The 72089-nt window shown below is 40.5% G+C and overlaps 1 protein-coding gene across 1 annotated transcript; it reads left to right on the top strand.

Annotated features, from left to right (window-relative positions):
• The first annotated feature begins 21502 nt into the window (after positions 1 to 21502).
• Positions 21503 to 57520, top strand: LOC127669728 (zinc finger protein 431-like). Its single transcript, XM_052163919.1, has 5 exons — positions 21503 to 21604; positions 30599 to 30725; positions 30936 to 30996; positions 32047 to 32900; positions 57093 to 57520. Exons 1-5 carry the CDS (start codon positions 21602 to 21604, stop codon positions 57518 to 57520), a joined length of 1473 nt encoding a protein of 490 aa, XP_052019879.1. The 5' UTR covers positions 21503 to 21601.
• The last annotated feature ends 14569 nt before the right edge of the window (positions 57521 to 72089 follow it).

The following is a 72089-nucleotide window of genomic DNA, read 5'->3' as shown; positions in this document are numbered from 1 at the left end:
CTTGCAGAGGCAGGCACAGTTGTGCATACATTTAATCCTAGCACACTAGAAGTAAACCGGTCTCTAGGTTTTTTTGTAGTTATTTTTTTTAAATATTCCAAGCACTTGCTCCGCAATATGGGGGAGTCTGTGATGATAGGTAGCAACTGTCAGGACAAGGAAATGAATCCTTATGCTCATAGACTTACAGGAAAGGTCTCTGAGCTGGTCAGATCAGCGACGGAATCAGACACTATGCAAAGCAACAACTGAGACAGCTAATCATCCTGTCCCAATCTAGGATGCCCCTGAGTTCCACATGCATAGGTGTTGGGAGTCGAGACATGCTGCGCCCTAAAGATGGTGTTGACTTCTGCCTTCCAGATGGCGAACGCTCCCTGAGAAAAATAGCTCCTTATTTGGATTAGCTTGCTGAGTTTCGCGCCTTCTGCATAACAATGACCTATCCACACCACCCATGCGGCAAAGATTGATTAGTTTGGCGTTAGTATATAGGGGCTGCCCCAGCTCTCTGCGGGGTCTTTGGCCATTAGCTACAAGCCTGTAAAGGTCTCCTGAATAAACTGCTTGAAGAAGATCCTCGGTGTTGAGTCCTTCCTTGCTGGCGAGGGTGGTCGCGACACATAGGAGTGAAACGGCTTAGAGTAGTTGTCAGAAAGGATGTAGACATGGCTAAATCTGTCAACAACAGCAGCCTATGTATGGGGTATGACAGTTCAGAGATGCCTGACCTAGAAGGTGTATTGGCTGTATTTGTCAACTTGACACGGACTGGAGTTATTACAGAGGAAGGAGCTTCAGCTGGGAAAGTGCCTCTATGAGATCCAGCTGTGGAGCATTTTCTCAATTAGTGATGGGGAGGGGGTGCCTTGTGGGTGGTACCAACTCTGGGCTAGTATTCTTAGGTTCAATAAGAGAGCAAGCTGTGCAAACCAGGGGAAGCAAGTCAGTAAGAGACATCCCTACATGGCGTCTGCAACAGCTGCTGTTTTCTGACCTGCTTGAGTTCCAGTCCTGACTTCCTTTGGTGATAAACAGCAATTTGGAAGTGTAAGCTGAATAAACCATTTCCTCCCCAACTTGCTTCTTGGTTACGATGTTGGTGCTGGACTAAAAACCCTAAGTCAGGAAGGGTCAGGTAAACCAAGGACCATGGTGACTCAGCTGAGATCTGCATACCTGAGATATATAGTAAGGAAAAATTTCTTTTGTTTTTGTTTGTGTTTTTTCTGTGTCTCCTTGATTGTCCTGGCTGATTTCCTCTAGAACAGTTTTTCAGAACAAAATCTACTGGCAGGAACCAGAACTATCTTTTAAATGGGCAACAGCTTGCTTCCCTGAACGTTCATCGAAATGTCTATAAAAATCCTGTCTGTTTTACTCTCTTTCTTTGATGGATATATTTCTACAAGAAGTCTGAATGCTGAATTCTTTTTCTGAGCGGTAAAACCCTTCCTGTGCTCCTGAGTTAGAAAGGAAGGGGGATGTTACTTAAGTGTCTTCCTCACCCTGACAGCTGTATGATCACTCTCTAGCCTGGAACCTGACTTACTTCACAGCTTAGGTCTTTCTAGTGGAAGGGGGGAAGAAGATGACTTAAAATTCCTGGGATTACTGACAAGATGAAACTGAAACCCACAGTCAATGAAAGTATAAAACCACTATCTTGGAGAGGGTCCTGATCCTGGAAAGGATCGATCTAGCATTGGAAGGAAATATAAGGACAGGGAAAAAGGAGGGAGGTGATTGGAGAAGGGATGGAGAGAAGAAGGTTTATGGGACATATGGGGAGGGGGGATCCGGCAAAGGGGAAATCATTTGGAATGTAAACAAAGAATATAGAGAATAAAAATATTAAAAAAGAAAAAAAACCCACTATCTTGGAATTTTATGCCTGAGTACTATTACCCAAATCCTCAGCATGGTGTAGAGACCTCACTTGGAACTGGAGGGAAAAACTGGCCTGCATATTGTGACCTACTAACTTTCCAGGCATTGTTTTGTGCAGGTGAAATCCCAGGAGAATGATCATAGATGACTCTCCTGGTTCCTGAGCACTGTTTTACACAGCTCCTTCCTTTTGTAATCCACAAATGCAACAAGGACTGTCATTCAGACCCATCCATCATTCATTTGTTCCTCTCACTATATATCCCTGTCTGCCCTAGAATTCTCTGTGCAAATCACTCTGACCTGGAACTCATAGGTATCTACCACCTTCCACACTTTTTGGAAGACCAAGAGGAAACGTAAGGCTTATAAAATGAGAAGCACTTCCAAGAATTGACACACATAAAAGACATCCTCTCAAGGCCTGGTGGCTTGGTTTACTGTGTTAGGTTGGGCACTACAATTTGATGCAGAAATGTGCTCTGGAAATTGGTAAAAAATAGAAAGATTCACCTGTGCAGAAGTGGTGTCACAGGCCTCTTATCCCCTTCATAGAGGGACAAGGCAATATGAATCTGAGTTCAGGGATAGCCCATGCTATACAGAAGGAATAAGGTCTAAAATGGAAGTTCCAGTTGCCCACTAGATTAATTTGGAGTGGAAGCACATTAGTAGATCTGTCCTCATACATGCTGATTCAGCAGAACCTTGTCTGCTGTGTGCTGGTTATCTTATGGCCCAGCAGACATGAGAACACAGATGCCTGAGGTCCTCTTAGAACTTCTTTTAAAACAATCCACCAGTGACACCTGTAACCAACATTAGGAAACTAGAGTATCCTCGTGTGTGTCCAATTTACCCTTCAGCTTTTCCCTTGGGCCATTTTAAGACGAATGTACACTTCCAGGTTTTAAACACTTTTATTAAGAGAGCGGTAAACAAAGAAACAAACATCATATGGCTGCAAAGACACAACTGTCCAGTGTGTGCCTTTTCTGACATAGCTGTCAGTGCAGCTGACAGAAGATCCCCTGATTGCAAGTCTTAGAAGACATCAGTGTTCCTCAGCTCCAAACAGAGCTCTGGGTTGCTTTTTCTCTTCTTCTTCTTCTTCTTCTTCTTCTTCTTCTTCTTCTTCTTCTTCTTCTTCTTCTTCTTCTTCTTCTTCTTCTTCTTCTTCTTCCTCCCCCTCTTCTTCCTCCCTCTCTTTTTCTCCTTCTTCTCCTTTTCCTTCTAATCTTCTTCTTCTTCTTCTTCTTCTTCTTCTTCTTCTTCTTCTTCTTCTTCTTCTTCTTCTTCTTCTTCTTCTTCTTCTTCTTCCCCCTCTCCTCCTCCTCCTCCCCCTCTCCTCCTCCTCCTCTTCCTCCTTCTCCTCCTCCTCCTCTTCCTCCTCCTCCTCCTCCTCCTCCTCCTCCTCCTCCTCCTCCTCCTCCTCCTTCTTCTTCTTCTTCTTCTTCTTCTTCTTCTTCTTCTTCTTCTTCTTCTTCTTCTTCTTCTTCTTCTTCTTCTTCTTCTTCCTCCTCCCCCTCTTCCTCTTTCTCCTCCTCTTCTTCTTCCTCCTCCTTGTCCTTCACTTCCACACCTGGAAGCCATGCCCAGCAGCCTAGGCATCTGGGACTGTCAGAAGCAGGATTATGGTCAGGGCTGTCCCCACCATCACAGGTCTTAAGTTCTAGGCCTTTCTCCCTGAGCAGACTAGGCAAGGGTTGGCCTGGCTCCTCCCTATCTTTGTCTTTGTCCACATTTCCTGGGGACACTTGTAACTCCCTCTGACTCTCACTGTGGAAGACCTCTGTGGCTTTTCTCATGTCATATTTCATTATGTGGATGTATCTCAGGTAGTCCAAGATCTGAAATACACAGGGAGAGGAGTAAGGATCCCATTAAACAGTCCAGCTGTCCTCAGAGCAGAGGTTTGGCTCTACACAGACAAAAAGTGGCACAGATATGCAAGATCCTGTACTCAGTGCTAGCAAGACACATGTACTTGGTAGTCGATGCTCTTCAGAATCTGATGTATTTTGACAAAACTGAGACATATCTGCTTCATCGCCTTGGCTTTATCCCTGGACCACTGAGATCAAGTACCTGACCTTTGATACAGAGAAGATTCCAGTAAATTAATTAGATTCTCCCAACCATTACACTTCATGTATCTGGATTTTAAACCCACTGTTCTAGCAGCTATTGGCATTGCATAAGGAGTCAAGGTTCTGCCCAGGTTGATGGTATAAAACATTAGTCCCAGCACCTATGGGAAAAGAGCAGATCTGGAAACAGAGGAAGAGATAGGTGGATCTCAAAGACACACTGGTTGTCAGACCATGTTTATGGACAGCTAGAGCTACACAGGAAAACCTAGGCTCAAGAAACAAAATAAGCAAACCAAAAAGGAGTGAAAATACTTTCACTATGGATGCAATTGTCTAGAGTTATTGAACATTATAGTCAACTGAATAGACAGGCAATATGGAAAGTGCTAAAGGCCCAACAAATCAAGTTGAGGCGCCTGGTTTAGAAAATAAAAGATCAAATAGCCTCTCACTCACACTCCCTTTCCTAAAATGGGATATATTCGAATGACTTACAGGATGCAGTCAGAATTATCACACAATGGCTTGATAGGAAGCAAAGTCCAAGAATCCAGAAGTTCTCAGTCTCTGAGGCTGGATGTCTCAGCTACTCTTGAGTAATAGCTGGAACCACAGACAAGCAAACTCTAATGCCAGATAAGTAATAAGACTTGCTATTTAGGAGAGAGCAAGCATGCAATGTGAAAATTTGTTTCTTCTGTGTTCTTATGTAGGCCTCAAGGTGAAGATGTGGCCCCAATTAAAGGTGTGTGTTCCAGATTCAATCTCTGGATTAAAGTTGAGTGTCTTCTGCTGGGTGTGGTGACTCATGCCTTTAATCCAAGCATTATCAATGTAAGTCAAACAGGTGGATCTTTGTGTGTAGCCTGGTCCACAACGTGCATTCCTATACAGCCAATGATATTGCAGACAAACCCTGGCTCAGAGAAACAATAACAATCACAGTGACACAGTGATGTTATGTGGCTTTCTTGCTCCATATCCAGATTAAAGGCCAGTGTCTTTTAAGCTCAAAGAGATCTGCATTGAATTGGAGTGTTCCTACTTCAAAGAACCTGATTACTTTCTACAAATTAAACAACAAATCCCTTGAAGTTGTGTCCTTAAGTTTTGGATATTGCATAATTCATGATGTAATCAACTAAAAGTGATTTTCAGAACAGCCATGGTTACACAGAGAAATATACTCTGTGGTCTCTATCCTCGCCATAGAAGGAGCCGGGCCAGGAAATGAGTCTGGCCAGAAGGTTAAATATTTCTTGGTTGTGAGCTACAAGCCAGTAAGTACTTCAACTTGAAACTTGAAGTCTAGCTAAATTCCACTAGGCTGTCAACAACTCCACGCTGAAATCTGATAATGATTTCAAACGTCACAGGTGATTTTCTTTCTAGGTGCTATTCTTTTGCCAATGAGGTCAAACCCTGCCAGGCAGGCTGCAGGGGGATTCTGTGCAAACCCAAAATCTGGACCCCATGCACCAAAACACTGACCAAAATGCTTGGGATCCGAGTGTGAGTGTGCAGTAGATGTGATGCTGTGCTGTCAGCAGGCTGTGCAAACAACATTTTTTATTATGTTTCTATGTGCTTTACTTTTCAAATGGAGCCACACTTTGCAAGGGAGGCTGAAGTGAGATCCTTTGTAAATACATTTCCAGAAGGTATGGAGGAAACCCTGGATGAAACCCCTGCTGCCCATGTGCTAGTATACAAGAAATGTGATCCAGACAAAATTTCATTTTGTTTTCAGGTCCTCTCTGTTTGCTATCATTTGTAAATATCTCTGTGGTGTGTTGAATCTCCACACTCTCAGAAGAGTTGTCATCCATGTTGACTCAGCAGAGAGGTTTCTCAATGTTCCCAGGGTTGCTTCCTATGTGGTAATCTTCTGGACTAGCACACATTAGAATTAGGTTTACGAAGACTGCATGAAAACTTCTATAAAAAAAAACACTATTTAGTCCTCTGACCAAGGCTCAAAAGACAAAAGAAGCAGGAAAAAAAAAGGAGCGAAGATTCTCCAGTTAAGATCTTATAACTCTGGATGCAATTATCTAGACTTAACCATTATGGGTAATTGATGAGAGAGACAAAGGGTAAAGTGCTCATGGGCCAGCAAATCTCCTTGAGGAGCCTACTTTAAAAAGTAAAAGATCACATAGAATGATCTCTCAATCACTCTATCTTTCCTGAAATGGGATATATTAGAATGACTTACAGGATGCAGTCTGTCTTATTCCACAACAGCTGTATAGAAAGCAAAGTCCAAGAATCCAGAAGTTCTCATTTCCTGAGGCTGGAAGTCTCTGCTGATCTTTAGTAGAAGATGGAATCACAGACAAGCAAGATCTAAGCCAGCGAAGAAATAAGACTTGCTATCTAGGAGAGAGCAAGCAGGCAATGTGAAAGCTTTCTTCCTCTGTGTTCTAATATAGGCCTCAGGATGAAGGTGTGGCCCAAATTAAAGGTGTGTGTTCCAGATACAATCTCTGGATTAAAGCTGAGTGTCTTCTGCTGAGTGTGGTAAAACATGTCTTTAATCCAAGCACTGTGGGAGTGAATCACTCAGGTGGAAATCTGTGAGTAGTCTGGTCTACAAATTTGGTTTCAGGACAGCCAGTGGTCTTACAGAGAAACCCTGTTTCATGATAACAACAACGATCACAAAATTCTGTGTCTTTCTTTCTCCATATTCAAATTAAAGGCCTGTGCCTTTCAAGCTCAAAAATATCTGCGTTAATGTCCAGTCTTCCAACTTCAAACACACTGATTTCTTTCTACATACTAAACAAAAATCCCGTGAAGGTGTGTCCTCAAGTATTGTATTTTTGGTTAATTGGAGATTTAATCAATTTGACAACAATGAATAATGACCACAGAGAATGTTTCATGGAAAAATATAATATGAGCAGGGCCTTGCAGACCAAAGAATGACACCATGAGATTTGAAACAAGGAACAGCTGTAGTCCAATTCATCAGTCCATTTATCAGTGATAAATACCAGGCAATCTTAGAGCTCATTTCTCTCGCTGGATATCAGGTGAGTGTTCATATTCTCCAATTTATTTTCCTACTTCTTGATAACAATTGTATGGGGGAGGATATTTGTGGCATACTCCAGCCTCTGTAGGCTAGAGAAGCACAAGTAAACTTGTAAAGTGGGAAGGCATAGAAAATACACAGACCAGGCTGAGGACCAAAGAGAAAGAGAGCACACCTGGAATCCAGTGAGACAGGAAAGACTTTGGCACAGGCTTGAAATGGCTGCTCTGTGGATCTCAGCTCTCCCATCATTCTGTAGAGATTTGGGTATCTAAGCAGACAGGCATTTTGGCTGCCGCCAAACACATGCTTATGATGACCTCAAAGATGGCCTCTCCATGATTGTTAGTAACTGTACACAGGGTGCAACTTGGCTTCAGAGCCCCCAAATGGGAAGCTACAGAAAACATAAAATATGGCAGAGTCCCCAAGCACCCATATGCAATGTTCATAATCACATGCCCTATCGTGGATTCTGGGCTCATAACTGTGGATTAAATAGTTGCATATGGCAAACCATTATTAAAGGACTGAACAATTCATCCAACAGAAAGACTAAAGCAATCCAGAGCTGGAAAAATATCTGGCTTCTGATTCTTACAGTAGTTTGGCTGCATTAGAGATGTGTCTGACACCCAATCCGCTGATTCAGGAAGCTCAGGGTGTCTTTCTCAGGGCTAAGGTTGTCAGAAGAGGACTGAGAATGTAAGATCTCATAAGAATATTTTGCTCTGAGTTACTATAATCTCATGTCTCTTGTACCTATAAAAGCAAACTGGAGGTAAAATGTTGAACTGACATAAATTGGGAAATATTTCCTCCCTGACACTTTATGGACTCTTGATCCCAGGTTACACCCTCATGGTCAGTAAGTAGAAAATATAAAAATTCACGATGTAATAGCCTTGGACTAAACAGTTTGTATCTTTGGGGTAGACAAACTAATGTACTAGAATCCTCACCTTTCAGGAATTATAATCAGGAAAGTTTATTAAATTCACTGTGTCAGCATTTCCTGTTACCAACTATTGGGAAGCCAGGCTCACAGATGCCTACTCCAGGAATTTTCACATAACTGTTCCATGAATCACTGTGCCTTTCCCAGGACCACATCTTCCTCACTGGTTTACAGTGAAATGGAAAGCCAGCTTCCTTTGGCCTCTCTCTCATTTCTCTAAGTTCCCCATTCTCACTCTCAAGTAGACTCCTCCTCCATCTTGCAGATATAAATATGGTTGAAATCTCTAGGGATAATTGAAAGCCCTGAGAGCAGTGGGTGCTGTGACATCACTGGTGACATCACAGGGGATTCCCAGAGCTCTTCAGGATACACTAGACTGTTCAGACAAGGGATTGTTTATGTCATAGGGAACAGGCTTTGCCTTCCTGTTAATGTTCTTCCTCTACTGAACAGAAGCTGAGGGGCCCATCCTGGGAGACTCTCCTGGGACACAAATGTTGATCACCTCCCTTTCAAAAGCCAGAGGTCTCAGCCACTGAGATTTGTCAGTGTCAGAACAATGGGAAAGTGCTGTGCTTTATTTCCAAATGTGTTAGCTGTGGAGACCTGGGTCAGGATAGAGAGAAGAGCCAGCCCATCAAGTTGGCAGCAGAAGACTTGAGATGCCCACTTTCTTCCTAGGCTTTGGCCGCATGAACCTGTTAGAAGGCAGTTCCAGGGTCACCTTCAGCATGTGGAGATTCAGGACGGGAGGGACATTCTCAGGACGGTCTTGCTTGGAGATGATGGCTGCGGACAGCGATCAGGAAAACAAGATTACTCAGATCTGACACTGTGACTGAGAGATGAAAACAAAGGGCATAGTGCATTCTCTGTATTCCGTGCTCTGTCAGTCAAGCTGTGAGAGACTCATCTCAGCAGACACTCCCCAGCTGTGTGTCCTAATTTGTCAACAAATGTCCAAATTCTCCATTTCCCAAACAGCTTTCTTCTGCCCCTTAGCCACTTCCAAACTATTCTAAAACTGAATTAACCACAGTGTACCACACCCGACTGCTGCCAAGTGTGGTCTAAATGTCGCAAATCTAACAACACCCCATTACTCTATGCAGATCACAGCTCCTATTATACAGGAGATAAATGCTTTCTGGAGAGAGATAATGACCACCAAGCCTCAGCATGGACAGTGATCTCTAGCCTTGTCTCTAGAGTCCTTCCTTACATGGAAAGGTTATAGCTGTGAAGCCCTACATGGCCGTATAGTTATAAATATCATATTCTCATGGAAAAGACAATTTTTTGCCCTGAATCTAAAGGATCCTAATTACAATATCAAAATTAATCCAGAATTAGCTCACCTTTGATCCTAATCTGGAAGTTCAGAGATACAAGTTTCTGACCTGGATCTTGGAGAGGAGATTTTGAAGCATAGTTTCTGTGAATTCCAGAAGATTAAGACAAGGAGATCTCCAAGTTCAAGATCATCTGGGATTAAAGTCACAGTAGCACTTTGCTTTAATCTGGGCCACAGCTTCTGCTGGAGACTGACAGCCTTAAATCTGGGCCAAGTCCCCTGCAGGAGACTGACAGCCTTAGTCTGTGCCACGCCCCCTGCTGGAGACTGACAGCCTTAAGTCTTGGCCACACCCTTTCCTGGAGACCCACATAAGGACACTGGAAGGAGGCAGACACTCTTTTCTGCCTGCTTGCCTAATGGGACTGAGTGATTGCTAGATTCTTGGACGTGCATCTAGAGATTCTGCTGATCAAGGTTGGGGAGTTGGACTGCAGACTGTGAGTCCTCAAGAAACTCCCTAAATACATAGAGACAACCCATATGTTCTGTGACTCAGAAGAACCCTGACAAATAAAAGCATTGTGATGGGACAGTGGGGAATTGTGATGGGACAGTGGGGCACAGTGATGGGACATTGGGGTATTGTGATGGGACAATGGGGCATTGCGATGTGACAATGGGGCATTGTGATGGGACAGTGAGGCATTGTGAAGGGACAGAGGGGCACTGTGATAGGATAGTGGGGCTCTATGATCAGAGAGTGGGAAATTGTGATGGGACAGTGGGGCATTGTGTTGGGAGAGTGGGGCACTGTGATGGGACAGTGGGGCACTGTGATGGATCAATGGGGCACTGTGATGGGACAATGGGGCATTGTAATGGGACAATGGGACATTGTGATGGGAGAGTGGGGCATTATGATGGGACAATGGGGCATTGTGATGTGACAGTGTTTCATTGTGATGTGACAATGTGTCATTGTGATGGGACAGTGGGGAATTGTGATGGGACAGTGGGGCACTGTGATGGGACAGTGGGTCATTGTGATGGGACAGTGGGGCACTGTGATGGGACAGTGGGACACTGTGATGGGACAGTGGGGCAGTGTGAAAGAACAGTGGGGCACTGTGATGGGACAGTGGGGCAGTGTGATGGACAGTGGGGAACTGTGATGGGACATTGGGGCACTGTGATGGGACATTGGGGCACTGTGATGGGACAGTGGGGCACTGTGATGGGACAGTGGGGCACTGTGATGGGACAGTGGGGCACTGTGATGGGACAGTGGGGCACTTTGATGGGACAGTGGGACTCTGTGATAGGATAAAATACTAGTATGCCAACACAGAACACAACAAATGCATTCACAAAGGTGTGATGTTTCCAAGCTATGAAGATCCCTTGGGTATGGCTCTTGCCTTAATACCCTTCTGTTTCTCTGCCTTCACAGCTGTGGTACTCTGTGTCTTTGTCAAGCACCATGACACTCCTATTGTGAAGGCCAATAACAGAATCCTCAGCTACCTATTACTCATTTCCCTCATGTTCTGTTTTCTGTGCTCCTATTTCTTCATTGGCCATCCTAACAGAGACACCTATATCTTACAGCAAATCACATTTGGAATTGTGTTCACTGTGGCTGTTTCCACAGTTCAGGCCAAAACAATCACTGTGGTTCTGGCTTTCAAAGTCACAGACCCTGGAAGAAAGTTGAGAAAATTCCTCATATCTGGGACATCCAACTACATTATTCCCATATGTTCCCTATTCCAATGTATTCTGTGTACAATATGGCTAGCAGTTTCTCCTCCCTTTGTTGATATTGATGAATACTTTGAGCATGGCCACAACATCATTGTGTGCAACAAGGGCTCAGTTACTTCATTCTACTGTGTCCTAGGATATTTGACTTGCCTGGCCCTTGGAAGCTTCACTGTGGCTTTCTTTGCAAAGAATCTGCTGGACACATTCAATGAAGCCAAGTTCTGCAGTGTCTGGGTCACCTTCCTCCCTGTCTACCATAGCACCAAGGGCAAGGTCATGGTTGCTGCTGTGGAGATCTTCTCCATCGTAGCATCCACTGCAGGAATGCTTGGATGCATCTTTCTACCCAAGATCTACATCATTTTAATAATACCCAACAGAAATTCTATCCAAAAGCTCAGGGATAAATCATATTTTTGAATAGATAATTCAGGAATTCTGTCAAATGTTGAAACACACACATACACACACACACACACACACACACACACACACACACATATATATATATATATATACATACATTATATGTATATATATATATATATATATATATATATATATATTACTGTATTACAGTGCATATATTTATTTTTGCGATCATTCTCACTGGCTCCTCTACTGATGACTAGAGGTATCATATCTGACAATCTTCTGTACATTCTTCATAAAAACTTTACACATTCACATGCTTTGTTCATTCTCGAAGAAATGAAATTCTAAAATCCTTATTAAAAATGTATTCATCATATTGCTTTTGTGGATATTTCTCCCCTGGTAACTTCCAAGAAAATTTGATAAGAGAGTTGCATCTATGACCTTGTAGAGAAAGTGAGTAAGAGAACAGACATAACTACAAATAGAAACCACGTATCGAATCAAACAAACAAATTAACTAAATAATCTACATAGATGAAATCAGAACACAATTTATTTCCAGTAGGAGCACATATATGACAGTGCACTGCCTGTTTTTTCACCTATTCTTCAATATATTGGCCAGTAGTCTGAGGCAGAAAATTTCTTTTTCTGCTCTAAAGTACAAAAATATTATATCCAACACTGGGTAGAAGCTGTGGAACTCAGTGGTTGAATTATGGAATAGCTGGAATAGGTTGACGGATAGGGTGACCCATAGGAAGACCAACAATCTCAACTACCCCAGACAACCAAGATCTCTCACACACTATGCCACTAACCAGGCAGCATAAACCAGCTGACATGAGGTTCTCACATATATGGTATAGGACGGCCTGGTTTGGCCTATGTGGGAGAAGACACATTGACCTGCTGAGAATTGGTAGGACCCAGGAACTGGGAAGGTCTGAGAGTTGTGAGGTGTGGATGTCCTCTTGGAGATGGGGAAGGTGGTATGGGAAGTGTAAGAGTCAGGGAGCAAATGAGGACGGCAATAACTACATAAGTTTAAATAATAAAGATTAAATAATTAAAAGAACAGAATAAAACAAAGAAGCATGTAGATATGTGAACATTGCTATTATAATGAATGTATGGAAGGGATTGGTAAAACTACTGACATAGGAATGTAGTTAATTTTTCTCAGAGTCTGCCCTTGGTGCGGAGTTCTGAATGAGGTCCTTGATTCAAAAATTCTGGAAGATATAGTGGGATCCAGATGCTTTGATTATGCTGCTTCCTAGAAAATGACATTTCCAAAAAGACAATTGAGTGAATGCAGATGTACTAAATCTTTCACATCTGTCAATTCTCCTCACAAAATGTGATGCAGATGGATTTAAAATGCATCAACATTAACAAAACCCCTCCTCAAGTCAAGACTGTGCTTCCATTCTTTGCCAGACCTTTCATTTATGTCAGGTCAGGTTTGCACTCCCATAGCATTAGTGCCTGCCCTCCAAGAACCTCATCCACTTGTACTCCCACACAGCACTGGAGGAGCACACACCATTGCAACTGAGGCTGGTCAGCTGCTTTCTCGTCCCCTTTGTGGGCAGTGATCCTGCACTCATCATGACCTGACTTCATAGCTTGCTTGAGAATTCCCTCCAGCACTTCCCCTTCTTCTTCCTGAAATCAAGGTGGATAACCCATTACTTGACTTGCAGTGGAGGTATAAAGCTGGCCCATCAGCGGAAGGATTCCCAGGCTGTTAACATTAAAAAGGGATTTTAGGAAACAAATGTTTTGCTTTGCGGCTTCATACAATTCCCTTCCACCAGATGATAGGTATGAAACAACCACGGGAGAAAACCAGGAAACAGATGGCAAACACTGTCGAGCACTATAATTTGTCAGCACTTCTTTCTCAATGGCAATGTGGTGGAAAAACACACAGTTGTGGTAGCACAGGTTTTCTAGATCAACATATCTCATAGAGAGAGTGAATTTTTCTGTGTATGTAGGAAGATTTATTATAATGTCTCAGAGACTTTTGTCTTCTTCTTCCAATAATGGCTGTCTGCCAAGGGAAACTTCAAAATCAAGGACTTATCTTCTGGTGAAAGGGAGCTGCAATTTCCCTGAGTTCAACATGAAGCCAGAAAACAACACTCTTGTTTCCTAAAGTCACTCTTTAAAGTTAATTGTCTGGGCACCCTTCCCCTTGTGGGTCAGATTGATACCTCCACTGCACCTGAGGAATGGGCTATGCAAGCTATTCACCTTGATTACAGGAAGAGGAAGGCAAGGGCTATGAGGAAAGCTCAGGCAAGGTCTGAATTTAGGTTCTGAAAGGTGCAGGGTCATTGCTCACAAGGAGAGGAGCAGGCATATGAGTAGCCTGAGCTGGAATTGTGGGTTCTTCCCTGAGCCTCGGTGCTGTGAGAGTCCTCTTGCAAGGCAGACACAAATGTTAAGGGAGTGCAAACCACTCCTAAGATCTGGAAAAGAGTTTGGGACTGAACTAGAAGCACATTTTAACCTTGAGGATTGGTAAGGCTTACTGGCTAATCCAGACCTCTGTCAATCAAAGAAAGTGGAGGGATCTTTCGGGAAATTTTCTGCAAGTTCCCTGTGGCTGTGCAGGCCTGAATAGGTCGCTGTTTCCTGCTCTGAAATCTGCTGTTCTGTGCTGTGCTGTGAGGGGACCTCAGGGAACCTCTGAAATTGAGACATGGTAAGCACAGGACATCTGCCCACAATGGAGAGGAACAGGTGGCTGAGCAGCATGTGTTGGGGTGGAGGGTCCTATCAGGAGTTGTATGGGAAACATTAGCTAGATATGACTATGTGTGAGGTTTCTAGTGGCGCTTCTTACTTGCTAAACCAGACACTGACCTCTGAATATCTCTCCTATCATGGCTGAATCTTTCTAAATCATTTGGACCAATGAGTTGATTTTAGAAATATCATGGCTGCTTTTTTTTTTTTTTTTCATTCTGCAGCATGTTTCCAAAACATTTTTTTTTGTTTTGTTTAACACTATTTATTGAGAGGGCTGATATGAATCTAATAGCTTTATATTACATGTGACTGGTTTCTGTTTTGTTTCCTTTTTCTTTTCTTTTTTTTTTTTTTTTTTTGCACTATTCCTATTTCTTTACATGTACAGTGTTTTGAATATTGTGTGGCGAGGGGGCTTTTTTTTTGTTGTTCCAACCTATTTGGTATTTTGGATGCTTCTTATACCTTAATAGGAATCATAGTTTTAGTTTAGAAATTATTCATTTAGGATTTCAGTAAAACTGCTTCCTTGTCTTTGAGATAATATTCATCTTCTATTACAGTCATTTGTCATATTTGCTTTTGATATGTTGCAGTGTTCCTGTTTACTTAGTGTCAGGACACTTTTAGACTCCAAATATTTTTTTGATCAATAAGTCCATTTATTCATTTAATCCTCCTTTCTTGTTTGGTATGTGAACCTTGCCTCTGTAGTGGTCAACGTGCAGGCAATTTCAATGGCCTGCTCTCAGGGACTTAACTCCTTCTTAAATCATTACCTGCCTCCATCAACTGCTGCTGTTGCAGGTGTGCTTTAGATACATGGAACACTAGCTTCAGCTACTCTCTATATTTCTTCCCTGTTTCTGTTCTCTACACACTCCCCCCCCCTATAGTCTTTCTCTACTCTCATCCAATACTGTCTACTCCCTACAAGTGTGCCAGTCTGCAGGTCCTCTTGTGTGCCTCTATCCCTTCCTCAGGTTCTCACTCCTGTCCTTTCCTCAAAACAACCTCTTTTGTATGATATCTCTTAAAATATTTCAGAAAGTAATTGAAAAAATATATAAAAATGGGTTAAAATAGAATTTTGTTGGTAAATAATAATGGTAAATTAGAAAATATAGATACTATATATTAATTGACCAAGCACAAACAATCATATTTTAATAAAACTGAATATTTTGATAGAAAATATGTCTGATAAAATTGAAGAAATAAAGATGTCATAGAATATAATACATAAAATGATAGAGAAAACTAAATATTTCTAAAATTACTGAAGTAGTAAGAAGAAACAATATCGGATATAATTTAAGGTTTTCATGGATACTATTTCATGGATAAAATTGAGGAAATATATAGAAAAACATGCTAAAATTGAAGAATTTGTTGGAAAATAATAAAGGTAAAATAGTATTCATAGGAAATATATCTTTACTAATTGACTAAGCAGATAGAAAAACATGCTGAAAAATTGTAGAGTTTGAAGCAATGTATTTTTGTTAAAATAGAGAAAATAAAAAGTAAAATATTTAGATAGAATATTTTCATGGAAAATATTACTGATAAAATGGTTGAATAAAAACATTTGTAAAATAATTAAAAAGGAAGCAGAAACATTTTCTGTTAAAATTGAAAATTTACAAGGAAAAATTTATTTTTGACAAAATTGAAGAAATATATTGAAATTTTACAAAAATATATTGAAAATTCACAAGGAAAAATTTATTTTTGGCAAAATTGAAGAAATATATTGAAAGTGTCGAAATAGAAGAATTTGTTATAAAATAATACAGTTAAAAGTCAAATATTGAAGAATTACTTTTAATAAATAACCAAGCATAGAAAAATTTTCTGATAATTTTGCCGATTTTGATGGAAAATATGTCTGATAAAAGTAAATAACTCTAGAAAAAAAGTGTTAAAATAGATTTTCATAGGAAATAATATAGCAAAAATGGTAAAAATAGAAATATACATTGGGGCTGGAGAGGTGGTTCAGCAGATAAGAGCACCGACTTCTCTTCCAAAGGTCTTGAGTTCAAATCTGAAGACAGCTACAGTGTACTTACATAAAATAATAAATACATCTTAAAAAAAAAGAAAAATTCTAAATTAATTAAAGAGTTAAGTAGAATCATTTTCTGATGAAATTGAAGATTTTGATGGAAAATATTTCCAATATATTTGAAGAAAATATATACAAAGTGATAGGATTGAAGATTTTGAAGGACAATTTTACAGATAGTATGTGTTATAGATAGTACCATACCATATAGATATGGTAGACATATTAACCATTTCTAAGCTAATTAAAGTGGTAAATAGAATCATTTTCTGATAAAATTGAAGATTTTCATGGAAAATATTGATAAAATTAGAGAAATATATGGCAACAAGCATTAAAATTGTAGAATTTGTTGGAAAACAATAATTGTAAAATAGTGAAAATACAAAATATCTTTTCTAATTGGCCAAGCATATATAAAAAATTCTAATAATTAGATTTAGATGGAAAATATTTCTTTTTTAAAATTATTTTTATTAGGTTTGTTCTTTATTTATATTTTAACTGATTTGACAAGGCAAGTAGAAAAATCTAATAATATTGAAGGTTGTGATGGAAAATATTTCTGTTACAAATGAAGAACTATAGAAAATGTATTAAAATTGAAGATTTTCATGGAAAATAATATAGATAAAATGGTAGACAGAAAATGTTTCTAAACTATTTAAATAAATAGAAACTTTTTTCATAAAATGGAAGATTTACATATAATATATTTCTGATAAAATTAAAAAAATACATACAACAATAACTTAAATAGAAGATTTTCAAGGATAATAAAACAAATAAAAGAGTAGATATATTAAGCATTTCTAAAATAATTGAAGTGGTCAATAGAAACTTTGCTTGATAAAATTGAAGAAATACATAGGAGAAAGTGCTAAAATTGAAGAATTTCTTGAAAAACAATAATGGTGAAATAGTAAACATAGAAAATATATCCATACTAATTGGCCAAGAACAAAGAAATATTTTCTAATAAAATAGTGGATATTGATGGAAAACATTTCTTACAAAATTGAAGAAGTATAGAAAAAAGTGTTAAAATTAAAGATTGTTATGGAAAATAATACAGATAAAATGGTAGACATATTACACATTTCTAAACTTAATGATGTGGTATGTAGAAACATTTTCTGATAAAATTGAAGATTTTAGTCTAACATATTTCTGATGAAATTGTAGTGATATGTAGACAAATGTAATAAAGTTGAATAATTTAATAAAAAATAACCATAGTAAATTGGTAAACATAGAAAATAATAAATGCATAGAAAATGCATAGAAAATTTTGTGGTAAAATTGGAGATTTTGATGGAATAAGCTAATAAATTTGAAGAAATGTATAGAAAAATGTGTTAAAATAACTGCATTTGTTGGACAATACTAATGGTAAAAACTAAACATATCAAATTATTCTTTGCTAAATGACCAAGCACAAAGAATAATTTTCTGATAAAATTGAATGTTTTGAAGGAAAATATTTCTGATAAAATTGAAAAATTATAGAAAATTTGTTAAAATGAAGATTTTCATGGAAAAATACAGGTAAAATGATATAGAAAACATTTCTGAACTAATGAAAGAGATAAGTAGAAACATTTCCTGATAAAATTGAATATATACTTCAAATATATGGCTGAAAAAATTATGAAGTATACAAAAATGTGTTAATATTGAATGTTTTCATGGAAATATTTCTTAAAAATAGAAGAAACATGTAAGAAATACAGTTAAAATTGAATTTGGTGGAAAATAATAATGGTAAAATAGTAAACATATAAAATACACCTTTACTAATTGACCAAGCACATAAAATATATTCTAATAAAATACAAGGTTTTGATGGAAAATATTTCTGATAAAATTGAAGAAGTATAGAAAAAAGTGTTAAAATTGAAGACATATGGATAAAATTATAGACACATTAATATGTCGAAACTAATTGAATTGGTAAATAGAAGTATTAATGATAAATTTGAAGATTTACATGGTATTTCTGAACTGGAGAAATATATAGAAATATATATTAAATATGAAGAATTTGATGGAAGATAATATTTTCAAAACTGTAAACAAAGAAAATATTTCTGTAGTAATTGGCCAATCACATAGAAAATATTTCCATTATAATTGAAGATTTTGATGGAAAATATTTCTGATAAAATAGAACACATATATAGAAAGTGTTCAAATTGAAGATTTCCATGAATCTTCAATCCAGGGTAGACATAGAAAGGAATTCTACACTTCTTAAAGAGTTAATTAGAAATATACTCTGATAAAATTGAATATTTTCAAGAAAAATATTATTGATAAGATTGAGGAAATATATAGAAATATTGTTAAAATTGACAATTTTGGAAAACAATAGTGGCAAAATAGGAAACAAAATGTATCTTTACTAATTGACCAAGTACATAGTAAAATTTCTGATAACTTGGAAGGATTTGATGAAAAATATGTCTGATAAAATTGCAGAAATATAAAAAATTGTTAAAATGGAAAATTTTCATGGACAACATTTCTAAACAAATTGAAGTGGGAAATCGAAATATTTTATGACAAAGTTGAAGCTTTACATAGACTATATTTTTGAAAAACTGAAGAAAGGTAAAGAAAAATAATGTAAATTTGAATAATTTATTGGAAAATAATAATGGTAAAATGGTTAACATAGAAAATATTTGTTTACTAATTGACGAAGCACATAAAAAATTTTATGAAAAAATTGGAGATTACATGCAAAATATTTCTGAGAAAGTTGAACAAATATATAGAAAAATGTTAAAATTCAAGAATTTGTTGGAAAATAATAATGGTAAAGTAGTAAAAATACAAAATAAATGTATTTATTTATTTTATAAATATGTCCTGTCTACCATTTTATCTTTATTATTTTTCCAAGATAATCTTCAATTTAGACACTTTTTCTATTTAAAGAACACTATCATCTTTACAAGGTTGAATTGTAGTCATTTTCCTATATTTCTGACTATTCCAGTCTTGCTGTATCGGTGTAGGCCTTCTTTGGAGGTATTATGTATTATGTATCCATGTCTTTTGCTGATTGTGTTGTTTCAAGGGTTTCCTGAAAATGTTGGTCCATAAAAAAAATATTATTATAGTGGGTATTGGGAGGGCATGCACCTTGTTGATCCTGGTGTGGCAGTCATCTGATGGGTATCCTTAGTATGTCTTTTTCCAGACCTCCAGTTCTTTATGTTTCAGATGAAGGTATGCAGAGAGGTGACAGGAGAAGGCAGGTCTTCCCGGGATATCAGGCTGCTGAGTGAAACTTGGCTTGGTGCAGAGGGCTCTGAGATCAGGCATCTGTTTTCCAAGGACATGGATGATTTCTCTGTGGAAAACAACATGGACTCTCAGCTCACAATCTTGGCAAAATCAAATTCAAGTTCATTGAAGGGCGTTTATATTTGAACTGTACTCTGCCTGTAATGAGTATGGTATGGATCCAAGTCCAATGCACATATGCACCAAATTACTTCCAAAAGACTGCCATAGACCAAGAAAGAATTTCCATAGGGGTCACAATGGAGTGAAGATTCAGCCTCAACACACATTCCCAATTCATTTGACATGATATTACCACACAATATACAACAAGGACAGAATATCACAGTATCAAGACACTCAATCTTCCCAATATACAGGTCTGCAGAAGTACTGAAAAATATTCAAATTGTCAAAGCATAATTCAACAAAAGTATGAAGCCAATTTTTTTCATATTATTTAAGATAGTGCAATAAACTCCACCGCCAGATTTTATTTTAAGCCAGTGACATAGCAACCATTCCAAAAATGGAGTTAAAGATTCCATTTAAATCAGTGTGAATATTATGGGCCAAAAATAATGTAGTTCAAACAAATATAAATCAAATGTAATGCTCCATCGGTGGCACTGATTGGAATCTAACCAAGTCACATAAATTGGCATCATAGACATACATCTGTGTTGTTGCAATGTAATGAAACACAGAACTGTTTCAAAACAAATACCAACTAGACATGAATGAAAAATATATGGTACATAATAACATTAGCAATACAATTCTCTCTCAGAAATGCCATGTGGAATCTTCCATGTCCTTTAGAAAAAAAAAGGATGAAATTGTTCTCAAACTTCTTAATGAGGTGTGAACAAACATCAACAGAGAAATGTTTCATCAAATGGCAGTGACTGCCAGGGACTGATTATCAGGCAAGACATCAGCATGATAACTCAGTGAATGTCTGCACAGGTACTGATATTGGACAGGACGGGTGTTGAATCTTTATAATCCAGGCATTTTGGATTTAGCATAATGACGTGTTCCCCAGATGACAGGAGTCACAGGAAGTTTGGAGATATTTTGTAACCATGACTAGCATACAATAGCATATGAACAACAGAGAGAATGTTCAACTCCTGGCTCAGTGTGTCCTGTGAGACTGCGCTTCCCTACACTAGACAGTGGAAGACACAATGTCCCATGATTCTTCTCAGAGTGTGAATGATACTGAACTTTTATAACCTTCTAAACTCTGGTCTATGGAAGCTGGGGGCAGGGCAAGGGCTGAGAGTGACAGGTGGGGGCGTGGCTGCCAGAGCTGCTATGGGGCGGGGCGGGGTGAGAGTGACAGGAAGGTTCAGGTGTGGCCTGAGTCAGCCTGTGACCCTGTGCAGATGCCCTGAGCCTGCTCTATCTCTGACACTGCAGTCCCCCGCCTTTCCTCTCACCCCGTGACCCCACGACCTTTCCCTCCTACCAGGACATCAATACCCTGCCCCCACAGGTTCACGCCCACAGGGAGGAGCCCCAGGTGATGGCCACGCCCCCGACCACAGCATCCCTGCATCTATTTCCCCTGGGAGCTCCGCTCTGCTGAGGTGGGCGGGGCCCAGGGCCAGAGGGCGGGGCGTCGCCTGGTGAGGGCAGGCCAAGGCTTGAATACTGAACAAGCTCACTGCCCAGTTTGTCTGTCTGTCACCGGCCCCACCCCCTCGTGCAGCCCCGCCCCCAGCCCCCTGTACAGGAAGACCGTGGGTCTCTACCCTGCGCCCACAGCAGGAGACAGGCAGGCGATGGGCAGGCAGGAGAGCGGTCCCACACTGATGACGTCATAGCCCCGCCCCCAAGGCCCTGATTCACCAGGAAGTTCCCGCAGCTGCTGAGCAGCACAGGGAGAAGCCGCTCATGCAGGAGGACTTCCTGCCCTTCCTGTGGCTGGGGAAATTCATCCTTGCTGTGCAGCTTGAATGATTCTCCATGTCCTGCTCTGAGCTCTGCTGTTGGCTGCTGTGAGGGGACCTCAGGGAAGCTGTGACATCGCGACATGGTGAGCACAGGATCACTGCCCACCATGGGTAGGGACAGGCGGCTGAGCAGTGGGTGGGGTGGGGGGTCCTCTCTGTGGCTGGATGGGAAACATCAGCCAGATGTGAACACCTGTGAGGTCCCTTGAGCTGCTCCTCACTTGTCACATCAGCCAGTGGCCTCTGAGTGACCTCACTATCATGGCTGATTCTGAATCTGCCCAAAACATTCAGACCAGTGGCTTTCTTGTAGGAACATGTGTGGTTTCTGTGACTCTGCAGCACGTGTGCAAACCCTTTTGTGTTTTATAACATTCATTAAAAAGACAGGTATAAATCAAACAGCTCTGCTTGAACATGTGACTTGTTTTTTTTCTCTAGTTTTGTTATTTTTTTTTCTATTGTAGTTTGTTTATTGTTTTACTTTAGAAGCTCAGTGTTTATATTATTATGTGGCAAAGGGACTTTTCCCCAAAGTATTTTGTATATTGGATGCTTCTTTTAAATTAACAGTCACGTTCTTTAGTTTGGGAATGTTTTCATTTAGTGTTAATTGGAAATATTTTCTTGTGCTTTTTACTGATTGATAGTCATCACCCCCACCCTCACCCTCAACTTTGCCCTTGCCCTTGCCCTCTTTTTCTTCTTGTTTTCTTGTTGCTGTTGTTGTTGTTGTTGTTGTTGTTGTTCTTCTTCTTCTTCTTCTTCTTCTTCTTCTTCTTCTTCTTCTTCTTCTTCCTCCTCCTCCTCCACCTCTTCCTCCTCCTCCTCTTACTTCCTCCTCTCCCTTCTTCTCCTTCTTCTCCTTTTTATTTTTTTCTCTTCCTCCAATCATTTGTGGTTTTGCCTTATCATATGTTACAGAACTCTTGGCTATTTAGTGCCTGGAGAGTTTTAGAATTCAATTTTTGTTTTTACCAATTTATCGCTTTTTTGTGATTCATATTTTGGTTGTTGTTATTGTTGTTGTTGTTGTTTTGGATTTGTTGGCTTTTTTTCTTTCAAGATAGGGTTTCTCTGTGTAGCCCTGGCTGTCCTGGAACTCACTCTGTAGAGCAGGCTGGACTCTAACTCAGCAATCTGCTTCCCTCTGCCTCCCAGAGTGCTGGGATTACAGATGTGCACCACCACTGCCTGCTTGCTATTCATTTTTAATTCTTGTGATTCTCTCTTCCATTTGTTGTTCTTTGGATGATCCTTGCCTCAATATTTGTCAGTGGATAGGCAATTTCAATGTCCTGCTCTTAGTGACTTAGGAAATGCTTAAGCCATTAGCTACCTCAATCAACTGCTGCTGTTTCCCATCTGTGCGTTATATACCTGTAAAACCTTCTATATTTGTACTCTGTCTCTATTTTCTGCACATGCACTCTCTCTATTCTCTTTCTCTTCCTTCATTGCTTGTTCCCTGCTCCCCATCTGTCTGCCTGACTTCAGGTTTTCCTGTGTAACTCTATCCTATCCTCAGGTTCTCATTCCTCTCCCTTCCCCCATAGAACCTCTTTTGCATTAGATCTCTTGCATGTTTTAGTTTCTCAGGACCTGCTGTGAAATCATAGCTTGTCTTTCTTGGTGAAATATTTTCCTGACTGTTATTTATTATATTCCTATGTTTGTGTCTAGACATCTGGGTTTGTGGTGATAATGGGTCTAGGAATTAGTTTCTGGGTTTGTCTTTTTTGGGTGTGAGCTTTATTCCTGGTTTAGAGTTTGCCCTCTGGATTTTCATAGGATGTTGTTTAAATGTTGTCTCTTTACTGACCTGTTTGGAGGGTGTTCTCAAGAGGGAATGCAGGCTAATTTTGAGAGCTAGGAGAGGAGCTGGGCAGGAAGAGATCATCTTAGCAATCCACAAGGACACATAGGAGAGAAGTGAAGCTGCCAACATTTCAACATTTCAGAGCTACAGTTATCTGGAGATGCCTCAGTTGAGGGTGTGCCCTCATCAGAATTTCTGGTTGCTATGTCTGGGTGAGATAGTGTGGATGATTGATGTGGGAAGGGTCTTCCACTGAGGGTGACAATATTCATAATCAAGTGGGCCTGGGATGCATGAGAGAGCTACCTGTGCCTGGGACACTGACCAAGCAGGGCAGCAAGCCAGGAGACGATGCTTGTCCATGCTTTTATCTTCAGTTTGTAGCTTCAGTTTCTACTCTAAGCTCCCAAAGTGATGAATTGTGCTCTGACAGAACCATTCACAACAACAGTTCATTAAAAGAGATGCTTCTGCTCAAAAGATTCCATCATGGCTGCAGAGTAGCAAGCTAGAACAACAACAATAACAAAAACAAATGGTATCAATAGTTGATTTTGCGGCCGAACAGAATTTATTCTTTTTGGCAGGACTGTGGAATATATCAGAAATTGAGGTGATGAAAGTCATAGAAAGCTGTCCATGGAGCTTAATCAGTTGTTCTCATAGGACTTGCAAGATTGGAGTTTTGACAGTATGCAGCCAGAGGAAACTGAGATCATAGCATTTTAGAAGAAAAAAGAAACTGTGAATTTTACTGAGAGGTCATTTGTGTGATATTTTGGCCAAAAATCTTTTCTCCTTGTCTTATACCTGAAATATAGAGTTGGGTATATTTTAAAAATAATGGGCTGATTTCTAAATTTTCATTCTATTTATATGTAATTGTTTACTTTCCCCACTTATTTATTTATTATTTATTTATTTAATTTACATTCTACTTTCTCCCAACTCTCCATCCCCCTTGTACAGTACACCATCCCTGACTCCTTTTATCTCTCAAAGAAGCACAGGGACCACTGTAGTATCAAAAAAAAAAAAACATGGCATTTCAAGTCTCTGCATGGCTAAGCATATCTCTTTTACTGAATTTAGACAAGGCAGCCAAGTAAGAAGAACCTTTTTCTGGCTGTTTTTTTTTTTTTTTCATGTCAGCTTGACACAGGCTAGAGTTATCACAGAGAAAGGAGCTCTAGAGTTGGGGAAGTGCTTCCATGAGAAACAGCTTTGGATATTTTCTAAATTAGTGATCATGGGGAGAAGGCCCCTGTGGGTGGTGCCATCCTTGGACTGGTATTCTTAGTTTTTATAAGAGAGCAGTCTGAGCAAGCCAGGGGAAGCAATCCAGTAAGAGACATCCCTCCATGGCCTCTGCATCAGCTCCTGCTTCCTGACCTGCTTGAGTTCCAGTCCTGACTTCCTTTTGTGATGATCAGCAGCATGGAAGTGTAAGCTGAATAAACCCTTTCCTCCCCAACTTGCTTTTTGTTCAAGATGTTTGTGCAGGAATAGAACCTTGACTAAGACATGGTGTAATGAAAATGAGTAGCAGTTGAGTTTTACCAGTATGAGAGGCCAGGAAAGGTCAGTTGAGAGGTGAAGACACAGGGGCAGTTGAAGAATCAGGACTGACCAGACTTTGAAATGAAACTGGGTCTTGCAAAGTTTGGTGTGTGTGTGTGTGTGTTTTGCAGGGACATGCTTATCCTGATCTGATTACCCATTTTTTTCTATTACCTCATCGTGGAGTTTCACAATTCTTTTCTTCTGAGTGTATTCTTCCTTTCCATCCCATAATTGCTTTGGGTGAAACTTGGAAACACAGTTTTGCCATTGGGAAGGCAGTGGTGAAACTTACTGGATCTTTGAAGAGTTTCATTTATTTTTTTTTTTTTAAAAAAATACAAAACAAAACAAAACTAGAATTGCCCATCTGTTGAGTCTGGAATTCAAAACAGTGAAAAAAAAGTCTATCAGGACTTTATCACCATTACTATTATTATCTTGAATGTTCAAGACCTTTTTCTTTCTTTATTTTTCTGTGTAGACCTAGTTGTTCTGGAACTTGCTCATTAGGCCAGGCTGGCCTCGAACTCACAAGAGATCTGCCTGTCTCTGCCCCACAAGTGCTGGGAATAAAGGTGTGTACCACCACTGCTTGGCTGTCCAGGTTCTTTTGAAATATGGGAGGACATAGACTCACAGTGAGAGCCACCTGAGACCTGAGACCACATGGCAACTGCTAAGTGGAAAACCTGTTCATGCTGTCCTACTGTTTAGTTGAAGAAATAGGAATACCAGACTGGATTAGAAGCGTGGTAACTTCAGCAGCCAAGCCATTAGCTCAGTTGTGAAACATTTGGCCCATATTCTTTTGACTCTGTTTTGAAGTTATCACTGTAAGGCTGTAAGGCTGGCCAGTGTTATTTAATATTCCTTCTGAGAAAGGAATCCAACGCCTGAGTCCAGAGGTTGCTGCATTGAAGTAACTTGGTGTAATTTCTAATTGTTGCCTGCAAATTCGTTCCTAAACTGAAGTTCTTTGAGTAGCACACATGTAGTGTGGATGCTTATTAACTTGAGTGTTTTGAGACAGGATCCTGCTGTTTAGTCGAGGGCTGCCCTAGAATTCACTATGTCTTCTAGGTTGGCTGGAGCTCACTGCAGTCTCCTGGTTTACAAATGCCCAGTGATGTGTGTGTGGTGGTGGCAGTGTATGCATGCCTCACCTGTCTAGGCTGATACTTTTAAAGACGCTCTTCAGAACCTGGGAAGGGATGAGGTGTGTTCTGACCTCAGAGTAGGTAATAAATTGATCAATGAGTACTAACTAATAAAAAGGTCATTTTACTGCCATTCTTTAATAAACTTAAGATAGGTGCACTTTGTTGGTGAGCTTGGGAAAACTGATGTTGTGAGTTATATTTACTCTTCTGTTGTATGTGAACTGGGCCCCATAATAATGTAAAGAACGTTCTCATCTGGGAATTCTAGGTTCGTGGATAATTCACTTTCCACTTTCATTGGGGGCAAGAAAGAAGATTTTGCTATTATGAAAACAAGGACTAGGAAGGGAGATGATTGAAAATATAGAAGCTGTTTTCACAAAGCACAACAAACAAATTCTTTGACTTAATCCTGAGACTGACCCTAACCCTGACATTTCTTCTTTGTCTAATAGCGATACTATTGATTCAGTGGGAGTGGGACCATCAAGAATAATGGTGGCCAACTTTACCCTAAACCTGAGACTAAGTCTGAGACTTATCCTAAATCTCTAATCCTATCTTAACCTCTTAATTTCTTAAACATCCTAACCCTAACAACCCTTGTACCTTAACCCTAACCTTACCTTTCTAATCCGCAACCATAACTAACCCTGGTTACTCTGGGGGGTGTTTCTTAATTATATCTTTTAAATTGAGAAACCCTTTCTTGCTCTTGATCTTCAGAGATGTTCAGATCCACTTTTGATCGAGGATATAGATGCTTTTTCAACCTATATATGGAAAGGTCATTTTTGTTTTTTGTATTTGTACTACTTTTTTTTACAAAACAAAGGTGATTAGTTGGACTTTTTTTTATTTTACAACTCTCATAGGAAGTAACTATTTCTTAAGTATCCTGTCTAAGATCCTGCAATATGAAATTAACCAGTCCTTGATTTATTTATGCTGGTGTCTGGGCAGCTGCTTTTGTGGTGATTATTGGTCTAGGTAAGGTTTCTCAGTTTTTCTTGTTTGTGTGGATGCTTATTCCTGTTTTACATTTTTCTGTCTAGATTTTCATAGTGTTGGCAGAGTGTGGCCTCTTTTATTGACCTTTTTGTTATGTTCAAGAGAGATTGCTGGTTAATGTTGAAAGCTAGGAGAGGAGGTGGGCAGGAAGAGATAATCTTGTCAATCCATAAGGACACATAGTCAGGAGAGAGGTGAAACTGCCAACATTTCAAACTTTCAGAGCTACAGTCTTCTGAAGGAGCCTCAGTTGAGGGTGTGCCCTCATCAGAATGACTGGTTGCTATGTCTGTGTGAGACAGTGTACATGATTGATGTGGGAATTGTCTTCCACTGAGGGTGACAATATTCATAAGCAAGTGGGCCTGGGCTGGATGAGAAAGCTGAGACATCTATTCAGCCCCTTAGGCTTCCTTCTTGTTTAGCTTTTTCAGGTCCAAGAAATATCATGCATATATCCTGTACTTTATGGTTATTATACATTTGTAAGTGAGTACATACATGCTTGTCCTTTTGGGTCTGGGATAGTTCACTTAAGATGATAGTATCTAGTTGTATCCATTTGCCTGCAAGATTCATAAAGTTCTTGCTTTAACTAGCTGAATAGAATTCCATTTTGTATATGAACCACATATTCTGTATCCAAATTTTGGTTGGCGGCCTTATTGATTTTTTTCAGTTTCCAGCTGTTATACGTAAAACAGATATGAACTTAGTGGAACACATGCTCTAGTGGGTAGATGTCCTACGAACATGTCCTAAGTGTAACATGTCCTCCTGCCAAATCTTAAATTCATGGAAGGAGTAGGCAATGTGTTTCCTAGTCCCAAGAAGGAACTTTAAATAAAACCTGCTGCAAATATGGACCAAGGAACGCAGAGTCCATCACCTTAGAATCCAAACTTAAGAGGATCTTTCATATGGTGTGGCTTCTGAAAACTGATAGATGATAAATTCGAGTTCCTGGATTCTTCCTGTATGGTTTCAGTTTGGCACGATTCCAGCCATCTTTTGGCAGAGTCAGAGACATGGGAAGACTCCATGAGAGTTCATTGCAGTGAAATTATGAGGATGATTCTTGAGTTGCATTTTGCGACCACAGCTTGTTGAGATAACTAAGGCATTGGTAAATCTGCCATGGAGAGATGTATACAAGGAGAGGATGTACCAAAGCTGTTACAAGAGGTGACCTTCAAGATTTTGCCTTGTGTGTCAGAAGAGACTTTAGACGTTTAAACAGTGTAGGAGTTCCTGCAGACTGTTAGGATCCCTGAAGAAAGATTGAATGCATTTACATCACAGGATGAACATTTGCCTATAGGGTCAAGGGTCAGCATGCAGTTGATTGAAACAAAAAGCTTCGCTGGGCGGTGGTGGCACATGCCTGCAATCCCCGCACTCTGGGAGGCAGAGGCAGGCAGATTTCTGAGTTCAAGGCCAGCCTTGTCTACAGAGCGAGTTCCAGGACAGAAAGGGCTATACAAAGAAACCCTGTCTCAAAAAACAAATCCAAGAAAATAAACAAACAAACAAACAAAAAAACAAAAAACAAAAAGCTTCTAGATGGGATGATGAATTTTGCAGATTGTTTGTCCTGTCTGGCTTTCTTTATGGAGTTTGGGGAAGATCATGTAGGAGGAGCCTTTCCAGATACCTTAGAGGATAGTGTTTATAGAATGAAAAAATTTATTTTTTATCTTTTTTTTTGTTTTTCCAGTTATTTATATATTCATTGTCACCCTTATCACTATGCCTCTTATATGTCTCTTGCTATGGCAAAGCCTCTCTACCAGTCTCCTCTGTTTTTATTTGAGAGGTTTTGGGGCCCCCATGTAACCCTCAAATCGGTACATCAAGTCCCTTGTGAGTTAAGTACATCCTGTTTCCCTGAGGTCAGACATGGCAGCCCAGTTAAGGAAATAGATAGCCCCCTGCAGGTATAGGGAAATCCACTGCTACGGTTGTTAGACGACCTTCTGATCCTCTGAGATGCACATCTGCTATACATGTGCCAGGGGCCTTAGTCCATCCTGTGTATGCTATTTGGTTTGTGGCTTAGTCTCTGAGTGTCCCCAGGGGTGAGTCTTACTTGAGTCTCTTGGTTTTCCTGTGGAGTTCCTATCCTCCTCAGGGATTTCAGTCATTCCACAAACTCTACCATAATAGTCCCCAAGGTCCCTGCAAGATTTGACTCTGGATCTGTGCAGCTTTTTCAGTCATCTGGTGGGTGGATCCTCTCAATAGACAATTAATCAAGGCTTCAGTGTGGGAGCATAACAGAGTGTCATTAATAATGTCATGGATTGGTGCTTGTCCATAGGATGGCACTCTCAAGTGGGGCAAATTTTCATTGGTCATGCCCTCAGTCTCTGCTCCAGATTTTACCCCGCATTTCTTTTAGAGGGGAAACATTGTGTCCTTGGTGTGTTCTGTGTTGTGGTTGAAACTGACCCTTCAACTTTCTTTTCATGCTCCCATATATTTACGATAATCTCTTTCCTTAAATCATATAAAATACAACGGATACATTTGCTAATCAGTGATAATCTATTTTACAAGTCTAGTTGTTTTATATTTTTATATTTATTTTATTTTTTGCTTTTCTTTTCCAAAACAAATTTTGCTGTGTAGCTTTGTCTGTCCTTAAAGTAGTAGAGAAACCACAAAAGACACATGTCTTGTATTTGTAAATATAAACATACTTTTGTGTGGTTTTTCTTTTTTTGTTGTTTGTTTTGTTTTGTTTTTGGATTTGGTTTTTTCGAGACAGGGTTTCTCTGTATAGCCCTGGCTGTCCTGGAACTCACGTTGTAGACCAGGCTGGCCTCGAACTCAGAAATCTGCCTGCCTCTGCCTCCCAGAGTGCTGGGATTACAGGTGTGTGCCACCACCGCCCGGCTCCGTGTTTTTTCATCCATATCTTTAGTATTGAAATTTGGCCAAATGTTATAGATTAAACCTCATATTTCTACCAGATGAATACAGATGTGCTGTGAATTTATCATTCTTTGTAGGAACTTTCATAATGAACTTTGAGTTCAGTATCATTTTTCCCATGGTTGTTTTTTGTAGGGATTGAGTGTCTTAAAATATACATTTTAGTCTCCTAGAACACATTACAAAGGCCATGCCAGTGTCTAGGTAAATGACATACACCTGCCTGTGCCTCTGTGATTAAAGACATGAGAAAATACACCCAGCTTGCCTATCATGTTTGTAGGTAGTAATTGTTCATACAATTTTTCAGATGTGTGCTCGGTATTGTGGATCTGTTTCCTCTGCATCTCCCTCTCAATTCACATTTCTTTGGCAAGGCTGTATCCTATTCAAATTGTTCAAAAGTGACAGAGGTGTATCTTATAATTAAAGCTCCTTCTAAAATGACACAGTAATTATAAATTCTGAGTTAGAAAATAAACAGAGCAAGCACGAGAATTATGTGAATATATATTTGAGAAAGCATATATTTATTTTCCGGTGATGTTAGTATCATGCTTTGTGTTGTACATGTATGGGATATTTAGGATGCAGTGACTTTTGATGATGTGCATGTGAAATTCACTGAGGAAGAGTGGAATTTGCTGGATCCTTCCCAGAAGAGTCTCTACAAAAATGTGATGTTTGAAACCTACCTGAACCTCAAAGCTGTAGGTAAGACTGTTATTTTTTTTTTCAGAAGGAAAAAATATTTTTTGGTTATTGATGATCTTCTATTATTTTAACTGTATGAACATTGAGCTGAATAATCCAGTTTTACTGAAATTTCACTGAACCTGTCACAGTACAGTTAAAATTCACAGTATCTTTAATTTTGCCTATTTTCTAATAGTATATCATTCATTTTCTTGTACTGTGTTTTAGGCTATAATTGGGAAGACCATCATCTTGAAGAACATTGTCAAAGTAGTAGAAAACATGAAAGGTAATTTTCATGTGCAAGCTTATACAAAATTGTCTCTGAGGAAATTTTAATATCTTATGGAATCTCCAGTTAAAAGCAAAATAACAGTACTTTAAGTGTAGCTATGATTATAATATTCTTACAAAACCATGTACCTCAAGATCCAATATCTGGTTTGTGTATCCATTTGATAAATAGCTCCATTAGAGCTATGCTGTGGACCTGACATTCTGTATAGCCTCAAAGTATTTAGAAATTGCATAATGAATAATGATAAATCTATATCCAAAACATTCTAATAAGCAGTTAGTCCATAGAAAGTTTGGTGATACTCATATTCTTGTAGTAATATGGTTAAGTTTGGTGAGAGAGCATTTTATGAGTATCAAGAATGTTGTTGTGGAGAAACATTAGACTATATTGCACATGGTATGAGAAACAGAAATTCAGACAGTGTGAATACAATGTGTAAAACTTTCATTTATCATTCTTTTTTATTAGGTATATCGTGTATCACAATGGATAAAAATGATGTGAGCTCAGGCATATTGAAAGAGGAAACATAAAATTTTTTGTTCTAAAACAAGAAGATACATAGTATTCTGACTTTGATAGAAATTAGGAATGTGAAGGATATTTGCAATTAGTTGGTTTTCTAGTTTTACAGGGAACCTCCCAAAACTCATAGTATAGAAAATCTTTATGGGTATTAAGAATTTGAAAATTCTTCTGTGTGTCCTTGTTAACAGTCAAAAGTGTTGTAATTCATACGAGAGGAGAAATTATGAATACAATCAGTGTTATAAAGATCAGAGTTGTTCTTTTTTCAGATAGCTAAAATATATCATATAAAAAGACGGTGTTATAAATATGAGCCTTGTAATAACCATCACAGGGGTCTTGAACTACTCATGATGAGGGAGAACACCATGAACATATAAATTACTAAAACCTTAAGATCTGCTGCTTCTTTACCATTAGAGAAATTGTAAACTTAATTCATATTGATTACATGATTGATCAGAGTTATGAATTTGGTAAAGATTTCACATGTGCTAATTATCATTGCAGGCATGTAAGAAGATATACTGGAGTGAAACTCTATGAGTGTAATATATGTGGTAAAGCTTTTACAAGATGCAGTAATCTCCAATATCATAAAAGAACACATTCTGGAGAGAAACCTGATGAATGTAATCAATGTGGTAAAGCCTTTGCAAGATCCAGTCATCTCCAATATCATAAAACAGCACCTACTGGAGAGAAACCTTATGAATGTAATCAATGTGGTAAAGTCTTTGCAGCTCACAGTTATCTACAAAGACATAAAAGATCACATACAGGAGAGAAACCTTATGAGTGCCATCAATGTGGTAAAGCCTTTGCACAGCACAGTCATCTCCAAAATCATAAAAGAACACATACTGGAGAGAAACCTTATGAATGTAATCAATGTGGTAAAGCCGTTGCCTATCACAGTAATCTCAAATATCATAAAAGAACACATACTGGAGAGAAACCATATGAATGTAATCAATGTGGTAAAGCCTTTGCACAGCACAATGATCTCCAAAGACATAAAAGAACACATACTGGAGAGAAACCTTATGAGTGCCATCAATGTGGTAAAGCCTTTGCACAGCACAGTCGTCTCCAATCTCATAAAAGAACACATACTGGAGAGAAACCTTATGAATGTAATCAATGTGGTAAAGCCTTTGCCTATCACAGTGATCTCAAATATCATAAAAGAATACATACTGGAGAGAAACCATATGAATGTAATCAATGTGGTAAAGCCTTTGCACATCGCAGTAATCTCCAATATCATAAAAGAACACATACTGGAGAGAAACCTTATGAGTGCAATCAATGTGGTAAAGCCTTTGCACAGCGTAGTCATCTCCAGTATCATAAAAGAACACATACCGGAGAGAAACCTTATGAATGTAATCAATGTGGTAAAGCTTTACAAGACCCAGTCATCGCCAGTATCATAAAAGAACACACACCGGACAGAAAACTTATTAATGTAATCAATGTGGTAAAGTGTTTTCACCAGGGATAAGTCTCCAAATTCTGTGTGCTGGAGAGAAACATAATGAATATGATCATGAATTAAGTGGGAATTAGGAGGGTATCATAGTAGGATATGATAGACATGGGTACTTGGGATTATTTCCACTCTGGAGGTTTTTTTTTTTTTTTTTTTTTTTTTTTTTTTTTTTTTTATGCTTTTGCAAAGAAGTTTGCTACCCTTGTCTGAAGAGTTTCCTTGAGGTTAAGGTAAAGCTGTTTACGCTACTTGTATTGACAAAGTAAGTCACGAAAATCACTGCAGAGAATTTGGCCTGAAAGTTTTTAACAAGCATAGAAACTAAGAAAGGAAAAATTAAAAAAAAGAAAGGTTCAGAATACAAGGCATCATCAGGAAGTTGAATGGCGTTTAATCTTGTGATCAAGGTTATTCAATGGCATTAAAGGAATGGTTACATTAGGACAAGATTACATTCAGGTAAACATGGATTTGCAGTTTTATGAAAGAGAACTGTATCATGTTAGGAATTTTTATTACCTGGTTATTGTTTTGATGTAGACATATGAAGATACAAGTATGTGTCAAATTGCTAAGGGATATATTTGGATTCTGGGTTCTGAATTTAAAATATAAACAGAAAGGCTTCGTTCATGTCATTGTGTTACATGCTTTTTAACCCACCATTCATGAGACAGAGTCATGCAGATCTTTGAGATCAAGGTAGATCTCTAAGCAAGTTCCAGGAAAGCCAAGATCAGGCAGTGATATATTTGAAATATTGAAAGCTGCTGACAATGGAATGGAAGGAGCCGTATTCCAGCCCCAGTAAGCAGCAGAACTCAGCAGCTCGGTCTTAAATGGTAGGAATAGAAGGAACTACTGAGGCCATTGATGCTGGCTAGCTAGTAATTAGAGGTGATGAAGAAGAAATCAGCATCACTGTGGTGAAAACTGACTAGTATTTTATGAGTGACACAAAGGTGTGTTCTAGAGCTCACCAAGGTTGGACCTAATGGTGCAGCTGGGCTTGGTCATGCGTAAGAATAACCCAGGTGGTACTGACTTCGAATTCATGAAGTTGTCATGCAGAACAGCTGAGGCTTGGCACCATTGAGCAAGCATAAGGGAGGCTATGCGTCAAGACTAGTTCCAGTAGAAGAACCCAGCATCTTGAAGATGGAAGTACCATGTGATGAACAGCAAGAACAACAGGAGCAGTAGAATAGAGTCAACCAGAGCTTAAAGTGATACTGAGGGAAGAGCTGAAAAAGTGACCGAATCTCTTTGGAGGAGCAGAGAAGATCATGTGTGGATCCAGGACATTGAAATAAGAACCTGTGAAATTGAAGTTATCTTAGAGACCCCAAGTTTTTGAGATGTTAGAACTGTGTGATACCTGCTCAGGAATTGAATAAAACCAGTCAAAGGGAACAAATTGTGCTTCAGTGAACAAAGCAGAAAGGAGTTGGAGATCTGAAGAACACTTTGACATCAGACATGGAGATGCAGAGTTTGGAGATTGTTTTGCTGGCTTTGGTCTTCCTTTGGTCCAGTATTTCCTCATGATTACCTTTACAAATAATAAAGTATATCCTGTGAATTTCAAGGTATATGATGTACTTTATTGTTTCCAAAAATATAGTGGATTACTCTTGCATGATAGGATTAATCACAGAAGAGTCTTTGACGTTTGGATTTTTAACATTTTTGAGACTTTGATAGATGATGGTGCCTTTTGACATTGGAGATCAGGGATTTTGCAATATGCTTTCTTTAAGTATGGTCACCATACACTCTTGTGTTTGAACAATCATGTGGTGTCATGCAGTGAAATGTGGTAGTTATGATTTATGTCCTAGAGGGAGAAGCACTAATAGCAGGTGTGTTTTTTCAGAAAGTTTAACAGTGTTGGGGTAGGCTTTGGGGATCCTCCCAGTGCTGAAGAAACCCTCCTTTTAGCACCCTGGAAGATGTCTCTTCCTAACTTTCTTTGGATCAAGATGCAGAACTCTCATATCCTTCTCCAGTATTAGGTTTGCCTGTATGCGTACCATGTTTCCTCCTATGAGGAAAATGTTCTAAACTTCTGAAACTGAAAGACGGCCCAAATTAAATGTTTGCTTTTATAAATGTTGCATTGATCATTTCATCTGTTCTTAGTAATTGAAAATATAATTTAAAAATAAAGTGAGCAAATTTAGGTTGATGGAGCTTCTGCACAATTCTATAGTCTTCTTCATCATGTAAGAGTTAGTACTGAAGATAACCTTTGTGAATATATTTGGTATGGTGAAGGCTTTGCAAAAATCTATAGTCTTTATCATTATAAAATTACGCATGCTGGAGGAAATTATATGAAATATAGCAATGTGGGAAAGCATTTAGGTTGTGTGTCCACTGAAATCCATCACAACTCAACTATCAGAAGAATGGAAATGATATTAAATTATTGTAATCAAGTCAGTACTGATAAATCTGGGCGAGAAAAATACACTCCCATGCTTATCTGAAATATTCTACTCCTATCCACACAGAGTCTGAAAGTTATATAGCTTCAATTCTTGAAATCCAGAAATACCAGTGACAAGTTATACCTACATTTCCCCTCAATCACTACATTTTTCTATTCTTAATGTATTTCAACTGATACAGAATATAGATGTTATGTTATCACCTATCATAATCATATGTTCTTTTGTGGATAGGAACAGGCATTATATATTGAGGAATAAAACAAGAGTAATGGAAATTATGGTTAGGAATAGTTGTTATGTTTTGGGGGAAAAAACATGAATAATGAAAGCTACATAGATATTGTTAAGTACTGAGGTCAACTATCACCTGGCACTTAAATTTAGTTTGAACTTACATTTAAGTGAATGTTGTTAACAAAAAAGGCAGTCCTTAGGACAAATTTCTTTTTGCTTGTTCCCAACATTTATATATTATAGTCATACATATACATACATATACATATATATACACGCATACATATATATGTAAGTCATTATATATATATATATATATATATATATATATATATAATATACATCATATCAAATGTACAACAGAACACATCTTACAAATGCAATAAATGTGATAAGACAGTTTCACAACACATTTATCTATAAATATATAAACGAACCCATCCTGGAGAGAAACATTGTGCATAAGCAATGTGTTAAAGCCTCTGCTTGTAACAGTAGTCTTAGAAAAAGACTATGAAAACGTCATAAGAAAAAGTCATAATTCTCATAAACCCCATAAACATAGATGATTGGTTAATGTTTTGCACTTTCTTGTGTCCTTATACAAGAGGAAACTCTTTGGTATGCAATCAATCTACTAAAACCCTTACATATTACAATAGTCTTTTAAAACAATCAAGAATACCAAATGTAATCTGTGACTACAAAGAAATTGGCAAAATCTGAAGCAACACACTTACATTGTTTCACTCAAGATTATTTATTTTTGTTAAAAAAAAAAAAAAAAACTTTGACAAGCGTCAAGATTCAATTTAGACTTTATGAAGTCCCTCAATTTTATTTGCACTTGTAAGCATGTATTGAGAAAAGACACATAAAGGCAACATAAGGAATCCTTTTTATATTTCCCAGTTCCCTTAAGTTACATGAAGGAACTTTTGCAAGTGTAAAAAAACTATGGCTGTGTATTAGTGCCTTTTATGTAGTAATGATAAAATATAATGTCTAAGGCCACTTCTAAAATAAGTTTAATTTGTTTTATTATTCCAGAGCGATATGGGTTGACCATGAAAGTGGAAACACAGCAAGTGTCTCACAAGTGGGAGAATTAGCCTGAGGCAGAGAGACTTTTCAATTTGCTTATCCTATGCAAGTCTTCACCTAATTGTTCATCCCTGGACCGTATACACACAACCAACAGACATGCACTCAGCATATTGTATTCTTCTATTTGTACATACTTTCTAAAACTTTCTAAAGCATATTGTATTCTTATATTTGTACATACTTAAAATGATTAACTTGGTAGATGTAGTGAAGGCAATGAGAGAGCAAAGAAATAACAAAATATACTTTAATTAAAAGGTCAAATAATTTTTCAATAAAAGTGCAGGTAGCAGCAGAATGCTAGTGAAGAGCATTGTGAACTAAAAGAAAATATGTTTCATTTCTAGAACAACTTGGTAGGTGATCCACTCCTGTAAATACAGTCACAAGGGATCTGATGCTCCTCCAGCCTTGCAGGTACTGCACAAAGATATATGCAGGCAACACATCCAAGCACATAAAATAAAAAATGACACTAAAAATGAATTCACTATAGTGATGACTTAGCCCCGAGACAGACCACAGTCAGGGTGAGTTAAAATGGTCTCCTTCTGGTCTGGATTTAGGCGCAGCTGTGGCCATCCTTGGAACCATCCTCCTTAGAGTCAAAACTGAACATATAACAGAACTTATGACCCAAATGTATCTGGCAGATATTTGTAGATATTTCATCCTAAAGCAAAAGAATGTATCTTATTCTCAGCAGCACATGGTGCCTTCTCTAAATTTGATCACATGATCAGTAGCAAAACAGGACTCAACAAATACAAGAAGACTGAAGATAACCCAGTGCATCCTACCACATCACCAAAGACTTAGGCTGGGTTTGAAAAAAACAACAGAAATGCCACATAAACATGGAAACTGAGCAACATCCTACTCAATGAAATCTGGAATAAGGAAGAAATAAAGAAATTAAAGACTTTTTTAGAATTTAATGAAAATGAAGGCACAACATACCCAAAATTTGGCACACAATGAAAGCAGTGCTAAGAAGACTCATAGCTCTGAGTTTTTGTAATTCCCACAAAACCATGGAGATTAGGAGACACTCATTCACTAATGTGTTTCCATTCACACTGAGCAGTAGGGCCCAGCCTTAGAGGAGGTTTGTGCCTATCTTGAAGGCACATTGCAGCAGAGGCAGGATTAAGTCTTCAAAGCAAGTCTTAATTGTAAATAATAAGCCAAGTCTCAGCTGCAAAAGGCATTGCTCTAACCAGAAACAAATATTAAATACCAAAGCTTCTGAGCAAAAAGAACGAAATTCTTAAATATGTGGAAACTATGGAGAATAGAAACAAATAAGTGATTAGAGGCATTTACACATAGAGAAAATGAAATTCAAAAAGCAATAGGAACCATTGCCTTTTTAAAATGATAAACATGTTTGAAAAAGACACATAGGTATAAGAGCAGACATTTGTTGGTAGAGGGCATGACAGTAAAAAGATAGTTTTTGACTTTGTCCCTATGGGCAACGTTACTGGGGCCAATCACAGCACAGGGAATGTTTTGTCTCACGAATTTGTTTGCTGACTTAACTATATCATTGAACATTCCACATAACTCTACAGGAGATTCCCCTAATTGGTAATTCAATATTCATTGGCTCCAGCTAACCTACTCAAATTTTACACCCCCACAATCTGGTGTGTTTTCTTTCACGTATATGCATTAATACATGCTGGGAATTTACTGGGATTAAAGGCGTGCACCACCATGGCTCAGCAAAAATATCTTTAATGACAGCATGCGTTCAGCTCTGGCTAATGCTCTTTTAGTTTCACGCCCCACGTTATACTTTAGACAATTAAATAAAGACAGGAGACTGAAAGTCTCAACTATTAGGTAGATAGAAGTTTTATATAGAAAAGATATTCCTGAAATTATTTCCTAAGTACATCAGCACCCTCATACAAAGGGTCATTCTTCAGTGACAGGGTCGTAAGTCGTAAGTCTCAAAGGATGAAAATGGAGGTAAATATATATACATTTGTGGTGGGAAAGTCTTACAGAAGCCACGCCTTATGCCTTATGGTAAGTAGATATCTTAATAATAGCAATTTGTCTTTCAGTGGGGGTGAATTGGTCAGTCTGTTGACCATGTTCTCCCCAGCATAGAATTTTAATTTACTCATAGGTATAGAGTGACCAGGATGGAGATATGGGCATCTCCACATCACCTGAGTTGATGTGAACTGTGACATTGTTCTCCTGACTTTGGAAACCATGAGCTGGAGACCTCTAAGGAGAAGGACCTTTCTATGTAGTAGGGAATAAGCCTAAAAAGACATTTCCTGTGGTGGCTTGAAGCACAAGTAGGAAGGCAGAGAAAACACCTGCTGCTTAGATCTCCACTTCCCCACAGAGATGCAAGAGCTGTGACCTTTAGAGCAGGCATCACTCTCCTGGACCAAAATCTTTGGTGACATACTGGGTGCCAGGCATGCCAGGCATACTCTCTTCTCTTTGGAATTAATTCATGGAGTTCTGTCCATTCTGTATGTCTTCTATCTGTTGAAGATCACTTGTGTTCTCGTACTTACAAATGCTGTTGGATGACCATCATCCCAACCAGCACTCCCCAAAGAGAAGCAGGTAAAGACAGAAATGAAACACTGACTATAGAACTACTGCTGATAACCAATAAGAGAAATGACTTGTGAAATTCCCTGGTCAAAATCACTTAAGGATTATTGGACAATATGTCTATATTGTTTCAAACACCATGGAGTTGATCTGGGGTCTGCAATGTCATACTCATCTTATTATTTTAAGTTCTTGTGTTATAAGAGCTGCAACTTACAGATGTCCCTTTTATAAGTTACAACATTGGTAAAGAAAGTTGGCTTAATACTTTTAACTCGGAGTAATTGAGAACATTTGGCATGAGCCAATGCAGGGAAACAGGTCTCTAAGTTACTTCTAAATTGGGTAATATTTTATGCAATTCTTATCCTAGAAACCAGACTTATAAAATGAAGGACTTAGGGCAATTACTCTTTGGTGATGTATTAAAGGCATCATCATTGTGAGCAGGTATTGGCAACCAAACGTTGTAATGTGAGCTTAATGCTTTTGGTGTTGATTTTAAAGCGAATGGATTTTTTTTTTAAATTGTGTTTTGCCTTCCAAACTTATGGTTATGCTCTAGCATTGCAAAAAAAAAAAAACCCCTTCAAAATTTTGGTTAATCTACCAGTGGTCCATCGAAAGTAGTTAGGAATTCTGGAATAAAGAAATCCTCATGCTATTGCATCGAGATCGTTTCTGGCGAGTGATTCGGGTGTCGTTTTCCGAGGTGTGGGGTGCTGGGGCACCCTCGATTTTGGGGGGGTCTTATAAGGGCACAGTCCTCAAGAGCAGGTGCTGATAAAATGTTTGATTATAAGTCTCATTTAGAAAAGGTCTTTGAATGAACTAACAGTAGGGCTGTGACTTAAAATGGAAACAGAGGGTTCTGGGTGTGATGGAAACTTTAGCTCAGTACTGGGTGTACAATATTTCTTCTGTCCTCCTGTAATGACAAACACATTGATGGTGCTGTGGCTTAAGAAAGGAGGCAATGATTCAAGCCAAGGGTGTGGCAGAAGAATGCCTCTTAGGGTATCAGTGGGAGGAGGGGTCCTTGGCAAGGGAAAGGCTCAATAGATGCCCCAACAAAGGGAAATCGAAAGAGGGGTAGGTGGGAGTGTGTCAGGTGGAGGGGCACATATGTGGAGGCAGGGGGTGGGTGTAGGCATTATGTCAGCCATGTGTCTCCCAGCTCTGTTCTCTGGGAAGCCCTGGAAGCCGTGCGACCCTGGCATCAATAAGCAAGCTCGGGCCTGCATCCCGCTTTCTAAAAATTCTCTAACGGGAGCCAGGGCTCTTTAGAGCAGTAACTAAGTCAGGGTTCCAAAACCTGGTCTCTAGCAGAAACAGGGATCCTTACAGCAGTGACTGGTTCCAGGGACAGGGCATGAATCTAGGGTTTTCTGTGATGCCTGAATATAAACAATACTGTAAAAATAAAAAGGTAAGCGTCATGCTGGTTCAAAAGGTCATAGGCACCAACTGAATGATGCCTCAATAACTCTAGCAAGAACGAGTGGAACAAAGTAAACATCTATTCAGCCAGAATCCACAGAATAAATGTCATTTTTATTACGTATCGTTTGTCCATGCTTTTTATTGTGTTATGTATTTATGAGCCTGTAATGATAAGAATAACTAAGTGAATAAATAAGTAAGCGGGAGAAGGCAGTTCCTTCCAGAATTACAACTAATAAAGGCAGAACAATGAGGTAAAGAGAAAATTACACTTATGCAAACATTGCTGTAGCAGGCAGCACGGCTGACAGATTAGCTAAAATTAGTGGGTGAAGGTCCAAGGAACAACTGAGCATTTGTCTAATGTCAGAAGTATCCACTCCTCCAAACACTTATTAATTTCAGAGAAGAAATTATAGCTCTACAGCATGGCACTGAATGGCATTGCCTCCTCCTTGTGATCAAGGGTGACATCACCAGTAATTACACACACGGGCTTCATGGTCCCGACACTGTTCCAAGGAGGACAGCGTCAGTGTTGTGGGGATGTGCCCAAAATGTATTATTTTAATATCATCATAAGGAAACACCCAGAGTGACAGGGTCTAGTGGGCTGACCAGGCCTTTCAGCCTACCATAGTGATGGAGACAAGGAAAACCTGATGCAGGCTGGGAACAAAGAAGACCCAACAACTAAGTGCAATGTGCAAGCTTGAGCAAGAAAGGATGTCTGTTCAAATCAGGCTGAGGTCTGTTAGCAATATTGCACCATTAACGTCTTGGCTTTCAAAGTCATAGAAAGTCAGACATCTTAAGCAGCGGGCTGTGGCTGAATCCCACCTGTAAATGAACATTACGGGGGGCTGGAAAAGTTTCTATCAAAATTCACAAGGACTGAAAACTGACTCAAAGTGAAATCTGTAGTGAGCCCAAGTTGATCCTGGTGGGGCTCACTTGTGCTGCATCATGTGACTTCCCCGCAGCCTTGGTTCTGATGGAGGGACATAGGATGTGACCCTCCACACCACACACCGCCAATGAACGCAGCCTGCAGGATCTCTGCTGCGAGCAGAGACCCCTGCGTGCTATGAACAGCAGTGTTCTCGAGCGCATAGCGCACTGTGTGTGCTTACAGAAACAGAATGGTTTGATTATGGAAAACAAAAGCTTTGCGTGTTTTCCTTCAGTCACTCCTCAGCGCCTAAGAATCAAATCAACGTATCTTTTGGATTGTGTTACATAACGAATGTTTGGTTTTTAAAAATTATTCTTGGAGTTGCTGCCTTGGGTGTCATAAAAAATTGTGAAGTGGATTTTGGGTTAGAATTTCCAACAGTTTCTCAAATAGGCCTCAACAGACTTCTGCTGGTTTTGTGCTATGTATTTGTGTGAAGCAGCAGCCTCAGCGTTGGCGATCATTAAATCAAAATATTGATCAACTCTGAGAAACACTGAAGATGCTCTGTGTCTTGCTGCATCAAATATTCCACCACGACCTAATTCTTTCTGTGAAAACTTACAAGCTCGTCCACCCCATTAGTATGCAAATTTGCTACTGTCTTTAATAAATGATAAAATATGTATATTAAAAATCATCTTTAAACAGATTTATCATTCATTGTTAGGAAATGGTTGATTTATATACTATATGCCCAAGACCATGTAAAAATTTCCCTGATGGAAAGAGGTTATAAGTGGGAAAGCTTAAAAATCCATGATAGCCCGCTAATCACAATCAAAAGAAGCAAGATGCTTGGAGTATGTGCCACATGTATGCAATACACATGCAGCAGGATGCATAACGTATGTATACATAGGTATGCTACATGCATCTGCAGACATGCTTCCAGGCTACAAGAGCTTGGGAACTTTGGAAGTGAGCAGAGCTGGCAGTGATGGGGCGGGATAAGGAAATGGGGGGAGAGAGAGAAAATGGTCCTTCTTTTCTGCTTCAGGCAGCTCACTGAGGCACAGATCTGATTTTCACACAAGGATTACTAGATTACATTTTTCACCACAGGCAGCTGTCCCTGTCAAAAAAAATAATCATCACCTTACATTTATATATCACTTTTCATCCCACAGCCCCTTTCCTAGAGCTAGGACCAGCCTGGGAACAGTGTCATGCTCTCTCAGGAAAGGGAGGGGCAAGAAGGCTGGAGCGGCCTGCACAGAAGGCGGCAGCTGGGTCGGCCCCTTTGGGTTCCATGAAAGCAAGGCTGGCGCCCAGCAGAGAGAAGAACCCCGACACCAGGAGAGCAGCCTGCCTGCCGTGTAGTGTGCCACGGTGCTGTGAAAGGTGCAGGCAAGGGAGGATACAGAAGCAGTTAGGTCTGGACTGTAGCCAGGGCTGGACCCCTGCAGCCAGGGCTGAGACCCTACAGCCAGGGTTGGGCCCCTGCAGCCAGGGCTGGGCCCCTGCAGCCAGGGGTGGGCCCCAGGGCTGAGACCCTACAGCCAGGGCTGGGCACCTGCAGCCAGGACTGGGCCCCTGCTGCCAGGGATGAGACCCGACAGCCAGGACTGGGACTCTGCATCCAGGGCTGGGCCCTAGGACTGAGACCCTACAGCCAGGGCTGGGCCCCTGCAGCCAGGGCTGGGCCCCTGCAGCTAGGGCTGGACCCCTGCAGCCAGGACTGGGCCTCTGCAGCCAGGGCTGGGTCCCTGCAGCCAGGGATGGACCCCTGCAGCCAGGGCTGGACCCCTGCAGCCAGGGCTGAGACCCTACAGCCAGGGCTGGGCCTCTGCAGCCAGGGCTGGACCCCTACAGCCAGGGCTGGGCATCTGCAGCCAGGGCTGGGCCCCTGCAGCCAGGGCTGGACCCCTGCAGCCAGGGCTGGATCCCTGCAGCCAGGGCTGGGCCCCTGCAGCCAGGGCTGGGCCCCTGCAGGCTGGGCTGGAACCCTGAAGCCAGGGCTGAGACCCTGCAGCCAGAGCTGAGACCCTACAGCCAGGGCTGGGCCCCTGCAGCCAGGGCTGGACCCCTGCAGCCAGGGCTGGACCCCTGCAGCCAGAGCTGGGCCCCTGCAGCCAGAGCTGGGCTCTGATAGCAAGGACTACCCCATGCCCAGAAGCCAGGGCTGCACCAAGCCAGCAACAGCAGGCAGATGATGGCTCTCAGTCTCTGCTAAGTGAGACTGGACAGGCCGCACCTCTGTGCAATTGCCTTAATTCAAAGACATGTACATCAGAGGGAATCCTGGGAGCTCCCCTAGAAGAAAGCCTTGAGCACCAAACCCTGTTATTCACCTGCTAGCCAAGTAGGCAAGGGGGGAGCCATGAGCTCTACTAGTGGCTGTCATAGGTCCCCTTCTGAGCGGGGTGACCACTCTGTATCAGCCTCAGGCAGCTGACTATTCAAAGCAGTGGCTTCCAGTGAGGCACTGTTCCCACAAAAGGACACAGTGGAGCCAGGCTGGAGCTACAGATGAGGGCCCTGACCCAGAGGATGTATCCAGACTACCAGCCCTGTGCTGCATAAGCACTCAGACACCAGGCCAAATCCCACAGGCAGGCCAACCTCTGCTCAAAACACAGGGGCGGGCCCGCACCACCATCCTGAAAGCCAGACAGGAATGAGGGGCAGGGTCAGTGGGGCAGCAGGAGCAACAGAAAGGGGGGCCGCAGGTGATGGGGGCCACGCCAGGCTTCCTCAGAGACAAAGAGGTCCTGGAGGAAGAGGGCGTCGGGGGAACGGAGTGGCGCCCAGACACACAGCATCCCGAAAGCACAGAGGGGAGCAGAGTGTCCACCACTGCCGTGTTGGAAAAGCCACTGAGGTGCTCAGAGGAGCCAGCTCACATTCAGACGCCCCTGTGGGAACCCACAGTCTGGAGGGCTAGCGAGGTCTAAGCACTGAGAAGCTACTTTTTAGCCAATGGGGGTCACCTTGGGTAAAACAAAATTTAGCCCATCCCTCTGCCCAGGACTCCAAAGACCCTGGGTAAGTGTCCACTGAGTCCCGTGGTGCCCTCTGGGCCTCTGGTTCAGGTTCCTGTGTTCCCTTTGCTCTCCACTAACCTCCCACACGCAAGCATCCTGTCACTTCCTCCTGGCCTATCCCAGCATTCACAGTTCCAGGCCTTTATGCCACACACCCCACTTCCCTGAGCCTTCCAAATAACCCCCCAGGCTTCTTTCTGTTTGACATCGGTCCACATTTCCAGTGTCCTTTGCCAGGGACCCTCACACATGAAACTCCAAAACCACACCGTGACATAAAGACTTGTTCTTGGTCCTCCTGCACCTCACCCCCAAACCTCCATGGGGTCTCACACCACAAGGTCCAGAATACCCTTCTCATTTGCAAGCCAGTCTCTCTCTCTCTCTCTCTCTCTCTCTCTCTCTCTCTCTCTCTCTCTCACACACACACACACACACACACACACACATACACACACACACACAAAATCTGCAAATAGTCCAAAACTGACTGTGGCCCTTTCCTGTGTAACTCCCCCAATCTCCTCAATATCCTACACCAGATCTAAAGTCCAGCACTGTCTCCCCAGAAAGCCCTGCCTACTTTTAGGGATTGTTTCTGTGACTTAGGATGCCAGGGGCAGCATTTTCTTAGCCCATCTGGGCAACGGACAGGCTTTCCCCGCCCCTGGGTTGACCCACAGCCCCAAAGCCTAGGAGGAACACACTTCTTACCACTTGTGATTCTAAAGATGTTTTACAACACCCGCACTGCCTGGTATCCTGCTCCATAAGACAAGGCCTCTGTTTTCAACAGCATCCCCAGGGGGTTCCCTTGATACATGATACCCCAGAAAACACCAACCTGACTCAGCCATGCCCGCACCCCCCCCAGTCGGGGCGCGGCCATGGCCACTTGATGACTTCCACTCCCAGGCAGTGCTGGTGGCTGCCCTGAGATGTCTACCTTTCTGTGATCCAAAGAATCAGACTTTCCCCATGAAGGGCGAATGGAGAGTCACAGCAATGCAAGGTCAGGTCGGCAGCCAGGGCCTGGCCAGCCAACTAGCTGCCATCTACAGAGACAGGGCATGGCACGTCACCTGCAGAAGCCAGAGATTCATCTGTTTTGAGGGTGACAAAAGCCACCTGAAGGGTGCAGGTAGTCAAGATGATGCCTGTGGTTAAACATTAGATTGAGGGGTGTGACGAGAAGGAGTGGGGGTGGGGAACAGAGGTGGGGAAAACACCAGCATCTGCAAGTCACCTCACCACAAGCCAGAGGCAGGCTGCAGACAACAGAAGACCCTCCTGAGGCCTAGAGAGACACTGTACAGTAAGGCTGGTCTCTTGGGGGAAGTACTTGGGAAGGAGGACCCTAACTCAAACAGGTTGCTGCTCGACTACCTGATTAAAAAAAAAAAATTCACCCAAAACCTGGGTAAAGACTTCTCCCCTTAACCTCAGACTTGCAGAGGGAGAGACCAGCAGAGCTGAGCCTGCCTTCCCTAAACACTCCCCCACCCCCACAGAAAGAAAAAGAACCATGAAGCTGAAACCTGAGAAGATGCCAAGGGGCAGTGAGAGGCAATTTATAGCTGGGAAAACTCAGCCTTCGGCCAGATGTGGGCCCTGGGCAGGAGGGGGTGGGCTAACCCCTGTGCATAAGTGCCTAGTGGGGCTCGCTTCTCAGGTCTCTGGGCGCCGGGCCTGGTTCTGAGCAGAGAGCCTGGTAAGTGTAGAGAAAAGTAGGACAGGGCAGTTCCCAGGACTCAAAGCCATCAGCCAGGGCAGGGCATGGGGTACAGCACAGGGGGAAGGGAGACAAAGAGAAGGAACAGGGCCGAGAGGTCAGGAGGAGGTTTGCTGGCTGCAACAGAGGTAGAAGGGCTTCTTCCCACTCAGGGATCCCTGACAGGGCCAGGAGGAACCAGCCAGAGACCTGCTCCCTTTTGCCCAGGCCCTAGACTCCACTGCATCCTGAGCACAGAGGGTGACTGTCTGGGATCTGTCACAGGTGTGCACGCCTCTAGGGCCCCTTGCAGCACTAGAGTCACCCCGGAACAAGAGCCAATCTGATACAATCACAAGATCAAAGCCAGAGGCCAGAGAACTAGCAAGCATGGCCCCTCACCACCAACACAGGACAAATGAAGGACCGAGAGGCCCAGAGAGGGTCAGTGCTATCCTGAAAGTCACACAGCATGGGGGCAGGACAGTCAGGACCCAGATACCTAATGCTGGCCTCAGGAACCCAAACTACCCTCCTCACCAGCCCAGACCAGCACAGCTCAGCTAAGGAAACAAAGCTTCCCACTTCAAGAGCATCTACGAGGCTGGGAAAGAAAGGGGGAGTCAGCCCCCCTAAATGCAAAAATCCCTCTGACAAGTGGTGGAATTATTTCCATTGGAAAAAAAATAATGAAAAAGCCTCCCTAACCAGACCCCGGGGGTATTGGCTGTAGGCTGATGTAATAGGGAGAAGAGAGGCCAAGGGGAAGGACCCCCCCCAGCACCCAGCATGCCTTCTGCCAGAAGCACAACAGGGAAGCTGCAGCTGGCGTCGGGGGACAGGAGCCAAGCAGGATGTCGGAGCTTTGGAAGGAAGCCTAACACAGCCAGGCTGGTGGGCTGCAAGGGAAGCAGAAGCCTTTGAACCAGCAAGCAAATGGTGGGGGGCTCCACGGAGCCCCTCGCAGGTAGCCCTGGGGTGGACACAGACACCAACACAAAGCCTGCAGAGGGCAGCAGAGGGTGTCTATGACAAAGCCGGCTGCAGGCAGAGCCAAGAAGCAAAAAGAGGGGGCTGTGACCCAGGCAATCAGGAGGTCAGGGCCTGACTTGGGATCTGGGGGCATGCATCTACTGGTGATTTGGAGTAGAACTGCACAGGGAACTTCTTACTGACCCCGTCCCACAGACGGAGGACTTCTGATAAAGTAGGTGTGCCTACACAAGGACCTAGGACCCCAGCCTGGAGCCAGAGGGCACTGACATGAAGAGTCAAAGTCATGCTACATGCTCCCCCACCCCCGGCGTGGACAGTGCTCCCAACACGAGGAGGCCACCCAGAAAATGGTCCTGGAGAGAGCAGCTGCCAAGGGTAGGCCTGGGCAGCAACACTACCTCAATAGGCCAATTAGAACCGTAAGGCACTGCACCAACACTGTCTTCCCCCACCAGATACCTGCACAGCATCACAGTAAAAAGCCCTGGAAGCTGGGGGGCCCCTGGTAACTCTGCAGAGCAACTAAGGTCCCATCCCTGCCTACAGTTTGGGGTACAGACTAGTAGGGTACTTAGAGGTAGTAGGCGTGGGTAGTGACAGTTTGTGTCCCCATTTCTGGCATCCTGGTGAGAATTTCTCTTTCACCCAGTAACCCCATCATGTGCAGAGCCGATCATTACAGGAAGAATAAAGAAAAGTCCCAGCCTTCGGATCAGTGGCCAGTTCAGCATTTTATCCGGGAAATGTTGAACATGCCCTTGACCTCTCTGAGCCTCCAGTACCCCCACGGGTCTCAGGAGGACAACCCAGTCCTTGACACAAGCCTGTGGGAAAGACACATGAGCCCCGCGCCAGAAAAAACTGCAGCCCCAGAAACAGCACTTAGAGCCCTAAAGGTGAACCTGAAATGGGGCGTGGCTTGGCATCTTGTGGGACTACCCTGCAGAGATCTAAGATCTAAGGCTACCTGTGGCCATGACCTGCCCGGGGCAACAGGATGGAGGACTACACCCAGGGAATGCTGGGAGTAGATAGGGGATGAAACCGGAAGACTCCGCCCACTTCTGCACTCTTGATGAGCGACCAGGGTGTTTGCTATTGCTATGTGTCCCTGTTGCTGGAAAGCGTGTCCTTGACCTTATACTGCTGCTGTTCCCAGGCTAGCCCCACCCCAGCCATGACCAGCACCATCCACTGTCCACACAAGCTGCCAAGCTGAGGTCACGGTTGGGAGATGGGGGGGGGGAGGGGGAGAAGGGGGAGTTTCGACTCCCTCAGAGCCCAGTTCTCTGCTTCTGGCTCCCACACAGCCCTGGAATGCACACTAGAATTCACTCTACAGCAGGAACTCACTACAAAGGGTTTGGCCACAGGTAGGGTGCTGAAAGGCCACCTGCAAGTATGGGACAGCGCCCCGAGACAGCCAAATGGGGACTTGTTGAAGTTTTAGGGAGAAAGGAATTTCCCTGCTTCCCAAAAGCAGACTGCTGTGCCTTCGTCTCACTCAGCCTGGCCCTGAACCATCCGTGAACCCGTGACGTGTGCAATTTGAGACTGAAGCAGAGGGGCGCATGGCCAGGAGAGCCAGATTGAATAAAACAGCCTGCTGGGCAGAACCAACAGGTTTCCTGCTACCATCTAGTGGCCAGAACGTGGAAGAGCAGGCACCACAACAAGGCCACCAAGAAGTCTCAGGGACCATGTCACTCTCCAACAAACCCAGACTGAGACTAGGTGACCCCCAGGTGAAGTAGCACCTATGTGGGAGTCATGGATGCCAGATTAAAATAAAAGGGCAACACCCACACAAAACAAAAGACCTGCTGGCTGACCATCCAAGGCCTTAGGAGAACAGCAGAAAGGCTGGAATGGCGATGCGGCCTATATCCGCAGCCAGAGCAAGATGTCGGTCCTGGCCACGGCTACTGTCCCGGGTGGCCTTTCCTCCTCTCCTCCTCTGGTTCCCTGCAGCTATTCTTCCTGTCACTCGCCACAGCCAGGCAGCCCCCAGGCTGCACACGTGTCTTCATGCAGCCCCTCCCTCCCCATCTGGGCCAGCATGGCTGTCCCTTCCACATCACACTTGGCCTCACTCATCCTTCCGCCCCGGGCCCCAGGCACTGCTTCACCCATTCATCTTTTCTCCTCCTTCGTGTTCACTAGTGGTCGCCCTCCTGTGAGGCAGCTGGCCTCATAGTCTGGCCTAGTCCTCAGAGACCCTACTTCCCACTTTGGAAGACTGAGGAACTCAAAAGAGTTCCAGCTGCCACTGTCCCAAGGCCTCCTTCCTTCTTGCCTTACAGAAGGCCATCTGTCTGTCCGCTTGTCTGTGGGCCTTGAAGCCTGAGCAACCTTCCGTTGTAAAGCAGCTATCCTGAGAGAAGACAGTGGTCTGTGCTCTCGCTTTGGTTCACCCCTAAATGTCTGCACCAAATGCTCAGGAAATTCCTTTCTCCCTAAAACTTCAACAAGTCCCCATTTGCACAACAAAGGATCATTACATGGGTCCTTTTGAGGCCAAAACATCTACAAGACTAACTCACACTAAGATGTCAGTAACTGGTAACTTGGCAACCAGGAAGATGGTGTTGATCCATCACCCATCCAGCTGCAGAAGCAGCGTGCTATACTTGTGAGGGGTGAGGCTATTTTTAACACTGTGACTTGTTGAGCTCCGGTTTAGCCACAGCATGGGGGATGGGGACGCAAGGTCAATACTGGCTCCACAAGAAGGAAAGCACTTGCCTGGAGCTTGACCTCCAAATAGGTCAGGGTGGCCAACCTCATGTGACACCTTCTGGGAGCAGCTCCAAGGATTACCTCTCACAATGGCAGAGTGAATGCCACTGGTAGCTAGGGGATCTACAATCCAGGACAGTTATATACTGCAAGCCAGTGAGCATCCTGCTGGGAACTGGCCAGGCTGGCCAGTGCTGCTCTTCCATCATGGTAGAGCCTCAGCAGGTAGCCTTCAGTTTCACCTCCTCTCCTCTCCTCTCCTCTCCTCTCCTCTCCTCTCCTCTCCTCTCCTCTCCTCTCCTCTCCTCTCCTCTCCTCTTCTTTCCTCTCCAGCAAGTTATTTTCACCAAGCTGCCCCCTACCACCACGTCCTCTCAAATGGCCTTTTTGGAACTGAGATGAGAACTGAAGATTTCTGTGATTTCCCACAGAAGGGCACTATAATTGGAGGCTACACAGGGAGCGAAGGCTCTCACATCTTACCAGGAGCCATCTTATCTTTCACAGCACATTTTTTTTTTCATGTAACAGCCACACGGCTGTTTAAATAAATTGAGTACCTGGTGTCACTGCCTCAAACCTACCCGGGTAGAGGGAGCCTGTTGAGGCAGCTAGGTCTGGAGAAGGAGGTGGAGACAGGCCTCAGAGGAAGAGACCATGGTGGGTGGAGTCTCTACCATCAGCAGATGGTGAAGGGGCTTCTGAATAAACCCTCAGAGCCCCAAAATACGTCTTCCACCTGCTTATTCCTGCCTAGGATTCCTTCATGGGGAAGGGGTCAGCTTTGATTCTATGGTCAAAAATAGTCCTGAAACCATAAACCTATGGTGGGGGGGGGCACACCATTGTACACAGAGTGACAGTGGGGGGCAGGGTGGGGAAGAGAACAGCAAGGTGGTTTAGGAAACTCAGAGGAAACAGCTGCTGGCCCTGGAAGCACATGCGGCTCTTCCTGGGCCTCTCAGGACAATCCTTGTAGTCCAGATTGACTCCCCCACTGCACCTGAGGAATGGGCTATGCAAGCAATTCACCTTGATTATAGGAAGAGGAAGGCAAGTGCTGTGAGGGAAGCTCAGGCAAGGTTTGAATTTAGGTCCTGGTAAGTGCAGGGTCATTGCTTACAAGGAGAGGGGCAGGCAGCTGAGTAGTTCCGGGTACCTCTCTGCAAGTTCACTGTGGCTGCGCAGGCCAGAATAGTTCACTATTTCCTTCTCTGAAATCTGCTGTTCCATGCTGTGCTGTGAGGGGACCTCAGGGAAGCTCTGAATTTGAGACATGGTAAGCACAGGATATCTGCCCACAATGGGGAGGAAGAGGTGGCTGAGCACTGGGTGCTGGGGTGGAGGGTCCTATCAGGAGTTAGATGGGAAACATCAGCTAGATGTGACTATGTGTGAGGTTTCTAGTGGTGTTTCTTACTTGCTAAATCAGGCACTGACCTCTGAATATCGTCCCTATCATGGCTGAATCTTTCTAAATCATTTGGACCACTGAGTTGATTTTAGAAATATCATGGCTGCTTTTTTTTTTTTTTTAATTCTGCAGCATGTTTCCAAAACTTTTTTTTGTTTGTTTTACACTATTTATTGAGAGGGCTGATATGAACCTAATAGCTTTATATTACATGTGACTGGTTTCTGTTTTCTTTTCTTTATTATTTTCTTCTTTTTTTGCACTATTCCTATTTCTTTACATGTACAGTGTTTTGAATATTGTGTGGCGAGGGGACTTTTTTTTTTTTATTCCAATCTATTTCGTATTTTGGATGCTTCTTATACCTTAATAGGAATCATAGTTTTAGTTTAGAAATTATTCATTTAGGATTTCATTAAAACTACTTCCTTGTCTTTGAGATAATATTCATCTTCTATTACAGTCATTTCTAGTATTTGCTTTTGATATGTTGCATTGTTCCTGTTTATTTAGTATCAGGAAAATTTTAGACTACAAATATTTTTTGATCAATAAGTCCATTTATTCATTTAATCCTCCTTTCCTGTTTGGTATGTGAACCTTGCCTCTGTAGTAGTCAACGTGAAGGCAATTTCAATGGCCTGCTCTCAGGGACTTAGCTCCTGCTTAAATCATTACCTGCCTCCATCAACTGCAGCTGTTGTCAGGTGTGCTTTAGATACATGGAGCACTAGCTTCAGCTGCTCTCCATATTTCTTCCCTGTTTCTGTTCTCTACACAAGCCCCCTCTATAGTCTTTCTCTCATCATGTTCTCTTTGCTCCATATAGGTATTCCAGTTTGTAGGTTCTCACTCCTGTCCTTTCCACAAAACAACCTCTTTTGTATCAGATCTCTTGCATGTTTTAAGTTTCGAGGACATGCTATGACAGGACACTTTGAATTTCTTGGTGACATATTTCCCTGGCTGATCTTCATTATATTCCTATTTTGGTGTGTACACATCTGGGTTTGTGGTGATAATAGGTCTAGATTCTGGTGTCTGGGTTTGTCTTATTTGGGTGGTAATTTTATTCCTGAATTACTGTTTGCTGTTTGTATTTTCAGAGAATGTTGGCTGCGTTTTGCCTCTTTTACTGACCTGTTTGGCGGGTATATTCAAGAGGGAATGCTTGAGAATGTTGAAAGTTTGGAGAAGTGGCAGGCAGTAAGATATGATCTTAGCAGTCCACCCGGAGAATTAGTCAGGAGAGAGGGTAAGCTGTCTCTGGTGTTTGAACAGTGTTAGGGATAGCTGTGTAAATTGCATGTGGGATAATAAATAGTGTGGTAGACCCATGGAATGCCTACTTTATCTCCTGTCAGGAATGGCATGTGGTTGAAAAGGGAGTATATATTCCTTTCTACTGGAAAAGGAAGGAGTATTTGGTACCATTGTATTTCAGAAAGATATGACTTACTTTCAGACTTTAAAAGATTTGACTTTCAAAATATTACCTTGAGTGTCAGAAGACACTTTAGACATTTGAACCATGTAGGAGCTCCTGCATACTATTAGGATCACTGTAGACTGAATGCATTTTCATCACAGGATAAACATGAACCTACAGCATCCAGGGTCAGAATGGAGTTGATTGAGTCCCCTTGGTATCCCCACAATGCAGTGCTTCAAGTTTCTACTGGGTTAAGTGTATCCTCTCCACTGAGGCCAGACTTTGGAGTACAGTAAGAGGAACAGATACCAAAAATAGGCAGCAGCTTTAGGGATAGCCCCTGTTCCAGTTGTTGGAAGACCCTCATGGAGACTAACCTGAACTTCTGCTACTTATGTGCGAGGGGCCTTAGTCCAGCCTGTGTCTGTTATTTGGTTTATGGCTCAGTCTCTCAGTGTCCCCAAGTTTATAGGTTAGTTGAGTCTGTTAGACTACCTGTGGAGTTCCTACCATCTTCAGGGCCTTCAATATTTCCCCAACTCTTCCTTAAGTGTCTCCAAGGTCCATCCCATGTTTTACTGTGGTTCTCTGCATCCATTTCAGTCAGCTGCTGGGTGAAGCCTCTCACTGATCACTTATGAAAGTCTCCTGTCTGGGAGCATAACACTGTATCCAAAATAATATTAAGGATTGGAGATTGCCCATGAGGTGTGTCTCCAGGTGGCCGAGTTTTCATTGGGCAGTCCCTCATTCTGTGCTCCAGGGGTGCCCCTGCTTTTCTTTTAGACGGGACAAATTTTATTCTGTGTGTCTACTGTGCTGTAGTTGAAACTGATCCTCCAGGTTTCATCTCATGCTCCCATATAATCGATATTTGGACTCTATCTCTAAACCACATAAGATACTTTAGCCCCATTTGCATTTACTGCTAATCTATTTTACAAGCCTTGTGGTTTGATATTTTTTTTTTCATTTTATCCCTTTGTTTTTGTTTTTCAAGATAAAATCTCTCTGTGAAATCCTTCCTGTCCTGTCATCGACATAGGAACCACATAAGCTACCTGACATGGTTTTGTACAATAGGGGTATGCTATTGTGCAAATTTTAATCCTAATGTTTTATTTTAGAAATTTGGCCAAATAAATTGGTTATATTCTATTTCTCAAGTTGATATATGTTCATTACATCAATATTCCCTGAGATTTAAGAGTCCTTGGATTCCAGGTGTATGATGTACTTCTTCACACTTGTGATTGCTCTGAAAAGTTTGAATAAATAGTATTTTGCATATGTGTATGAATATGAATATCATATGTCTCTTCACTACTGTTGTCATAAGATGGCCTCATAATTCTTGATTTTTTTTTAAAAAGATTTGTTTATATGTTATATGTAAGCACACTGCAGCTGCCTTCAGACACACCAGAAGAGAGTGTCGGATCCCATTACAGATGGTTGTGAGACAGCATGTGGGTGCTGGGATTTGAACTCAGGGCCTCTGCAAGAAGAATCAGTGCTCTTAACCACTGAGCCATCTCTCCAGCCCAGAACTCTTGATCTTAAAGTAACTAGTAGTTGTTGGTCCCCCCATGTGTATGTGAGAAATTGACGAACACAATGTGGAAGACCAGCTAGAGCTTTCCAATGCTGATCTCTCTCTCCTGCTCTACATTGCTTATTTATAATCAACATTTATATTACTATATCTTCATCTGTTCATTTTTAACTGTTTAAGTCTGCATTCCCTTTTATTTAAATTTTATTAATGTTATAGTTTAAACTGTTGCACTTCATGTTTCTACAAGATGGATACGGATCTGAAGTGAATGTCTAATTCTTTGTGGGAACATTTAGTAAAGAACTGTGAGTTTTCTATCATTTTTGTTTCCTTGGTTGATTTTTGTAGGGACTGGGGGTTTTAATATATAAATTTTGGTCTCCTAGAACACATTACATAGGCCATGCTGACACCCAGCTCTATGACATACACCTGCCTGTGCCTCTGTGATTAAAGACATGGGCAAATACACACAGTTTGCCCATCACTTTTGTAGTTAGTAACTGTACATACGATTTTTCAGATGCATGCTCAGTATTGTGGAATTTCACATGTATTTCTCTCTCAATTTGAATTTCTCTGTCAAGGCTGTATCCTATTGAAAGTGTCCAAAAGCAACACAGGTGAATCTTATAATTTAAGCTCCTTCTAAACTGACACAGTGATTTTAAATTCTGAGTCAGAATATAAGTGGAGCAAGTGCCAAAATTATATCAATATGTTTTCGAGAAAGCATGTATTTCCTTTACATTGATATTAGTATCATGCTTTGTGTTGTACACATGTATATAGGGTGCAGTGACTTTGGAAGACGTGCATGTGAACTTCACTGAGGAAGAGTGGAATTTGCTGGATTCTTCCCAGAAGAATCTTTACAAAGATGTGATGTTGGAAACCTACCTGAACCTCAACACTATAGGTAAGACTGTCGTTTCATTTCTAAAGGAAACAAATGTATATTGGTTATAGGTGACCGGCTATTATTTTAATTGTGAATAATGAAGATTGAGCTGAATAAATCAGTCTCACTAAATTTTCACTGAAACTTTCATGGTGCAGTGAAAATTTACAATACCCTGAATTTTGCCTAATTTCCGATAGTATATCATTAATTTACTGGTACTATATTTTAGGCTATAATTGGGACGACCATCATCTTGAAGAGCATTTTCAAAGCAGTAGAACAAATGAAGGGTAATTTTCATGTGGAAGCTGATACAAATTTGCCTCTGAGGAATTTTTCATATCTTTTGGAATCTCCAATGAAAAGCAAGAGTGTGAAATAACAGTACTTTAAGTGTAGCTATGATTATAATATTCTTACAAAAGCATGTACCTCAAGATCTGATATCTGATTTGTGTTTCCACTTGACAAGTAGCTATGTTACAGATGTGCTGTGGACCTGGCAATCTATATAGTCTCATAGTACCTAGATATTGCACATTGAATAGTGATAAATTTATATCATAAACATTCTAGTAAACAAATAGTCCATAGTAAAATTGGTGATACTCATATTCTTGTAGTAATATGATTAAATTTTGTGATAGGGCATTTTATGAGAATCAAGAATTTTGTTGTGGAGAAACATTAATCTATATTGCACATGTTATGAGGAACAAAAATTCAAGCAGTGTAAATGCAATATGTAAGCCTTTCATTTATAATTCCTTTTTAATTAGGTATATCATGTGTCCTAATGGATAAAAACCATGTGAGCATAGGGATATTGAAAGAAGCAACATAATTTTTTTTTTCTAAAACAATGAGAAGATATGTAGTATTCTGCATTTGATAGACATTAGGAATATGATAGACATTTGCAATTAATTGGTTTTCTAGTTTTATGGGGCACAGCCCCAAACTCATAGTGTAGAAAAACTCTTTGGGTACTAGAAATTTGGAAACTCTGTGTGTCCTGGTTTACAGTCAAATGTGTTTTAATTCACACTACAATTTTAATTATGAATGCAGTCGTATTATAAAGATCAGAGTTGTTCAAAGTTTCTTCAGAAAGCTAAAGTAGATCATATAAAAATCCCATATAAAAGGAGTTTGTTATCAATATGAGCCATGTAATAACCATTACAGGTGTCTTGATGAGGGAGAAGACCATGAACATACAAAGTGCTAAAACATTAAGATCTGATGCTTCTTTACCATTAGACCAAATTGTAAACATAATTCATATTGATTACATGATTGATCAGAGTAATGAATGTAGTAAACATTTCACATTTGCTATTTTTGTTGCAGGCATGTAAGAAGTCATAGTGGAGAGAAACCCTATTAGTGTAATCAATGTGGTAAAGCCTTTACACAGTGCAGGATTTTCCAATATCATAAAAGAACACATACTATAGAAAAACCTTATGAATGTAATCTGTGTGGTAAAGCCTTTGCAAGAGCCAGTCATCTCCAAATTTATAAAAGAACATACTGGAGAGAAACCTTATGAATGTAACCAATGTGGTAAAGTCTTTGCAAGAATCAGTCATCTCCAGTATCATAAAAGAACACATACTGGAGAGAAACCTTATGAATGCAATCAATGTGGTAAAGCCTTTGCAGGTCACAGTGATCTCCAAAGACATAAAAGAACACATACTGGGGAGAAACCTTATGAATGTAATCAATGTAGTAAAGCCTTTTCATGTCACAGTAATCTCCAAAGACATAAAAGAACACATACTCGAGAGAAACCTTATGAATGTAACCAATGTGGTAAAGCATTTGCAAGAGCCTGTCATCTCCAAAGACATAAAAGAACACATACTGGAGAGAAACCTTATGAATGTAAACAATGTAGTAAAGCCTTTTCATGTCACAGTAATCTCCAAAGACATAAAAGAACACATACTTGAGAGAAAACTTATGAATATAATCAATGTGGTAAAACCATTGCGACACCCATTCATCTCCACTATGATCAAAGAACACATACCAGACAGAAACCTTATTGATGTAATCAATGTGGTAAAGTATATTCAGAAGGGAGAAATCTACAAATTCTCTGTGCTGGAAAGAAACCTACTGAGTATAATCATGAACTAAGTGGGAGTTAAGGGGCTATCATATTAGGAATATGATAGACATTGCTGCTTGGGATTATTTCCACTCTGGAGAGGGTCCTTTTGATGCATTGGCAAAGAAGATTGCTGCCTTTCACCCTTGTCTGAAGAGTTTCCTTGAGGTTATGTGAAAGAGATTGCTTTGACAAAGTAAGTCATGAAAATCACCTCATAGAATTTGGCCTTACAGTTTTTTAACAAGTATCGAAAACTAAGAAATTAAAAACAAAACACAAGTTTCAAAATGCAAGCCATCATCAGGACATTGAAGGAAGATAAATCCTGTGATCAGGATATTCAATGGTGTTAAAGGAATGGCTACATTAGGGCAAGATACCATCCAGCAAAACATATGGATTTGCAGTTGTATGAATGTGAACTATATCATGTTATGAATTATTATTACCTGGTTATTGTCTTCATGTGGAGATATGACAATACAAGTATGTGTCAAACTGAGAAGGCAACTTGATTGCTATTCTGGGTTTTCAATTTACTATCTGAAAGGAAAAGCTTAGGTCCAGGTATGGTGTTAAATGATTTTTATCCCAGAGTTCAGGAGACAGAGCCCTGGAGATCTCTGAGTTCAAGGTTATTCTACAGAGCAAATTCCAGGGTTGCCAAGCTTAGGCAGTGAAGATTTTGAAAAATAGAATGTGGGTGATAATGTAATGGAAGTGTCCATGTTTCAGCCACATCAAGTGGCAGAACTCAGCAGCTTTGTCTATGTGGCTCTGGAAATAGAGGCAATAATAGAAGGGACTAATGAGACAATGCTGGATAGATGTCATTCAAGAATTAGAGGTGATGGGGAAGAAATAGGCATTACTGAGGTAAAATCTTCTGAATAGTGTTTTCTGAGTCAAAAAGAGGGTATGTTCCAGAGATAGTCAAGGTTGGACCTAGTGGTGAAGCTTGTTCATGTATAAGAATCACCCAAGAGGTACTAGTTTTGAATGCATGAAACTGTCATGCAGAGCAGCTGAGGCTTGGCATCATTGAGCAATCATAGGGAGGCTATAGGTTAAGCATTTTTACAGCAGGAGAACCCAGCATCTTGAAGATGTAAGTACCATGGGATGAGCATCAAGAACAGCAAGAGCAGGAGAGTGGAGTCAACCAGACCTTAGAGTGATACAGAGGGGAGAGCTGTAAAAGTGACCCAGTCTCTTTAGAGGACCAGAGATGATCATGTGTGGATCCCAAAAATTGAAACAAGAAGATGTGATGTAGAAATTATATTGGAGAAACCAAGATTTTGAGATGTTAGAACTGTGTATTACCTGCTCAAGAAAACTGCTTTAAGGAAATAAAACCACTTGAAGTGAAACAATTGTGCTTCAGTAAACAATGAAGAAAGGAGTTATAGATCAGAAGAATTCTTTGAAATCAGACATGGACATGCAGAGTTTAGAGATTGCTCAGCTGGATTTTGGTCTTTTTATAGGTACAGGATTTCCTCACAATGACCTTTAGGAAGGGGAAGTGTATCTTGTTTATATGAAGATATATGATGTGGTTTTGTTATTGAAATTATATGTGATTACTATTATATGGTTGGATTAATCTCAGAAGAGTCTTAGAACTTTGGACTCCTAACATTTTTGGGACTGCTAAAGAGGTTTGGGGCTTTTGAAGTAGGAACTCTTGTATTCTCCATGTTTAGGTATGATCCCTATACACTCATGTGTTTGAACAATCATATGGGGGCCAGGCATGGAATGTAGTAATTTAAATATGCTAAGCTAATTTTGTGGCATTATGAGTTGCCTGGCCTTGTTGGAGGAAGTGTATCACTGTGGGTGTGGGTTTCGAAATTCCTACTAGTGCTGAAGAAATGCCCCCCCCCTTTAGGTCCCTGGAGGACAGTCTCTTCCTAGCTGCCTTTGGATAAAGATGCAGAACTCTCAGCTTCTTCTCCAGCATCATGACTGTCTGCATTCCTGCCATTCTTCCTGCTATGATGAAAGTGATCTAAACCTCTGAAATTGTAAGCAATCCCCAATTAAATGGATGCTTTTATAGGAGTTGCCTTGTTTATTATGACTTTTCATAACAATGGAGATGGTAAGAACACTGTGAGTTATTTTAATGTGGTCAAGACTTTGCAAAATTCTGTAGTCTTCATTTTCATGAAAGAATATGTATTAGAGAGAAACGTCATGAACGTGTTTAGTATAATGAAGCCTTTGTACACCTCTATAGTCTTCATCATTATAAAACTATTCATACTGGAGAGAAATTCTATGAATGTTAGTAATGTGGCAAGGCCTTTATGTTATGAGATCCACTGAGTTCTAACACAATTCAAATACCAGGACTATGGAAATGATAAGAAGCTTTGGTAGTCAAATTATTACTGATTAATGCATCCTTGAAGAATATATTAAGAAGCTTATCTGAATCACCCCATTCTGTCCCCACCCTGAGGCAGAATTTGATATTGATTTCAAACCTGAAAACCACAAACATTAATACTAAGTTACAGTTACATTTCCCACCAATGAGGATTTTCTTCTGTTGTTACTTTATGTGAAATGACAAAGAATGTATGTTTTATTTTTTAGCCTATTATACCAACTGGTTCTTTTGTAGTTAGGAACAGGACTTTTATTTTAAGGAGTAAAGCATGGATAACATAAATTATTGCTAAGAACAGTCATTATGTTTTTGGGAATAAAACAAATGATGAAAGCTTGCCAAGTATTTTTAAGTATGCAGGTCTGCTATGACCTGGGCCTTGAACTTAGTTACAACTCATGATTAAATGGAGGTTGGCGATCAAAAGGCAGGCCTTAGAGCAAGTTTCTTTTGCTTGTTCCAAACATTTGTGTATCATAGTCCTCTTTGGATATAAAATAGACCACATATTGAAGAGAAATCTTCTAAATACAATCAATGTGATAAACTATTTCACCATAGTTATCTATGAATGCATAAAAATACACCCTGGAGAGAAATGCTATGAATATGCCATTTTATAAAGAAAAATTCTGCATGTTGCAGTACTCTTAGAAACCATAAGAAAAAGTTATAATGCAGAGAAACCTCATAAACATAAGTAATGTGTTAAAATTTTTACTTTCTAGTATCTTTATTCAAGAGTAAACTCTTTAGCATGCAATTAATCTATTAAAGCATTTGCATATCACAGTAGATTTTGAGAACCTCAAAGGATACCAAAAGTAATCTCTGACTAAAGAGATTTTGGTAAGTTCTTTGCCAACACACCTATATTGAGTTACTCAATGTTATTTTTCATGTAGAAAAAAATGTGACAGATGTCAAAAATCAATTAAAATTTTATAATATCTATTTTATTTGTACTTGCAAACTCATTTTTACCTACAAAGGCCACTAATTTTTATTTTCTATTTTAGTTAACCATGTATCCAACAACATTGTTGAGAGTGTTCATCAGCTCTAGGAACTGCCTTTGTGAAGTATTGGTTCACTTATGCAAACTATCATATCATGCCAAAGAAAGATAATTTTACTTCCTCCATTCTAATTTATATCACCTTCCTCTCCTTTAGTTTTATTGCTCTAGGTAAACTTTTACATAATATATTGAATAGATAATTATAGAGAGAATGGTCTGCCTTGTCTAGTTTAGGAATTAGTGTAATTAATTTGAAGTTCTCTCCAGTTAATTTAATGTTGGCTCTAGACTTGCTGTAAAGTGACATTTTTATGTTAGGCCTGTCCCTTGTATCCTTAATCTCTCCAAGAATTTTATCGGAAAGTGGTGCTGAATATTGTCAGTGAAATTTACATCATCTCATGAGATGATCAATTCTTGGTTTTTCTTACACTTTAATCCCAGTATGTTGAACCATCACTGTGTTTCTAGAATGAAGTCTTCCTCATTGATCATGATGGATTATCTTTTGATGTGTTTTATATTTTATTTTATTTGATTTGTCTATTAAGTATTTTTACATCTGTGGTTTTAGGGATAATTTGTCTATAATTCTCTTTTATTGCTCAGTCTTTCCTGACCTGATTTATGAGCAATCAAGCACTCAGAAAATAAATTGACTTACATTTATTTTGTTTCTATATTGTTGAATACACTGAATTCTTGTTAAATCCTCTTTGAAAATCTGGTAGGATTATACCCTAAAATTCATGGACATGAGCTCATATTGGTGGTGTATTTTTAATGAATTCTGTTATCCTTTTGTTTATGCCTGGTTAAGTTGGTTTTCTTAGTTTAATTTTGGTATGTGGAATCTATTGAGGAAATTATCCATTTCTTTGATAATTTTCAATTTGGCAGAGTTCACTCCTCTTAAAGCTATGTCTTTACCATTCTCTGTATTTCTTCATTGTTTGCTATTTATTCACCAATTTCATTTTAGATTTTATTAATTTGTATATTATTTATATTTTAATAAGGGTTTGTTTATCTTGTCTAGTAAAAGGTTCAAAAGACCAACTCCATGTTTCATCAATTCTTTGTATTGTTCTCTTTCTATTTTATTGATTTCAGCCCCCAACTTTATAATTGCTTGATGTCTCCTCCTTGTTTTCTTTGCTTCCTCACTTCTTTTTGTTGTAGTCTTTAAAACATGCTTTTAAATTGCCAGCATGTGAGATCTCCAGTCTTTTAATGTAGGCATTTTGTGCTGTGCATTTTCTTTTTAGCTCCACTTTCATTTTCTTTGTTATCTGGAAGATTGCACATGTTGCATATTCATTTCCATTGAAATCTAGAAAGTCTCTAATTTCTTCCTTTATTTCTGTGTAGACACATTTTCTCTCACACAATTCGTTAGTAGTCAATTAGCTGCCCCCTGTCATCTCTTACAACACTGAGAATGAGAGACCCCCAACTCAATGTTTTTAGACCCTTAAACAACTAGTCCAGCACAGAGTAACTTGTTTTTCTGCTTTCAGCTTGAGAAAGATAGCCCACCCTGTTCCAGTTCCAATGTTTAACTATACAATGTCCCAAGGACGTTTTCTCCAGATAATCTCTAACCTTCCTTAAGGCATAAACTATTGTCTGACTTTGTCATTCTGTATTTCCCCATTCCGTGCATAATTTGTCTTCCAGCCCTTGTCTTATTTGTGATTTTTGTCCTCCACTTTGTCCTCTATCCCTTTGCCTTGTGATTTTTTTTCCCCTGGAGAACCACCCACTGGGCTGTCTTGTTGCTCTCTGGGATGGAGTTTAGTCCTTGCTCATCAGAAGGCTCCTCTCCTTATAAATGGCCCCATGGATATGAGAGGTAGCGATGGCACACCAGCCCTCTGTGTCTTGACACTGGGGAAAAGATAACATTACCACAGTCAGGAGGGCATGCCTAAGTCTATGAACCCACAGGAAGCAGACACATCAGAACCACAAGTAACCATTTGAAGAACAGGAAGTGGGCGCGCTGCACCCAGAAGTGGCCATTATGTCACAGGAAGTGACTAGCCCTAACTAGAAGTGAGTGTATATCACATGAATTGACTCGCTTTAAGAGGAAGTGCCCGTTTAGTGGCCAGAACTGACTGTCACTCTCATAGGAAGTGACCATGTGTTGACAGGAAGTGACAGTCTAAAAAACTGTAGGGATTTTATTTTCCTTCTGCCTAATATTATACACTCTGGACAAATTTGTGAGCCATCTTGTGGTCACCTTGAGACAAATTTGTGAGTCATCTTGTGGCCACCTTAAAACCTGTCAGCAGAGATGCATGGTGGACAAATGGCCTCCTCTTACCTTCAAGGTGTTACAATCCCGGTCTGGGTGAGTTAGGGTAAAGCAAGCATATTGGGGGGACTCTCTGGTGGGGCCAGAAACCAGCTCCATGGCCTCTTCTGTGTTCAAGGGAACCTGGAAAATATGGTAAACATAGACTGTCTCACATTAATACATCCATCATGTCAAAATCATTTCATCAAGTCATCTCATCAAAATCACTAGTCAAGTTTACCCCTTAAACTCACATCTTTAAAGTCCTCTTGTTCTGAGAAACACAAATGCATCACACAAAAACACACATAAAACCTTTCCTGTCTATCACAGATGCAAGAAACAACCAGAAAGTGGCACTCATGAGAAAGATCTCTCTGTGACTCTCCAAACACAAGTCCATCTTTTTCTATCAGGAAGACATGAGAAATAACCAGGAAGTGGTGCAGACCCACAAGAAAAGAAGCACATTGTTGGGCATCTCTCAGCTGCCCTGAGCCCAGGATAAACTAGTGAATTTGAATGAATTATTGAATTTAAATAATTTTGTATACATTAGTAGCTTTTATTAAATGTGTGTAGTGTGTGTACACATGTGTGCGTGTGTGTGTGTGTGTGTGTGTTTGTATGTGTGTATGTGAGTGAGACTAGGGCATGATTGCGAGTAAGGCAGGACATGGATCGATCATTGATCAATAACCAAGAATTGATCAATCGATAATAAACACACAATTGATGGTCACTGATCACAAACAATCATCAATTGATTGATAATCAATACCCAATCGATGATCAGCTGATATTTGCATACTTCAGACTAAGTCTCAGGACGCCCCCTGGTCCTGCCATAGCCACGGGTCCATGATAAGTCTTCCCTCACTGAAACCTGCCACAGATACAAAATTAAGGCCTCGTTCCCAGAGATGTGACACCGTGTAGAATCAGTGAACAGATAAAGGCACAACCAGAAACAAATAACAAAAATGGTAACAAAATACAGCTTGTAGTAACACAATGAACCAGAAGGTGGCGCCCACAGAAGAATGTGGCACACAGCCCTGGATGGAAAGGATACAGCCCGCAGTAACGACAACCACCAGAAGGTGGAGCTCATGCACATACATGACAACTCTCAGTACAGCACACATTTTTACTCAAATCTGGAAAAATCAACACGGTGACATGTGTCATTTGCCTTTACACAAGTTTGCATTGCACTCTGTAGATCTCAGTGAACATTGCTAACATTCAGACAAATCCACCCCCACTTCATTCACAAGATTCTGTGCCAAGGCACAAGGACTCACCTGCTCAGACCACATAGAAAACTTCTGATGCTCGGACATCAAATTTATGCAATGAGCCTGTGGTCAAATGAATATTCATAAATGATATGACATGGGTGAATGAGCTCGGGGTCTAATGAATATACATGAGTGACGGGCTGTATGCAAATGAGTGAAGGAGCACATGCAAGTTTATGCCATGGTGATCCTTCTAGGTTCCTGCTTTTTCCAGGTCTGAGCCCTGAATTCCTCTGAGCTTTCTGTGAGATCTGCAAAACTGCATGAAAGCAAAGTGTGTGCAAATGCATGCAAATTGCCTGCCAGACATAGAGGAGGCTCAGATACAAATGACCCAATGCCATCAGGTTACACACACACACACACACACACACACACACACACACACACACCATCATCATCATCATCATCTCGGCACAGCTGTCATGGCTCTCCATTCACCTCCACACACTCTTGCATACTCCCCTTGTGCAAGCCCGCACATGGGGTCATTTGCATAAATTTCCATGCACTGTCAGTCTCAGGAAGCAGATTCTTTGTAGGGATCTTCACAAGAAAAAAACACTGGAAGAAACAATAAAGGAGCAGCGCTAACCAACCCTCTTCATCCTTAGCCTTGCAGAGACGCACTCTCCACCAGGTGCATGTGGACCCTGAGGCAGGCTCTGTCCACTCCAGCTGGTAATAAGGTTCCTCCCACCATTGCCTACCCAGACGTCCACCAGTCTCTTACCCACATTCACATCCAGGAGGGTCTTCTCAACTGCATATGTCACACCTGTAATCCCAGCACTTGGGAGGCAGAGGCAGGTGGATATCTGAGTTCAAGGCCAGCCTGGTCTTCAGACTGAGTTTCAGGACAGTCAGGGATATACAGAAAAACACCTGTCTCGAATAACAAAACGAACAAAAAACAAAAAACAAAAACAAAAAAACAAACAAAAATGTATGTGTCATCTGATGGGCCTAATCTGCACTGATATCCTAGATGAGAGGTGACAAATCTGTTGCAAACTGACAATCACTGATCCTGTGGCTGGTTACTGAACTCAAAAGATCCCAGCATGGTTATGTAGCAGCCTAAGACAATTAGCATGGCTACCTCATGTTCCTGTCACTACAGGTTTCCAGAATTTTCTCTCTTTGCTTGGGAGTGATCCTGAACACTTACTTGGAAGGACAAAAGTCAAGTGTAGTATGGGCAGGAGAGATGTGTTCTCCATTAACATTTGTTGCAGTGCTGGAGGACTCACATGACAGCTACAAACCTCGTTAACTTGAATTCTCGTGGAGTCTGATGCCTGCTTCTGGACTCTGTGGGAATTGTGTGCATGTGGCACAAAGACATTCAGCAGGCAGAGCAACCATGTGTAATAAAATGTTATCATTTTAATTGTTCTACTCAAGTGTCTATCGATGACAACATGGCCACTGTAGATTTTATCATGTGTGCTGCTCCTTGCAGACACTTCTCTTGAATTCTGATTTAATTTATATAAATATTGGTAGGAATGATGATTTGTAGAAGTTTTTTGTTTGTTTTGTTCCTTGGTTTTATGGGTTTTTATTTTGTTTTGTTTGGTTTTTTGTTTTTTTTTTTTTTTTGTGAGACAAGGCTTTGCCATATAGACCTACTTGTCCTGGAACTCACACTGTAGACAAGGATGGCCTCCTCCTTTCTTTCCTTTTGTCCAGGATTCACTTTGAATATTGAATATTTGAATATTGAATATTGTATAATGATAGTAGTTTTCAAATATCCTAAACTTTGTGGTTGTTATCATACAAGCTTTGCACTTATTTTGGTTAAAAACATATTGCTCCGACTCTATAAACTTCTTTAACTTACACAAAAGGCGAGAGCATTTTTTTTGAAATTGTAGTTTAGTGCATATCTCACTCCAGTCCCTTTAGAAATTAGATAAAATACCTTAATAAACACAAGTTCCACATGTGATACTAACTTTTATTTGTGTGTCTTCGTGTTGAGTGTGTTCCTGTGTTCTCCTCCAGCTTTTCTCTAATTCTGTGTGTGTGCTTAGTCAATCTTCCTCTGTATTTCTGTGTGTTTTGTATGTCTCTGTATGTTTGAGTGTGAAAGAGTGTGTGTGTGTTTGTTTGTATGTGTCAGGGTGTGTATGTGTGTGTGTTTGTATGTGTCAGGGTGTGTGTGTGTGTGTGTGTGTTTGTTTGTATGTGTCAGGGTGTGTGTGTGTGTGTGTTTGTATGTGTCAGGGTGTATGTGTGTGTGTGTGTGTGTGTGCTTGCATGTGTCAGGGTGTGTGTGTTTGTGTGTGTATGTGTTTGTTTGTATGTGTCAGGGTGTGTGTGTGTTTGTGTGTGTTTATGTTTGTTTGTATGTGTCAGGGTGTGTGTGTATTTGTTTGTATGTGTCAGGTTGTGTGTGTGTGTGTGTGTGTGTGTTTGTATGTGTCAGGGTATGTGTGTGTTTTTGTTTGTGTGTATGTGTGTGTGTGTGTGCGTGTATATGAGTATGCACTTGAGGATGCCTCTGCTTGTGAATTTCATAGTCTTTCTTTACATGATGTGATAGACCAGAGGATACTAAAGGGAGAGATATGTCACAGCCACCAAGGATGATATGTACGGCAGATTCTCTTATTCCCCAGCATGCTCAATGTATCTGCATATCATCCCCACCTCACTCAGAATATTAGCTCGAATCACAATCTTAGGTTTTCCTCAGGGGTCCGTTTCCTGGGATGCAGATCCTCTGGATTGCGTGACCACCACACACACTTGCACTACCTCCCTTCAATAATTTGAAGAAATGGTTGCATGGCAATGTGTCTTACGTTCCTGTATCCTTTCCCGTTCTTCACGCATCCCACATGTTCTCCGTGCAGTCTGCCTTTCCGTGAATGCAGCACGGGGGGGGGTGCCGCGGCAATAATGATACGTGTGGGCCGGCCCTGCAGTAACAAGGGAGATGATATTGGTACTTTTGGGTTTGTGTACAGTGATTCATCCTAGTTTTTTAAAACTGACCAATGGGATGACGTAGAAAGAGCAGCAGTTATGGCGCCTCGAAGGCGAGTCCTTCTGGGGAGTCAAAGTGAAACTAAAGAAAGGACCAAAATTCTCATAAAAGGACAGTCGTCAATGACAACATGCATGGAAGGGTTCTGTTACGCACGTGGGATAACAACCACAATACACAAAAGTCACTCAGCAGGACTATTATAATTTCTATTAAGTATGTCGTTAAGAACATAACTAGGGCAGTGTTACACTTAATATGGGAAGAAAAAAGTCAAGTACACAATATAAAGTCGCAGGCCATGTTTGGTGTTAGATGTTAGAAGACAGATAAGAGTACAGTGTAACAACAATGTCATGATGAGTGATGGGTGTTAGAAGACGCTACCTTCTTGTCGTGTCAGTCGTGTGTTGGAATATTTTGCACTATGCTGTATAATTTTAGATTGAAACACTGTATCTCCTCTATGACAACTTTGTGTGATGTGTGATCAGTTACATTTTGAGGGAATATTCTTGGTATCATTACTAACATGCTTATATTTAGTAAGGTGAGATGGGCTTCTGTTATGAGTTGGATGATATCCCAGAGCCCATCACAAAAGGGTGTAATGTGAACCTGCTCTTACCTTCTTGAGACTCCTGCATAAACAACATGGACGTGCTGAGTTACAAAATAGAGCCAGTCGAAGCCCAAGGACATGGGATCAGATACCTGAATAAGTTTACAAACCTCTGAGACTGATGGCATAAGCTCCTCCAACACATTTAAATCTTGGAGCATGAATGATTAGTGTCATGGAGGACACATCTATGAGAGAGAAGTGCTCTTTGATAAAGAGATGTTGTTGTATATTTAAAAATATAGCTTTCAGATTTTGCCTCTTTGTTTAATAAGATTGTTCCGTTTTCCTCAGCTGTATACAGACCCAGCCTTGCTGAGGTAAGACAAGGTCTGTTCTTTCATCTGAGACACTGAGATATATCTATATATGACAAAGAGAAACACGAATGAGAATTATTTTCTAAATAACAATTCAAAAGACTAAACTGGATTTTTGAGGACTTCAATTGTTTAAGAGAAACACTGCATTTTGAAAGTGATCCTACTTTATATATACCAGCTTAATATTATATATTTAGCAAAATTGACACTGTTTAAGTTTTGTTAAGGCCTGTCACAATTTCATGTCTATGTTGTTACTTGATCTTCTGAAAAAAATATGTATCTTCAAGCTTTCCTTTGTACTATTTTCCCTCATAGTGAACATTACTCTATGTCTTTGCTTGGACTGAGTGTGACTGTCCTTGGCAGATTTGAGGGAATCAACCCTGTATTTTCACTCTCCTCAATGTAGACTGGACATAGGATAGACTTAAACTCAAACTATAGCCAGTTTGTCATAAATGTTTATATGAGGACAGAGAATTTAATCCCATATGTACTTCCTATACGTCTTATTATCTCAGTGCCTTAAATACCCCAATTATTTCTTTTGAACTTCCAAAGGTTTTGTGCAAAATATTCTCATTTTGAAAATTTACATTGTAGTCTATATATAAGTCCTTGTTTATTAAAACCATTTCCATCTTTAGAGTATTCTAACATTTTATAATTGTTAATGCCATAAAACACAATAGGTTTATTAAATAAATCCACAATGTATTGTGAGACTATTTATTCAGGTATGGGGAATAAACAATTTGTATTCCCTCTTTCTAAGTTCTCAATGATACACATTTTAAAATTATCCTAGTCATCAAAGGATAAATGTAAAATAAAACCAAATTATTGGTTTTCCCCACAGAATATTGAAAAATGCTGTTTTTTTTAAAAAAGATTTATTATTTATTTATTTCATGTGTGTGAATATATTGTCCCTGTCCTCAAACACAGCAGGAGAGGACATAGGATCCCATGACAGATGATAGTAATCCACAGTGTGGTTGGTGGAAATTGAACTCAGAACCTCTGGAAGAGCAGCCAGTGCTCTTAACCACTGAGCCATCTCTCCAGCCCTGACAAAGTGTTTCTTATGAGACTGTATATATCCTGCAATTTGTACATAAAAATATTTATTCAGGATGTCTTTAGACAAATTCATATTACCTAACTAGTTATTACTCTTACAAATTGTACAAATACTAGCCACCCATGTCCTCTCATTTCGTAGAGTTTTAATAACACTTTAAAAGGCCTACTGTAGTTATATTAATTCAAGAGAACTGAAGGTATGAAAATGGTTGTTGTTTATTTTACACAATAAAACACAAGCCCTGTGTTGATATTTCTATCTTAGTAAATTTATTGATTTTTAATGAGACCTTTTGGGATATAAATATTGTTTAGATTACTAAAGTATTTATGTCTACATAAAAATTTACATATGTGCATTTAATTTTCAAAAGCACAGGTATTTTATTCTTATATTGAGTGAAGACAATGTCCAATATGAATAGCATCTCCTGCTCTAGGAGATCAATACTTTTTAATACTAATTTGGAACCCTTAGGGATAGAGACCATGTTGCATACTAGAAATAGGATAGGCTTCAAAATGATATCACAGTGACCAGATCTGTATGTTTACATATATCATGTCCTTAAAAGTAGACATTAAAATTTAAATGTTAAATTTGTGACCTATTCCAAGTAAACATTCAGCCACATATTATCATTTCATAATTATGTTACCTGTGGAGATTTATTGTTTAAATATATTTTTGTCTATTTATATCAATTTTTAAGTTTTATTTATTATGAATAAGATTAACTTAGTCCAAGTTAACAAGTTTACTCTACTTTTAATCTATTTAGTATTAAGAAAATGATTTGAATAACAAACCACGATCCTATGTGCATACTGTATACAAAAGTAATAAAAGACAAATTTCAGTTGGGCGGTGGTGGCACATGCCTGTAATCCCAGCACTCTGGGAGGCAGAGGCAGGCAGATTTTTGAGTTTGAGACTAGCCTGGTCTGCAGAGTGAGATTCAGGACAGCCAGGGCTACATAAAGAAACCCTGTCTCGAAAAAAACAAAATACAATACAAAACAATACAAAAAAAACCCAAAACAAACCAAAACAAACCAAAACAAAAAAAGATAAATTTAATTAAGCCATGAGTTTGTGTTTATTACTTGTCTGAAATTATTTTTTTATCATTTTGATTGTCATATGAAAACTTCACATAGAAATATTTAGTAAGCATATTTTTAGTTTGGACAGAAAGAAAACCAGACATAGCTATAACAGAATAACACTGAAGGTCTTTTTTGTTGTTCTTGTTGTTTTTGTTTTTTGTTTTTCAAGACAGGATTTCTCTGTGTAGTCCTCATTTTGTAGACCAGACTGGCCTCGAACTCAGAAATCCATCTGCCTCTGCCTCCCAAGTGTTGGGATTAAAGGCATGTGCCCCCACTGCCCAGCCCTGAAAGCCATTTTATCTCAGAAGAAAATTATCTGCATAAATAACTGACAGTGAGACCTCGAATAGGGTACCACAAATATTGTTTTGTAGTTGAAGTCTGTCTGGTCCTTGGCAGCTTATCCCATGATTATCTGTTGGGTTTTATGAATATCAGAGACTTCACTTTCTTTGTTAGTATGCATGTTTTGGAAGTATATGTATGTATAAACTTTTAGGATCCTTTAAGAAGCCACTAAATAAGTAAGGAGGATGCTATCAGAATAAGAACCAAATAAAACATTAACATAAAATGAATAACTTACAGGTCTGATGTTTTGTGCAAGAGGGATCTTATTGCCTCGGTGAGTCCATGAAGAATAATGATGGAGAATATTTTATCTTGTACCATTTGGTTTTATTTACTAAAGCTGTGATGAAGACACATGGCCCATGCGATATTTGTAATATCATTACCAAAGAGGTGCACCAAATCTCATGATTTTTTCCATCTTATGAGGATTCCCAAGTGAAACTGAGAACAATATAAGCAGTAGTGGTTTTCTACTGTATATGAATTGGGCCCCATAATGATGTAAAAATATTTCCCATTAGCAAATTCTAGGTTATTGGATTGACTCACTTTCCACTTTTATTGGGGCAGGAAGGAAGATTTTGATATTATGAAAATGAGTACTAGGAAGGTAGATGAGAGAAAAGATTGAACCTAAGTTCACACAGCACAATGAACAAATCCTTTTACCTAATCCTGAGACTATCCCTAACCCTGACATTTCTTTTTTGTGTAATAGGGATACTATTGATTCAGTGGGACCATCAAGAATAATGATGGCCAAATTAAGCCTAACCATGAACCTAACCCTGGGACTTTTCCTAAATTTTTAATCCCATCTTAACCCCTTAATGTCCTAAGCATCCTAATACTAAAACTTATCCTGA

The sequence above is a fragment of the Apodemus sylvaticus genome, chromosome 19 (assembly GCF_947179515.1).
Source record: "Apodemus sylvaticus chromosome 19, mApoSyl1.1, whole genome shotgun sequence".
NCBI lineage: Eukaryota > Metazoa > Chordata > Mammalia > Rodentia > Muridae > Apodemus > Apodemus sylvaticus.
The sequence above is the reverse complement of the archived record's forward strand: the minus strand, read 5'-3'. Positions and strand labels throughout refer to the sequence as shown.

Bases quoted from the DNA above. Each gene is read 5' to 3' on its own strand.
- LOC127669728 (XM_052163919.1), top strand. The intron at 30,726-30,935 runs GTAAGACTGTTA...ACTGTGTTTTAG, and splicing joins CCTGAACCTCAAAGCTGTAG to GCTATAATTGGGAAGACCAT. The intron at 30,997-32,046 runs GTAATTTTCATG...TTATCATTGCAG, and splicing joins AGTAGTAGAAAACATGAAAG to GCATGTAAGAAGATATACTG.